The sequence below is a fragment of the Prunus mume genome, linkage group LG4 (genome assembly GCF_029339155.1).
Source record: "Prunus mume cultivar Tortuosa linkage group LG4, ASM2933915v1, whole genome shotgun sequence".
NCBI lineage: Eukaryota > Viridiplantae > Streptophyta > Magnoliopsida > Rosales > Rosaceae > Prunus > Prunus mume.
Window position 1 is genome coordinate 4,846,966 of NC_142701.1, and position 72,089 is coordinate 4,919,054.

At 40.7% G+C, this 72,089-nt stretch overlaps 3 protein-coding genes and 1 non-coding gene across 6 annotated transcripts; 1 reads left to right on the forward strand and 3 right to left on the reverse strand.

Moving 5' to 3' along the window:
• Nucleotides 1-25,000: 25,000 nt before the first annotated feature.
• Nucleotides 25,001-27,436, reverse strand: LOC103328495 (zinc finger protein MAGPIE-like). Its single transcript, XM_008230892.2, has 3 exons — nt 27,130-27,436; nt 26,634-27,030; nt 25,001-26,318 (listed from the first exon to the last, which is right to left on the reverse strand). The coding sequence occupies exons 1-3, from the start codon at nt 27,254-27,256 to the stop codon at nt 25,442-25,444; spliced, it is 1,401 nt and encodes a 466-aa protein (XP_008229114.2). The 5' UTR covers nt 27,257-27,436; the 3' UTR covers nt 25,001-25,441.
• A 10,433-nt stretch (nt 27,437-37,869) lies between these two features.
• LOC103328494 (prohibitin-1, mitochondrial) lies at nt 37,870-43,537 on the reverse strand. 3 transcript variants are annotated; one of them, XM_008230889.3, is made up of 6 exons: nt 43,396-43,537; nt 42,070-42,257; nt 41,105-41,221; nt 39,947-40,117; nt 39,466-39,678; nt 37,870-38,235 (listed from the first exon to the last, which is right to left on the reverse strand). In XM_008230889.3, exons 2-6 carry the CDS (start codon nt 42,244-42,246, stop codon nt 38,041-38,043), a joined length of 873 nt encoding a protein of 290 aa, XP_008229111.1. In that variant the 5' UTR covers nt 42,247-42,257; nt 43,396-43,537; the 3' UTR covers nt 37,870-38,040. The 3 variants fall into 3 exon arrangements, with proteins under 3 accessions (XP_008229111.1, XP_088906181.1, XP_008229112.1); XM_089050055.1 differs by lacking the exon at nt 43,396-43,537 and adding an exon at nt 43,032-43,367; XM_008230890.3 differs by lacking the exon at nt 43,396-43,537 and adding an exon at nt 42,958-43,367.
• A 6,644-nt stretch (nt 43,538-50,181) lies between these two features.
• Nucleotides 50,182-50,721, reverse strand: LOC148917718 (uncharacterized). Its single transcript, XM_089050389.1, has one exon. It carries the CDS (start codon nt 50,719-50,721, stop codon nt 50,182-50,184), a length of 540 nt encoding a protein of 179 aa, XP_088906515.1.
• A 20,592-nt stretch (nt 50,722-71,313) lies between these two features.
• On the forward strand, nt 71,314-71,420 carry LOC148917719 (small nucleolar RNA R71). The gene has a single exon (XR_016126502.1). It is a non-coding gene; the product is annotated as a small nucleolar RNA R71 (small nucleolar RNA).
• Nucleotides 71,421-72,089: the final 669 nt, after the last annotated feature.

Sequence of the window (72,089 nt, forward strand, 5' to 3'; positions counted from 1 at the left end):
ACAGAAGTTACCTTAGGAGCAGGGACAGCAACAGAGTGTTCTGCCTCCACTTCAGGCTCTGGAACATTAGCAAAATGTTCTGCCTCCACATCATCAAATAGAGCCAGTTCTAAACTAGTGGGTTCTATCCTTTGAGCTTCTTGTTGTTGCTTGGCTAGTGCAATGTTCTCTACTATTATTTCAGTAGGAATCTCCTCCTATAGATAGACAGAAGTCAAGATTAGAAGAAAAACATATACAAAATGGATCATGTTAAGGAATTAAAGACAGGATCTTACCTCTTCTTCGACTTCTTTGTCTTTTTTCTTGTCCCAAAATGGTTGTAAGAGTTGTTGCAGTGTTCTTCAGAATCACATATCTCCAAAGATGTTTCACTTCCTAAGTCTTTTGACCTAGTAGGAGGAGGGACTTTCTAACAGAAATTGGTGTAGACAAGGGTTAGAATAGGTGAACTAAGTAACAAAAACTGAAGTCCTATCAAAGTTTACTCGAGGTTTCAGATCGGGATAACACTGTCTCCGAATAAGCAGCTTCTTCTTTATTCCTTATAGCGTAGGAGTTGCCTCAACACTGGGGCCGTCTACTGTAGTTTCATACTGATCTTCTTCGCCTAAAAGGCACCCAAATCTCCAAAGAAGATGACTGTAAGTGACTATGCGAAGAAGGAAGAGTTAGAAGGCAATCTAGTAGGAGAAAGGCAGAAGGACATAATTCAGAAACTTACCAATCACTTCTTCACCCTAAACAACTTGTCCCCAAGATTCTTTGTCATAGAGTAATCTGATACAGACAGAACAAATTGTTAACGCATCATTGCATGGACAAAATAAGATAAACGAACACAGAATAAAAGAAAAAGAGGCAATTGAGAATCTACCTTCAATCACTTGTGCATTGATGTCCTTGATCATCTCATTCATGAATTTTTGGCTTCTCGCCTGGTAGACAAACCAAGAGTCCCAACCATCAAAGAGAACCTTGTGGCAGTAACTTGAAGCAGGATTAGCAAACCCGCCTTCCACCAAGCATCAAACTCGCACTACGTGAATTGGGCTCCCAAGATGGATAGAGAGCATCCACATTATTGTTAATCTTGTTCACCGAGCACTGTAGTCCTTGTGCACTTCTGTGTCATCCGAATCTCTCTAAGTGGCCCAACAGCTTTATATGACTTGAGCAGAATGAGTCGAGGGCAAACTGTCGGCCCGCACAGGTTAGGACGATACACTCTCGCACCTGCCGATAGCGGCAGGCTTTCCACCTCAAAAGGGTAGGTCTCGGTAGTACACACTCAGAACTTCTTCAATTCACCCCGCTTTATTCTTCCTCGCTCCTTCTCAAATAGCTCAGATCTAGGCCGAACTAAGGATAGGTCCTTTTGAGCACCACCGCCATTGAGCAAATGCATCTCTTGGTGCAAAGGTTCAAGAACATCAAATATTCTTCAATCCATCCCTTGGGCATTTCTACCGATATTAAAGGAAGCTAGAACTTGATCTTCGTGCAAAACAACGCCCAAAACCTTAGTTCGGGAAGTACACTTGCAAGATGACCGATATCTAGAATGCATGAGCGTATAAGTTAGTGGATTCTCCAAGGTAGCAGATGCGGTACTTGTACAAGGAGTGTGAACTATAGACCAAGGCCCACATCCGTATGATTGTGTAGAACTTCTACCAGATATCTATAGTCGAGCGCAGCGCTAAGGAACGGTTCGAAAATGAATCTCAACCAAGATGAAGAAAAAGCATGTGTTGTTGATCTATATCCTTCTCCTCGTGCACTTTAGATAATTGGAGAAGGAGCAGTTATGGTTGATTATGGCAGGAGAGATGGTGAATGGCTTGGCTAATTTTTCTTCGTTTTTCCCCCTGTGGTAATCACCAACCGTGACCACAAGCCTTCCATGAGGTCTGAACCCAAAGATCTAAGCCATGCCTCAAAGTGTTGGAGTCAGGGACCACAGGGAAGTCAAACGTAAGGTTGGCAAAATTCCGAAACAAGAGCAGAGCTGAAGAATCTCATCCTAATGGACCACTGGATGTATGATTGCATCATGGATTCCAAATTCTCTTCAAGTGAGCTCATATCTGGAAGAATGCTTGTCGATCCAATCGCCCACTTCACCGTTGTTCTCACTACCAGAGGACAGGAGCGACTCAAATTTACTAACCTGTGTGAGAAGCCAAGGCGTAAGAGCTGAAAAGCATAGAGGAGCTTCAGATCACCTTTGAGAAGTTTTTTAGAACATGGCCAAACCAATAAGGACCTGTAATGAGTGTTCTCAAAGATAGAGAACGCCATCCGATTCTTCTCGGTAAAAGGGTGGATTTGGCAAATCAATCAAGCAAAGTCGATCGATGATAAGAGTCTCAAATTACATCTTTTTAATATTATTTTGGAGACTTTATGATATAATTTTGGCTTAATAAATATGATTTCACTTGTTGTTACATTTTATTCTCACCAACTGGATTTATGAATTTTCTATATTAATTTAGTGAACTTATTAGGTGAATTTATCTTCTGTAGGAAGTTAGAAAGCCAAAAGATGAAGACATACATTTGTCCAAGTTCTAGCTAGGTGTGAAGAGAATTACTGGCAGATTTTATTGAAGAATTTATTGTGGGATTATTGTGATTATAAAGAGAAGTAAAGAGGGAGAAGAGAAGACAAAACCGTTGAAGCTAAAGAGCCTATTTCATGTCATTCATAGCTATTTAACGCCCACTTCACCTTTATTTCTTTTCCACTAACTCTCCACCATCAACAAATGTTTAATCCAATTAATCCCTCACTTAAACCCTTCATTACCCACCACGAATGTATTAACTTCCCACTCACCTCATTGACTACTATAAATCACCCATCAACTTATTTGGCAAGGGCACCACTACGACAGATTTCTTTATCCATTTAATTTATGTTTTCGTTTGTAATGAGTTATTTAGAACTCTAGCTAAGGCTACGAGGAATGTTCTTTGAGTAAGTTTGTGAATTGTTCTTTAATCAATATCAGTATGAATTGCTAAATTCTTTTATTTTTGGTTGTTCAATATTTTCATATCCTTTTATTTTGATTGATGTTAAGTGCTATTATCTTTCATGAGTTCAATTATATTTTCTTATTATTAAAACTGACTTGGCATGCTTTTAAATTAAAAGTAGATATTAAGCAATTCCATTTTCTGAACAATCATTAATAAAAGATTACATTGAAAAATTAAATTGGTTTTAATTTCTTTATCTTCGGTTAAAGTTTCTCAATGATGATTTTAATCGAGTTATAATTTGGGTTAAAGAGCATGAAATATATTTTGTTTAAAGAATTGAACCTTGATGCCTTAGCATTTTCATTATTGATATTTCATTTTTAAACTCAATTTCCACAACAATCAAATCAAATTACTTTTCCATTTTGCTTGTCACTTTTATTGTGGTACGTTTAATTATTTCTTTGTGTATAGATATTTGCCTACCTGCTCCTTGAGGATACGATACTTGGACTTCCAAGATTATTACTACATGTGACTACTTGCAAGAGATTGTGAAGAAGAAGAACCCTCGACACGAGTGTTTGGAGAAGACATTTTTGAATTCAAACAAACAGGGAAGGATTGAAGAAACGAGCCAAAGAATAGAGGGATCTTTAACTGGGAATAAAAGATGAAAGCAAAATTAGGTTGCAAGTGAACAGTGATGGAGGTTAGAAATTTTATAAACTAAAGGAAGAAGATCATGGGGAGAGTGGAACAAGTTTTAATCAGAATAAATTAGCCGTTAGAAATTGACCACTTACCACGAAGTTTAGTTGGATAGGCAAACCTGGTCTGGTTGCAATGGAAGGAAATGGCCGCATCATTTAATGGCCAATCATCAAGTGCAGAAGCGTTTCAAAAGCGATTTAGACACTGGGGGCATTGTTTGGGCCTAAATTCTGTGAGGCCAACCTATTTATACACCACAAACTTGAGCACGGCTTGAGCTTGATGTTTAAAAGAAGTTGAAGAGCAGCCCAAAATAGAGAAAGCCCAGAATAATTTCTCAAAATTCTGCGAGCCCAGCTCAGAATTTGTCAAGACCATGATAATTTTTGAAGAAAATGAAAGCAGCCCAAACAACATTAGAGGCCCATGTCTTTTGCAAAAGTGGCAGAGGTTTAAAAACACAAAAATAATAAGCAAATAAACCAATAAAATTGCCAATTAAATGGTAATTCAACACCAAGCAGGTCGAAAACCTCTAAGAAATTGGATTAAGCTCAGCTTCTGAAGAATTCTTGCCACTTGATCTCAAAAGCAAGTAAGCAGATCTTTTATTACTAAACAAATGTTTTCCCAGAAGAGCCCCACGTGACTAGCTGACTTTGAAAAGTCAAAAATTTCAACTATCACAGAGGAGTTGATAGGGAGTTAATGAATGCAGGTCTTACAGGAGGACTTCTCCAATCTTTGCAGCCAGAGGAAGAAGATCAAAATCCTTTTTTATACATAGAAAAGCTCTATGCCAAAGAAGGTTACCTTTTCAAGAGATAAGCATGCTACGTTCTCAAGAGATAAGTAGGGAGCAAGGGAGTTGTACAAGAGGAAAAGCAAACTGACCATCACATCAGATTGTGTCTTTCCTTCTTCACAGGAACAAGCAGAGAGCAAAAGGAGTTGATTTTATTTTTTGGGAAAAGCTAGGAAAAGACCACCATGGGGAACTGACTGTTGATGGTTCTTCTCTGCCAGAATAGATAACTTCCCCTTTTTGTGGCATTTAAAAAGAAAGATCTTTTGAAAATATTTGCCGCCCATTATTCAAAGATTAAAAACCCCACTCCAACATTTCCTATAAAATAAGAGAGAGGGTGAACAGATAAAGGACAACCAAAAAATTAATCAAGACAAAAACTTCCAAAGTCACAATTGACAAACTCAAAAAGATCCATTGATCTCAAAAGCCTTCAAACACTTAAGCAACCAAAGCTCGTTGAGCCACAAGAAACAAGTTAGCTAGAACGCAAATCTCTGCTCTAGATTCCATTCAGAGGAAAGCGATTTCTGACGAGATTTCTCCAATTACAAATTTGGTTCAGCACAAAGCCAAGTCAAGCAGAGTTAGGGTTTTTCACAAATATGAAAACCTCCACAAATTTACAAAAAGCCTTGGTCCAAGCAGAACAAGCACCATAGCACACTCGGCTTAGTGATCATCAATCCAACCACTTTTGCCCTCTCGGTGAAGAGGCCTCAATTACCGCCCTTTAAGCCTTCCATGGCTCGAAATAAATTAAAGCTCTGCCAAACTCAAATGTTGGTATCGATTTCCAACTGAAACTCATCAGTTGAAGGTGTTGACGATCCAATCAGCCAGACACATCCAATCCCGGTTACGAGGCGGTTATCCGGGTAGAGTCCAACATTACTGTTGTCTTGTTTTGAGTCCAACATTCCATTTTGGAGTCCTGTAATAGGCAGTTTTGCCTAGAATAATTTACTTTCTTTTCATTTACTCTGGCCAAAACTACCAATTTTATACTGTGAAAAATTGTGAAGTCCTCTCAAGTCTAGAGCAAGAAAAGAACTTACTTGGGAGATATTCTTCACCCAAATTCACAATTGCTTTTTAAAAGTCAGTAACTTGGCAGAGCGCAAGTTATCTATTTTTTAGAGGTCTACTAGGGTTTTGAACTACTAGCAGTGGCACGCTCATGCACAAAAGAAAGTTGACTTGTTGACCACTAATGGTTGTCAAGCCAATGGGGAACTTTACCCTACCATCACAGGATTAAAATCAAAACGGGTGAACAATTGTCACAAAAATATCTTAGGAAGGTGATAACTTCAAGAACCTAAGGGACCATTTGGGATAAAAGTAAAACCAAAACAAACAGAAAAATAAGCAAAAGAAAAACAAAACTCACTTCGCTTGGTTTTTTTAGTGTAGGAAGTTGAGAAGCACCTCTTTCTTCCGTTCCGCTCTCATTCCAGCTTCAAGGATGTAGAAGAAGGCTTCAAGGCGTGAAGCACTACTCGTTGTCCCAAGAAATGCAAGCTCTTACACATGCCACCTAATCATTGTCTTTTCTGTTTGGTGACCCAAAAAGTGAAAAAGTGAAGGAAATCTCGAGAAAATTAAATTTTAATTCTTTTGATGTTTTGCATTATATAAATCGGGTTTGTGCTCAAATTCTTTTGGGGTTTGAAACTTCTAGCTACTTGAAACTAAAATACTCTCACGGCAACATATTTTATTGTAAATACAATTCCTTTTCTTTAAAGCTATTTGAACCAGGGCCAAGCACTCCCAAGCCACTCCAAGAAAGGGGAAGGGAGTCCCACATTGACAAAACATAAGAAAAGGGGAATTCCCCTCACTTATAAAAGGAGACCTTTCTCCTTTAAGAAAGGGACTGGCTTCTGGGGCTCCACATGGCTCACTAGGCCCTCACAGGTTGACTCATGAGCCCATTTCCTAGCCCTTCGATCCTTGGCCTTCAGCCTTCAATTTGGGTCTAAACCTTGTACTATGTAAACAAATATTATTATAATGAGAACATCCTTCTCCATGGACGTCGCACATCATTCAGGTGAACCACGTATATTTGTCTTCTGCATGCATGTCTATTTGCTTACCAAATGCTCTCACATATAGAAGGTCCTCAACTTCATTATCCAACACATCACACCTCTTGTCTAAGCTTAGGCCCACTACTGGTCATCTAGTTTTGAGCATAAATAGTCTGGCACCATCTGTGGGAATCCACCAAAAAGGTAATGTCCTTCTCCTTCTTCGGTGCCTTCGGCAGTCCTACAACAAGTGCCCTCGATGCCCTTACAATCAGTGCCCCTCGGCACCTCCTACAATCAACATTCGATACCCATATAGGCATCCAGCACTGGGATCCGCAATGACATGAAGAACATATGCATTTCAAGCCAAGCTGTCATACGACACCTAGATAAAAGCAACCATTAAATGGCAATCCTAAACTATCGTACGACACTCCAAGAATTGCCCAGCTACTGGAATCAAAGCTTGCAAAAGAAAAAGTCAAATCCCATGCCGAACGGCGTCTCTTAATGAGTGCAATATTCCTCATCCCGTGTGGATACCTACGACACCTAACCTCTCTGACAAGCGTCATGCCTTCGGCACCCCGTCACCATTCAATGTGAGTGTTGCCTTCGGCACCCCAAATTTCTGACGCACATGATGCCTATGGCACCCCATTATCATTTGGCGAAAGTGATGCCTTCAGCACCCAGTCATCATTTGGCGAAAGCGATGCTAGTGTTGCCTTCGGCACCTTGTCACCCTTCTATGCGAGTTGTACCTTCGGCACCTCGTCATCATTTAACGTGCAAAGCCTTCGACACCCTGTCATTATTTGGCACTCTAAAGATTGTGTGAGTACGCATAGTTTAATCATTATGACTTTTTAATTGCTATGACAGCTCCCATCAGCACCTAGGGCAGCTCCCAACACCAAATGATAACACTTTCGTCAACTCCCAAGGCACCCACCGAACAACACCATGCCTATCGGATGGCACCTCATTGAGACACCTCCATTACGGCACCTTGTGGATTACACATGCCCCATGTCTCACCGAACAGCACCTTGTGGACATCTCCAACTCGCTTCAATGCCGTTGTTGAGCGAAATCCCCTGGGCAACACCTTTCTAAAGCAGTTCATGCGCCTGCTGAATGGTTTCAAACAATGCTTACGGCACCTACCAATGAACAGCACCTCTTGGGCAATACCTCTCACCCACAGCACCCCTCAATTTCTGAACAACACCTATGTCAAATATCACCTACATCACTTGCGGCAGCAATGCCTAAGCACCTAAAGCAGTGTACGCTTTAGATGTCACCATGCAAGCTGCTATTCAGCGCTCTATCCGCTCGTACCCTTACCTTTGACGATCCGCACATATAGCAAACTGGCTCAACAACTTAGTACCGATGCTACATACAAGAAAAAGTGAAGAAAAGCTGAAGTGTTGCTCTACTCGTGCATTGAAGACTACAAGTCCCCAATCAAGAAGTAACTCTTTAATCGGGAACTAGAGGGACTCTTGTTTGTACCATACCTGGCCAAGCACTTCCAAGCCACTCCAAGCAAGGGGAAGGGAGTTCCACATCGACAAAACACAAGAAAAAAGGACTCCCCCTCACTTATAAAAGGATACCTCTCTCATTCAAGAAAGGGACTGGCTTCTGGGGCTCCACATAACTCACTGAGCCCATTTGCTGGCCTTTGGATCATTGGCCTTCACCCTTCACCCTTCGGCATTCTTCCTCTTCTCTTTGAGTTTAACCCCTGGTACAATGTACACACATTATTATAATGAGAACATCCTTCTCCGTGGACGTAGCCCATAATGAGAACATCCTGTTTACCAAATGTTCTCACATACCGAAGGTCCTCACCTTCATCATCCAACACATCATACCTCATGTCTAAGCTTGGGCCAACTGCTGGTCATCTAGGTTTGAGCACGAACAAAAGCAAACTTTGAAATCTTTCGTTAGACAATTTTCTTCCACACTAAAAATTTATTTATTTTCTCATTTTTTTCTTTACTTCATTTAATTTTCTTTGACAACCAAATGTAACTAAAGTTTCTTGGCACCAAACCATAGTTGAAATAATCCCTTTTGTGGTTCCTTGTTTTCTCAGGTCAAATTTAGAAGAGGAGGACATTACTTGAAGAAGGCTTCAGTCTGCTTGTTGAGAAGTAATGGTTTCAGAGATATGATATGTTCTTGAGGGGATCAAAATGGATGAATAGGGATGGTACTTGTTTGTGCAAATAATCTCACGGGAAAATATTCGCTTCTAGATCCTTCAACCTTCGATCTTCCTTCTCTCTCTTCCTCGATTCCTGTAAAATAGATTGGAGTAAATAGACCACACCCGGGGGGTGTTGGCCAAAGGCCCTCCGATGCCTAAGTTAGTTCGAGTGTTTGTAGAAAAACAATACCTAAGCAAAGGGTACGGAGTAGTGTTTATGTAGGGTGTGAACCGGGCGGTCGGAGCCGTATGTGGTGGCCAGAGCCGTGTGGAGAAAATATGGAGAGTGGAGAGGGAGAAAGAGTTTCGGGTATTTTTCTCTGGTATAAGGAGTAGGTTTAGATGTACCTTGAATGATGAATAAAGTCATCTGTTTATAGGAGCCTCGGGGCTAGGGTTTCGTAGAGAATATGCTGAGTTTATTCTCTACCCAAATTCGTAGGGATTGAGTCGGACTGAGATAATATCTGATTTAATGATATTATCTCTTTTTATGGAGATAATATCTGAATTAAATGATATTATCTCTTTTTATGAAGATAATATCTGAGATAATGACATTATCTTCTCTTTATTAGGATAATATCTTAATTAATGATATTAGATAATGACATTATCTTCTCTTTATTAGGATAATATCTTAATTAATGATATTATCTTATTAAATAAAGATAATATCATTTAATTAAGATATTTATCTCAATTAATTAATTGGCCAGATAAACTGGTTCAATTAATTAATTAAAAGAGATAATCTTCTTTTCCACGTGGCGTGCTTTGTGATTGAGAAGAAAATATCTGCTCCCACAAATGCCCCCGCCTGCGTGACACTGTGTGGCATGTAGGAGATGAAATTATTTTTCCGCCTCCAACCGAGTCCGGCTTTCCGTGAGTTGGACTCCTTTTGCAGATCGGATTCTCAATTGGTGTAGGCTTCGACTGTTGTTGGAGTTGGATTCCCAGTAGGAAAGAGCTTGAGATTCCTTCTGACCCGGGTTGTCCAACTTGTATAAATACAGGCTTCTTCACTCTTTTTACATCGCAAACTTAACTTCTCTACTTTCTAGCTTGAGAAAGATCTTGGAGAATTTTGCACTACTTGTCAAAGAGAGGAGTTGCCGTGCATCCCAAAGTAAGTCGAGTCCGCTGCGACGATCAGGAGGAAGTTGGTGGACTGCCCCCTGCTAAGGATGTCGATAGATGGAAGCAGGATGGTCCGAGCCTTGATGATTTGCCTGCTGGACATGAGGAGTGTTTTGCTAAACTCCCCTAAAAGAGGAAGGCTGATGTCAGTCTTCGAGAGCTCAAGCCTGATGAGTTTGGAGATCGTGATATGCTCCGTAAAGTAGTCCGTGCGCGATCTAGCTCACTTGTTGAGAGGCAAAGAGATGCGGATGCTCCTTTTCGAAATTTCAGTCGTTTGTACCAGTCGAAGATTGGAAGTCGATCTGGGCAGTCTGCTCATCCATCCAACCATCATGTTTCAATTGTTGAGTCACGAGTAGTCAAGCATGGAGTGGATTCATCGTCGCCAATTCCTTTGGAAGTGAGGTTGACAGAGGCTAAAAAGCAAGAGAGTCATTTGCCTGGGCGAAGGGCTCTTCTGCAACGTCAATAGCTGATCCCAAGGTGGACAAGTCCACCCTTGCAAAGGATGCAGGCGTGTTTGATCTGCTCAAGACGAACTTTCTATCAAGTCCATCCACTTGTGCTGAGCTGGTTCATCAAATCCGTCAGGCTGGCGATCTTGGTACTTTCCCTAAGTCTTTCCTTGGAAAAACAAAAGGAAGCAACATTTCTTCTCCTTCAAAAAGGAGGTGGGGGCAGACGTGGAGGATCGAGTGTGGAGCTGCGAGAGTGTGGTGATCGAGACAAGTGGCTGGCAGATCGTGATCTCCTGGCGCCCTCTGAGTAGATGAAGACTTCTTTATCTCTTTTTAGCTTTTGTAGTCTGCTTTCTCATTTAGAGTAATTGGTCTTGCCTGACCGTCTTCTTTTTGTTGAACTTTGGCCGGTTGGTCACTTTACTAAGGAAATTTCAGTTATTTTTTCAACTTCAATATGCATAGTGTCTTGTGAACTGCTTGAGTGTTTCTGGGTTGAGGCATGTTTTGCCTACGTCCGGAGACGTGTCGATAAGGGTGGCCCGTTTGGCCTATGTCCGGAGACGTGTCGATGAGAGTGACCCGTTTGGCCTACGTCCAGAGACGTGTCGATGATAGTGGCCCGTTTGGCCTACGTTTGGAGACGTGTCGATGAAAGTGACCCGTTTGGCCTACGTTTGAAGATGTGTCAATGTGTGTGACCAGTTTGGTCTACGTCCGGAGACATGTCGATGATAGTGGCCCTTTTGGCATAAGTCCGAAAACGTGTCGATTGCTTTTGTGAATACTTCATTGGAAAGAAAAGCTTGAACTTGTATTAATGTCTGTGTGACTACATTGCCTTATTGAACAAAAAAGATGAGTGCATGAGTAACATCAAAAGTAACTTGTCTTCAATGAAGGTGAGGAAGGCTTGGTCGCCTGCTTAGAGCCGAGCTGATAGGTGAAGAGCTTCATGGATAGTACCCTTGGAGGTGATAGGTATTTCATTGTCTTAGAACTTCCTTCTATTGAAAGATGATGAAAGGTTCGTCTTCCACAACTTGGTAGCTAGTGACGGCTTAGGAGATGGATGTCGCCTGCTTGATCTTTCTCTTTTGCCCCCTGGTGGTCAGTCTGGGCTTTTGGAGTCAGCTAGGATCGTGTTGATCCATATGACCTTTTCGTGGAGGTTCATCGCAGCTGCCACAATCCTTGATTTGGTCGGATACCCTCCTTGCGATGAATTTCGTGCAATGGCCGCCTCTAACTAGATCTTCAAGGTGCCTTTTCCAGCGGCAATGCTTGTGTAATGACCATGCCCTTCATGGAATGTGCGATCTACTGTATCCTTCTTGGTTGGGTTTCCCTTTAAAGGCGATGGTTTCTTCAACCAAGGCATGTCTTTTACTTGGGCCGGATCGTATCGGGATAGTGAACTTGGTGTAGCTCTCCGAAGCACCTTCTTGAGGCCGTGATCGCGCTTGCCGTTCTCTTGGCTTGCTCGCCCGCTACTTGATCACCTTCTTCGTGGCGATCCGGTCGTCCTCCCATAATGCATAGCGCTCTGCTATAGCGAAGACTTCTACCAGTGTTTGGCGAGGATAGATGGTCACCGCAACACTCACATTTAGTTGGCAACCCCCTCTTGAAGGCAGAGAACACAATTTGGTCATCACATCCTACAATGTTTGCCCTCTCCGCCTTGAACCCCTTGATGTAGTCTCGCAGGGATTCATTGGACTTCTTGTGCAGGTTGAACAGATGGTCAGGATTCTTCTTGATTGACCGATAAGAAGTGTATTCTTTAGTGAAGACATAAGCAAGCTCCTTGAAGCCGCTAATCAACCCGGATGGCAGGGTGTGGAACCAGATCCTGGCTGCTCCTTGCAAAGTGATCGCAAACACCTTGCACATTAGCGCGTCTTCGGCTTTGTAGAGGATCATAAGGCTCTTAAAATGCTTCAGATGGCTTTCGGGATCGGAATCGCCTTTGAAGCATGTAAAAGAGGGCGTTGAGAATTGTTTCGGGGGAGCAGCCTGCTCAATTTCGACGGTGAAAGGTGATGAGTTTGCTCGGTCTACCTCAACACGTAGTGCATCTTCGAAATTTCCACCAATCTTTAAGTCTCGAAGTCGGTTATTCACAAGCTTCTCAATGTCTTCCGCACACATGGCTAGTCGGTCACGTTGATGACCTTTACGATTTGGGTGAGACTGAGTAACTTCCTTGTTGGTTTGCAAGGGTTGATCTTCTCGGCTGCGCTGCCTAGGCGGCGTGTTGGTGAACCGTGCTTGCGAGGAATTTTCTGTAACTTGGCGATGAGAATTGGTTCTTCTAGAGCGGTCAGTGGAGTGCCTTTCTTCACGGTCTTCATTGTGCGGGTTACCAAGTTGACCTCCTTGGGGGCCTAGCCTCGTGAATATTTCTCTGCGAAGCGGGTAGCGGAGCACCTCTTCATGATCCTAATTGCGGCGATTGTCAGTTTGACCTCCCGAACATAGCCTTTCATGAACATTTCTGCGGCCAGCGAGCGCAAACGCGTCAAGTCGTGGTGAGCCTTTCTCGACGTTGCTTTGTGTGGCTTGCGGATGCTTGTGACATGACGGCAAGTCGATCACGTTGTTGTCCCTCTCCTTGTCTACCCATTCCTGCTCGACCTGCTTGGTACCCATCGAGCTGCCGATAGGTGCGTTCATCCATCATTCTCTCTTCGCCCGGTTGTCCAAGGTCAAGGTTTTGAACCAAGTTTATTTGGTGGAGGAGCTGCCTCATCAGATTGGTTTGGTCGTCCATCCTCTGAGCTAGCTGGTCAACTCTCATATTAAGATCTGCTTGACTTCGTGGATCGGGAGGAGAGAAGTGTGTGGAGCCCAATTGCACATGGGCTAGGGTGTCATTGGATGTGTATGGAGGAGCATGCATCGAGTGTGCAAGCAATGGAGGGAATGCTTGAAGTTGCTCCAAGACCAGGCCTCAGTCAGTGGTGGTAACGAGCCCACCTTGTTGGGAGGTTCCACCATGCTCGGTGGCGGTGCCACGGAGGTTGCTAGATCCGACTGCGGGTCTGGTAGGTGGCACGGTGGTGAGAGGTGGTGGTGCCACCATGTCGATCGCGGGATCGTGGGTGGAGTGGCTTTGGGTCGTCGCGGATTTAGCCATCACGGCGGTTTTGCTCCTCGTGCGCTTGCTTCCAACCATGGTTGTTTGGAAGGCTTCAGTGGATTGGACAATAGGAGGAACGAATTCCTTGAGCACGCATTGAGTATAACTCGTGCTCTCAATGAAAGCACCAAATGTTTGTGCAAATAATCTCACGGGAGAATATTCGCTTCTAGATCCTTCAACCTTCGATCTTCCTTCTCTCTCTTCCTCGATTCCTGTAAAAAGATTGAGTAAATAGACCACACCCGGGGGGTGTTGGCCAAAGGCCCTCCGATGCCTAAGTTAGTTCGAGTGTTTGTAGAAAAACAATACCTAAGCAAAGGGTACGGAGTAGTGTTTATGTAGGGTGTGAACCGGGCGGTCGGAGCGTGTGTGGTGGCGGAGCCGTGTGGAGAAAATATGGAGAGTGAAGAGGGAGAAAGAGTTTCGGGTATTTTTCTCGGGTATAAGGAGTAGGTTTAGATGTACCTTGAATGATGAATGAAGTCATCTATTTATAGGAGCCTCGGGGCTAGGGTTTCGTAGAGAATATGCTGAGCTTATTCTCTACCCAAATTCGTAGGGATTGAGTCGGACTGAGATAATATCTGATTTAATGATATTATCTCTTTTTATGGAGATAATATCTGAATTAAATGATATTATCTCTTTTTATGAAGATAATATCTGAGATAATCACATTATCTTCTCTTTATTAGGATAATATCTTAATTAATGATATTATCTTATTAAATAAAGATAATATCATTTAATTAAGATATTTATCTCAATTAATTAATTGGCCAGATAAACTGGTTCAATTAATTAATTAAAAGAGATAATCTTCTTTTCCACTTGGCGTGCTGTGATTGGAGACGAAAATATCTGCTCCCACAGTACTCACCTAAAGAGATTACAATCATACATGCCAAGAGGTGTGAAAATGCAACCATCATTGATTGTTTTGCCTGTGTTGGCGGCAATGCCATTCAGTTTGCTTCAATATAAGCTCCCAAAGTTTGGTTGTTGATTTTGATGCAATAACTTTGTGTTTTCTTCATATATTGTTATTCCAATTATGAGTGTTTTGGATGTTTACTGCCAAAGTCCCAAAACTTTCTTCTGAAAAGCTCTGGTTGCTGATCCATGCAAACTATTAGTTACATGGAAACCAATTTTTAAAAGCTCTTAGCTTTATGGCTTGGTTTGGAGATTCAAGGGATATATGTGTTAGTATATCTTCTACCTAGTTGCACCTCTAGTTGAATGAAATCTAATAAAATAGGCATTTAAGCTACGAGCCATTTGATGTTTGGCATCTTATATGGACACCTGAAACTGAGAGAGAATTGTACTGCTAGAATAGTTAAATAATAGCAAACTGCTAGAATAGTTAAATAGTAGCAAATGCTATATATGGTTATATTGAAAAATACAATAGGGTACTGGAATAGCAAAGGTAACAATGGGGGACCTAATGTCCTAATTCTTATAATATTGTAGGTTATTTGCATCATTTTATAGGCAATTTTTATAATTGAGGGTTTAGGGTTCAGGTTTATAATTAAAAATTTTATAATTCAGTTTACAGACAGTCTCTAGTTTTGAGTCTTGAACTCTCTTGGTGGACTTTGATGGTCACGAGGAGGTGGACCTCTGGTATATCCAGGGCCATTTTTATGCATGTTGATGTTGGAGAAGCTTTTGAATTCTCATTCTGCAAGTGATTAGTGGTACGAGCTTAATAAATTTTATTTTTAGTCTCTTAGGTGTTTATCATGTTGTTGCTATTGAATTTGATCCCCTTAAAGTTGATGTGGCTATTAACAATGCCAAAATATATGGAGTGGAAGATTACATTGATTTCATTGTTGGAGACTTTTTTCCAACTTGCACCATCATTGAAGGTACTGCTTTCCTATCTGTACTAATATTGAAAACCTTTCAGATAGTTCTTCATTTGGGAATGTGTTTCCCTATTTTCGAATTGAAGGAGTTTTTGGTCCTTGTTTAATTGAGCACAGGGTGTGCCACCACCAAGCCACGAATTTGGCTTGAATGGAATGTGAGTGGATGATGTGTCCGAGATTTAACTTTAATCAAACGATTGTTCAGCCGAGCAAGGAACTTCCTGACTGCCTAGGTTCTTTCACTACCTCGGAGTCAAGACTTTATATGAGCAACCAAGTGATGCGGAGTGGGTGGAGATGAGGATTGAAGGTGAAACATGATGAAACGAAGAACAAGAGCATAAAGTAAAGATGCTTGAATTTAAATATAATTGAAATATAAGTGCATAAAATAAATAATTTAAAGACGAGTGCATAATTTAAAGTACGTAAAATAAAGAATGTAAACACGAGTGCATATTGTAAATTGCATAAATTAAATAATTAAAATGCGAGTGCGCAAAGTAAACTAGATTACGAAGAACATTAAAGAAAACATGAATTGAAGTTACTGTAATTAAAATAGAATTGAAAAACAAGAACAAAAATGTAAACGCATAATTGAAATGTACGGAAACTAGAGCGGAAAAAATAAGAACTAGGCTATGGCTGCATTATGCTACTCCTAGGATAGAAATTTAAGAGAATGTAAAATGACAAGTTGTGTATGTGTTGTGTCGGGGGCCTCTTTTCTCTTTAAAAAGCTTGGTATTTATTGAGGCTTCAGTGTGTCTCAATTTGGTCAATCATCAATTGACCTTCAAATCAGTCATAATTGCTCAAAAATGTCTTTAACCCCTTGTCTCATGCATGTGATTTAATGGGAATAATAATATTTGATTTGATTTTCCTTCCATCTTGAGCTCTCCCACAATAACTTCAATTGACCATCAAGTTGGCAAAATTCATTCTATATTTGAATTGTAACATATGAGAAAAATCCTCCTACAGATTCTCTGTCTCCTTTTTTAGAAATGGCCATCGACAAATGCTACATGCTCCAACTTGGCAAGATTGATTTTCAACTACTTACATAATTGTAGTGATTTCTCAACTATTCTATTGCAGGTAACGCGGCCAAAAAGATTAGTTCCGCTTCTACAGCATTACCAAAGAAAAGACTACTCATCAAGAGAAACCATTCAACCATGACTGATAATGTCCCCACTTCTCTTAGAGCATTTTATTCTCAAGCTTCGTAATTATTTTGATTATTTGGCTTTAAATCAGGGGGTTCATCTAGTCATGATTAGGCCATTGCTTCGGCCAAGTCTAAAGTAGTCTCAAGGCCTAAATCTCGTCATTCATAGTATGTCCTTGTCGCTTCTCCCCTAATTTCTTTTCTTTGGCTATGCAATAACATCATAATTTTACTTGAATTGTAGCTAGCCAAAAAGCTAGCATGGCGTACGATTCAAGCAACAATGAAGATGATGATGAAATAGTAAACGATTTATGGCTCAAGAAAATTCCAATGAAACAGCCCAAGAGAGATCTCGTTAATAACACTGTCATGGCCGAGATTAATGAGGCCGTTCTTGTGGCCTTAGCTAATGATGATCAAGGTAAACGTATCTCCCCTTTCAATGTAGTCGAATCACTTAAGGATATAACGCAGATAGACATTTTCTTAGTTAAACTTCCTTCCTTATCCGTTATGGATGCTCCCCTTCATTTTTTCGTAGGAACTTATCGTTGGGATTTCAAAAACTATGGCCTCATCGAAGATTCCGGTCGAATTTGAATTTGCTCCACCTATTCAAAACACGGCCACACTTGCAATACAAGAAATGAGCATTTTGCAACCTAAAAAGGAACTTGTTCAAAAACTTTTATTAAGTGAATGCTAGACTGCCACCATGTTTCTCACATTGTGCACTTTTGCCACGAATCACTCCACTCCGAGGCTATATTGGAGTCACTCCAAGGCATGAGAGATTACTTAGCTGCAACAAAGGTTGCCACCACTTCTTCATACAATTCCTCCTTAAATATTGCTGCCAAAGCCACCATCCAAACCATCCTTGACAAAGACTATGCCAATTTTGCTGATGAAGCTCAACATTCTCTTCTCTGCTCAACCTTGGCATTCAAAGTCTCTACTCGTCCTCTTCATCAACAAGTGTGAGGTTTTCATAAGGTGAATTGGTAGGAGTATTGAATGCCAAGGACGATTCATCCACATCCTTTTCCTTAATATATTGTTAGCCAACCTCGTTTTCCTCCACATGGGTAAGTAGAATGAGTGGTCGTATTGTAGCCATTTGATGGTTTTCTAGTTGTGGCTAAGAGTTTGCTCTTCAATCGCAAGTCGCAATGCGATTTCACATAAACATGGATCAAAAGTTTGTTAGAAGCGTAAAACCCATCCACGATCTCTGTAAATACATCTTTCATTTTAGATGATTCCTTTATCAAACTTTGATGTTCTTCGTCCATGCGGTCAACATATGGGCTCTCATCTATGTCAATATTATTTTTGTCACTATAGCCACTAATATGAATCCATAACTAGGATGATCATAAATATTGGCTAAATTATTTTGGACATATAAGTAAGTGTATTGCCCTTCAACCAGTTGACGATTCTGGAAATTATAATCATGTTGTTCATTCGAACCACTTTGATACATCATACTCTATTGGCCACTGAATTAGCTACTAGAGCCATATTGATATGTAAAATTATATTGGCAATTTTGGTTGTGATTACCATATTGGCCGTTGGATTAGATACTCGAGCCATAAGAATAATAGGTCCCATCAGGCATGCCAACACAGCCCCTCAAGTTTGTGCATAGATACCAGTAATGACCAACTTGTCAAATGAGTCTTCAAATTGGAGCTTTGGCACGACATGGGTCAACATATCTACAAGCTGCTCTGAAGTAGGCACAAAGGTTATAGAAATTAACTTATGCTCAAGCTTATCCTTAATGAAATGACGATCAACTTCTACATGCTTAGTTTGATCATGTTGCACCAGATTGTTAGCAATTTCAAGTGCAAATTAACTATCACAGTGGAGCTTTGTAGTAGCATCCGGTCTAATCACCTCAACCACAGTATTTCACAAACCCCTTGGCCAATCCCTCAGGTACTCAGACTCTGCAGAGGAACGAGATACAACATTTTGCTTCTTGTTATGCCACGTAACTAGGTTACCACCAACAAAGGTCAAGTAACTAGATGTAGAACGTCTATCTGTAATATTGCTTGCATAATTTGCATTAGTGTAACGTTCTAGATCCAAGTGGCCATTTTTCTTAAATAATAAACCTCTCCCAGGAGCAGACTTCAAGTAACTTAGAATACGCATCATAGTAGCCATATGATCATTATCAGGTAAAAGCATAAATTGGCTAGCAACGCTTACTGCATTGGCAATATCAAGCCGTGTCAGTGATGAAAAAATCAATCTCCCAAACAACCTTTGGTATCTTTCTTTGTTAGTTGCGACCTAGTTGTTATGTTAACTCGCAATTGTACGGGCCAATTAGTAGGATAGCAAGACAAGTACGAGGTCATACCCACGAGGACTGAGAAGTTAAACTTAATTATGTACTTAGATTACCGAATTAAAGAAAGTAGGAAGTTAAGTCTAAAACATAATTTAAAGTGAGAGTAATTGTGATTGTCAAAACAAATGAAGCAAAATGAAATTGCAAACAAAAGCAAAGTAAGAAAATGCAACAAAGGGTGGTTTTGAAGGTTGAAAAATAGATTTTGGAGACTAGGGCATTCGATTCACCATAACAATTCAATTCTAGGTTATAAGGATTCAAGTGACAAGTCTAATTCATATTCAAAGATTGATTCTAACTAAAGTATGATTAAGCCATGGTGTCTGGTCCTAAACTTGTATTCCTAATTCCCTAATTAGATCTTTGTTGTCGAACCTAAATTAAGCATTAGAAATCTATTAAGCATTGAAGAATGTTTTAAACAACCACGCGTGTATCTAATTCCTGTTCTAGAATGTCCATACATACTCTTCCTATTCATAGTTCAATTGAAATTAAAGCATATGGTGTCTACTCTTAATTCCAACCAAAATACACAAATCTGAATGGTAGCTAGGCATTCCGATTAGCATATAAGCAAGTAGGCACAATGAATAAGAACATGAATCATGAATCAAACTTGAAACTTGAAATTTATAAACCCAAAAAATTCATGTTAGGTTACATTGAAGCCCTAGTTATGGATTTAGCCACTCATAATAGGAAGGAAACTTAAACAAAAATGAGAAAATATAATGAATGCAATAAGAGCAGAAAAACCATTTTCTGAAGTTCTTGTGGTGTCCAGTGCTTCTCCAAGAGCTTCCCCACGTCTAGAAGGATGTATAAAGGTTAAGAAGGTGAAGGTTAAGGAGATGATTTGGGATGAGTTTGATTGAGTGGTGATGGTTGAGAAAGAGGAAATTCGTATGGAAATGGAAGAGAGGCTTGCTGGGATAGTTTTGGTGATTTGGGGCTGTTTAGAGCTTTGGGTTGATTGCTGGAGTGTTTGGGGTTATGAGAGTGTTTGAGGGTGATTTCTGAATGTGTTTGGGGAATGATGGGAGTGTGGAAGATGGAGTGAAGGATGGAGTGGTTTGTGGGAGTGTGAATCCCAGGATGTGGCTTCTGAATGTGTTTGGGGAATGATGGGAGTGTGGATAATGGAGTGAAGGATGGATGAATTGTGCGAGTGTGAATCCAACAATGTGGATCTTCCTTTGGTGTGGGATGGATGTGGTATTTATAGGGAGAATGAAAGGAGAATTTTGAATTGATTTAGGCCTTCACTAACAACACTCACTTCACCAACCTCACCTAACACACCAATGCAATAAAATTCTGAATTGATTTGGCTGTTGCACTTCACAAACAAATCCCACCAGAAACCATAGCTCATCATGAGCAAGCAACAATCAGCTCATCTTTAGGTCAACATGACTAGCAAATTTGTGGGCTCACGAATTGGGCTTCCCTTAAGCAACTAATGACTTTGAGCTATCCATCTTGAAGCTCAGAATGTCATCTTTCCAACCACATGTTATTTGGGATAATCCAAGGTCGGATGAAGATGTTAAGGCTGAAGCGAATTGCTAACTTAGTCTACAAGTTTTTGCACCATTTTGCATCTTTTCCTATCCAAAGCCACTATTGTTACCTAAAGCTCAAATCACTAAATGATAAACACAAAGAGATTAAAAGCTGTTTGCCCGTTTTTGGTTTACTCCTATGATGGAAGGGCAAAGTTCCCCACTGCCTTGAGAACCATAGACTGGTCAACAAGTCAGCTTTCTTTGGTGTGTGCCTTGCTAGTAATAAAATTCTAGCAGACTTAGTTTGGAATGGATAACTTGCGCCCCAAGTTACTGATTTCTGCAAACAAACGATTGTGAATTTGGGTGAGGAATATCTCCCAAGTAAGTTCTTTTCTTGCCTCAGACTGGTGAGGACTTTAACAATTTATCTCAGTATAAAGAGGTTGTTCGCGAATGGTTGATGGAATTTAAATTGTTTTTAGCGAACGCCTTTTACAAAACTATAACAATAAATACTCATGCTAGAGAGATGAAGATACAGTTGGAACTCCATTTCTCGAGATGGAAGGTTCATTCGCGGACTGGAAATGCCCGGCTGGACTAGAGATGCCTAAGGGCGGATCGAGACGCTTGGGCCGGATGGACCGTTGACAACCTTGACTGCCAGTTTCAACTATAAATCGATACAAAGGTTGATTGCAGAGCTTCAATGTACCTTAAGCTTTGTGAAGCTTCGAGTAAGCGTAATCTGCGGTTTCTCGTCTGCCGCACGCGGGCGAAGTGATTTTTGACGACATCAGTGCGCTAGAGATTGCACTGTGAATTTTGTTGAGGTTTTCCATATTTGGAGAGAACTCAAGCTCTACCTATCTTGGTTTTTGCTGAACCAAATTTGTAACGAGAGAAATCTCGTTTTGAATGACTTATTTCTTAAGTCTGAGCTTTGGGAATTCTGATCTGAAGCTGGTTTTACTTGAAATTCAAGTGGGCTTGTTGGTTATTTTTGTTGTTGTGTTTGTGTTTTGATTTTTTGTTGTTTTTGTTTCTCCCTTACCCTGTTCACTCCTTCTTGTATTTATAGTAAACTGTTTCTTCTCTGGAGTAGGGTGATTGTGTTTATTTATTGGGCGGCAAAGATATTTCTTTTTTTAATGGAAGGAAAGAAAATAGGATTTCTTCAGTTTTGGCAGATAGGCTCTCAAATAGGCAATCACTTCCCTGATTTTCTTGAAAAGGAACCTAATCTCTTTCCCAATTTCAACTGCCCCTTGTGATATTTTACCCGTGATGGTGGGTTTGCTCCTTTTCTCGACAGCTCCTGCTTTCGCTTATCCCTCTCGAGATTGTAACTTGCTTATCTCCTTGGGAGAATTACCTTCTCTGAAAAGACAGAAGAAAAATCTCTGAATATATATATATATGTATGTAAGAGGGATTTGATCTTCAGTTTTTTCAGAATCAACTTGATGTCATGAACCCTTCAATCACTTCTTCTATGACAGTCGCCATTGCTGACTTTTCTTTATCCCAGAGATGTCACGTGGGATTGTTCCTATTTCTGGGCTCCCTCTTCCTATTATTTTGGGCCTGTGAGGCCCTAGATTAGCCTTGTTTGCTCTGATGAGCCTTGGGCTGGTCTCTTCTGGTTTTTTGGGCTTCCATCTTTTAGGCTGGGTGTGTCAATTTTTGGCCCAAACAAAAGCACAAGCTTAAAACTCAAAAAAAATAAAATCATAAGCTAGAAGGGTACAAAATGATATACAATTATGAACTGATCACTAATCCACATAAATCCTAAGTTTATGATTCCCAACAATAGGTGTATCAACTGGTTTACTTGTTTAGATCAAGTGACTTCCAGTCCTACAAAAATTTCAGACTACCCAAATCTTTCATCTCAAATTCAAACGCTAAACGCTTCTGTAGTTCCTCGATTTCTACAGTATCATTACCAGTCATAATCATCAACATAAATAATCAACAAAGTCACCTTACCAGCCCTATGTTTAATGAACAGAGTATGATCAGTATTGGCTTATTGGTAACCAAACTTCTTCATAGTTGCAGTAAATCCACCAAACCATGCCCAAGGAGACTACTTTAACCCATACATTGCCTTTTTAAGATGTATACATTCCCCATGTCACCAGTAACCTTGGTTGAAGACTCATGTACACTTCTTCTTCTAGTTCACCATGTGAGAATGCAATTTTTACATCAAATTGTCTCAAGGTCTAATCCTAGTTTACTGGTAAGGACAACAAAACTCTAACAATATTCATCTTAGCCACAAGTGCAAAAGTATCATGATAATGAACTCCATACATATGAGTGAACCATTTAGCTACTAATCTTGCTTTGTACTTCTCCACAATACCATCTGCATTATATTTAACTGTAAACACCCATCTACATCCTAACGCTTCGTTATCAACAATGTCTCGTGTATTATTTTTCTACAGTGCCTCCTCAACACGGGTTGAAATTATAATACCATCCATTCTATTCTTTACACACAGGAGATAACATGTGATCATACATAGAATGGGCAATAACATATCATTCTTTGTCTTCTACTTACTAACGATCAAGTGGAACCTCACTTTTCCGTCTAGGCAGTAGAATATAAGAATTATCAGTAGTATCAATAAAAGAACTTATCTCAGGAATATCCATGGGAGCTCAATTAGGTACTATTTGAGAAGCAACAGGAGCAATCGGTTCAATGAGAGCAGCTACATCAGTTAAAACAACAGGTTCTACTAGTGTAGCAGGTTTAGCTGGTGTAGCAGGTTCGGGCGATTCTCCCCCTTGTATCAAACCATCCAATACCACTCCCCCTTGTAAATCTAGTCAGACATGTCCTTCACTACTAGTCTCCTTATGAATGACATGCTCAAGTGTATCAACGAAGAACATCTCATCCTCAATGAAGGTAACATCCATAGAAACATATAGACATCGGGTAGCAGGATGATAGCATCTGTAGCATTTCTGGGGAGGAGAGAAACCTAGAAAAACACAACGGAGGGCACAAGGGTCTAGCATACTCCTCTGATTCAGATGGAGATGAACATAGATGTCACATCCCGGGATCGGCTCCGCCGTAGCACGATATTGTCCTCTTTGGGCCCTCCTCTCTGCCCTCACGATTTTGTTTTTGGGAGCTCACGAGCAACTTCCCAGTAGGTCCCTCATCCTAGAATTGCTCTAGCCTCAACTCGCTTAATTTCGGAGTTCCTTTGACTCCGAAGCCAGTAAGCTCCCAAAAGGCCTCGTGCTAGATGGAGGCGGGCATGTACATATAAGGCACATCACCCCCTCTCTGTTGGTCGATGTGGGATGTTACAATAGACAACACAACCAAACACCTTTGGAGACAAAGTTAGCATAGAAGAGACAGAGACATGATGGGTCATCATCTACATATGAGCTCAAAAAACTAGAACTCGTGAAGGTAGACGATTTAAGAGATAGACTGCAAAGATAACAATATCTATCCAAAATAGCTTTGGAATTGAGGCATCAAGCAACAGAGCACGAGCAGTGCAAGTATCTACCCATTTTTACTTTCAGCGACCCCATTCTGTTGTGGTGTTTGAGGGAAAGTAGTCTCATGGAGGACATCTTTAGTGTGAAAAAACAAGGATAACCCCGAATTAACAAATTCTCCACCATTATCAGATTGAAAAACTTTGATATGGAGCATAAATTGAGTCTAAATCATCTGATAGAAAAGCTGAAAGATATCAACCACATCACTTTTATTTTTCATCCCATATAACCACATCATATGAGTGCAATCATCCATAAATAACACAAACCAGCAAACTCCCCAAGCAATAGAAATAAGGGAACATCCCAAAAATCAGAATGAACTAAATCAAATGGCATAAGGAGTTTATTACAACTCAAATGGTAGGGTACCCAATGACTCTTAGCTAAAATACAAGTCTAACATTAGAAAACAGACTGTTGACACCACTAAATAATGCAAGAAACAAATGTCGTAAATATCCCCAGGAGGCATGACCAAATAGGCGATGAACATGATTTCAATTCTATAAACAAGTTTGAATGGATTTTCAGTTTCTACAAGCGTGATGATTTCGGTTTCTCTATGTTGTGTGAATTATGATATTTTGTTTCTTTGAGTAGCTAACTTGGAAACATGTATTGGAATTCAATTGTTGTAGAACATAGGTCAATTTTCATATTGACCGTGTTCTTGTTTGCAACAAATAATTGGGTAAAGAACTAATTATGAGAAATCGATTCTTGAATTCCTAAAACAAATGCCATGTTTTTGGGTTTTTGTGACAGTCATATTCTCTTTGCTCTTGATGAATTCTTGATTGTTAATTTGATTAAATACCATATTGGATTTCAATTAAGAATACAAGTATTGATGTAAATGTCATACACTTTACATACACTTAGAGAGAATCATACAACTCGAGTCAAATGCCATGATCTTGTTGTGAGTGTCGTCATCATTTGCTTGCTGGCAATTGATTATCCATTTTTGTATGAATTGATTGATTGTTTGGAGGTGGATAGTGAGTCCTAGCAATTGTTCTTGATAGATTTAAAACCGATTCTTCTCAAAGTCTAATTTAAATTTCCTTTTCTTTTCTTTTCTTTTCCTTGCTTTATTTGATTTACAAAATCAAATCAAAACACCCTTGGTGTGGAGTGTGTGTGGAAGTCCTTGTGGCTTCAACTTTCTTTGTTTTCGTGTTTGTTTTAGTTTTCGTTGTGTGACATTGGTAAACATCTCTTTAGATTACAATCTATGTGGGAACGACCCTTCCTTTCTTACATCTCTCTCTCTCAAGTAGTACTTCATCTCATTTCTCTTTATTACAATATTAGCTCTACTTAAACATTTTCTTGTCCATACAGTTTGATGAGAAAAAACAGACAAAAAATTCATCAAGTCCAATACCCGTTTATTGATGGTGATGATGAGTGGCAAATGGCGTGCACACCAACACCAAGGAAATCCCTAGTTTGACCACCTCCTCCTCCTGCAGCAATAGTTTCTTGTTGATGATGATGATCATTAGTAGTAGTAGTAGTAGCCGCACTACAATTCTGTATGCTGCGGCGCTTGGCATGATGATCATGACCATGATCATCCGGACTAGTAACTCCGTAGAGCCCACAAACTTTGCTGATATTATTCATCCCAAAACTCCCCATCAATGGCGCCTCACTCGAAGTTGTTGACCCAATTTGTGCTGCTTTCTGCAGCAAAGCCGTGGCTGACATTTTACTGCTGTACAAGGAAGGAACATCACTTATTATATTATTGCTAATTAAAGCAAGCGATGAACTAGAACAACTACTACTAGTAGTGCTAGTACAAGTAATGCTTTCTTGATGATGAGGAGCATTGCTGTTTGAGATTGAATAAGGTGATGGTGATGAAATCAGCTGCTTATTTCCAACAACCCAATTATTTATCTGATCATAATCCGACGGTGGAGGACAATGACGATGATGATCATGATTCTTATTATTATTGTAATTGTTATTGCCGCCCATCATCCATATAGACAGCCCGCGGGATGCCTCATCATCAATGTTGTTAGGGGTTGAGATCATTGGCTTGAAAATGGAAGAAAAATATTGCTGTGCCGTGATGTTATTATTCGGCCCTGCTACTGCTCCGATTGAGTATCCCATGTACTGATAATTGATATTGCCACCCATCGGAATGTTGTTCATATTGGATGCTGCGTTTACTCTAGCTGTTTCTTCAGCCAACGCATCGCAGAAGGCCCGGTGAGTGATGAAGCTATCACGTCTGCATTGTCAACCACAAAATTATATATTACACAAAACTGAACCCACATCAACTAAATTGGAAAATAGAAACTAGTTATTAGAGGCTCTTAAAAACACGGAAAAGAGCACTTCACAAAATGTAAATAAATAAATAAAAATTGACCATTCATTGAAAATGCATTTGAGTTAATTTTGTAAAAACAAATAATGATAAAAAAAAATTGTATATATATATATAACAACACATATATTAACGCATATATAATTGAAACCAATATCTATAAAATTAAAATTAATCTAGGCAATGAATGAATTAAAATAGGAGCGTATATACCGCGAAAATAGAGTCCCACAGTCACATTTGTACTCCCGAGTGCCGCAGGTCTTTGAGTGAGCCTTCCAGTCTGACTGCACGGCATATCGCTTGGAGCACTTGTCACACTTCCACTTCTTCTCCCCATGTTTCCGGCAGAAGTGTTTCTTGATGCCCGTCAGATCTCCGAGAGCCCGGGACGGGTGGTGGTGGACGCAACTCTTTTCAGGGCACACATACACGCGCTTCCTTGGTTCTTTGTTTGTTCTCTGCTTCAGCTTCCATGGAAGGTTGTGGCCGCGACGATGGAGCTGCAGGTTTTGATCTCTTTGGAAGCCCTTGCCACATATTTCGCACAAGAATCTGTTGGTGGCCATCAGAGTCTTTGGAGACAAGGCTATTACTTCAGCTTCAGGATCTGTACATCCGTATGTATATAAGCATATGTATGTACATATACATGGAAAAAACGGAAAATAATTAAAAATGAATTGACTAGGAAATGAAAGAAGCTTGCCTGGGTTTCCTGGGAGGTTTCTCTTCTTTTTCGCAGGAGGAGGAGGAGGAGGAGGGCTAATGGATCCAGCAGCTGGGTCTTGAACAAACCCATTCATTGGTGGAATTGATTCTTCATTTAAAGCCATGTTTCAAACATTCAAGGCTTTCTCTTCTCAGTTTTGACTCAATCTATAAGAGACCTTGACAAGAAAAAGACAAGCTCTCACCAAGAATAGCATTAGTTAGAGACTTGTGATTTGGAAGAAAACCCAAGAGTAATGGTGTTATTATATGCGGTTTCAACCCTAACAACAAAAGCTATAATATATACAAGATATGATCTCTCTCTCTCTCTCTCTCTCTCTCTCTCTTAAGTTGCAGTCATTTTAATTATCTACTTTTTAGGAGGAATGGAATAATATATATTTTGAGAGGCGGTAAAAAGTTAAAGTTGGGAGGAGGGGCAGGAAGGCAGGAGAGAGAAAGTTGAAGAGCAAAGGTGCATGATGACACATATGATGAGGCCGGGAAAAAGCTTAGTCTACATTCCCTCTCCCATTTCGAATGATTATCCCATAATTTGTTTGCCTTTAGTTTTTTTTTTTTTGGTGAAACCTTTAGTTTTTCAATATTTATAATCCACTGTCTTTATTTATTATTTTATTTTATTTATGTATGTGACACTAATTTCTTTAATTTAATATTTCTTTAAGAGAGCTCCACTCAAATATTTGAAGGAAACCTAGCTAGCTAGCTGACATATATATTATCTATATATACATATGTGTTCAAAAGCAATTGTATATTATGGTAGATTGTAATATTTCTTTGGTTTTACGTCTACCACCATGGTAGGATACTTACCGTTGAACTGATGAGAGTGAATTTGGGCGGCAGCACCAAGATAATGTTATAAACTACACAACTCCTATTAGTTACTTTGCTCATTTGCTAGTTATTCTTTTCATTTTTCTTTTATTTTCTAGCTAGAGATGTCCTTCCATCCAGAGGCACCTTCTTTAATATTTATTTTTCACAACAGTAAACTCGTTTTCAGTTTGCTACCTCCTTAGTCAAAGACTTCCCTAATATAATTCTTTGCCTTAATCAAATTAATTAAGGGCTACTCTCTATATATATAAGATTACATATGATTTACATGGAAATCTTACAAATCTGTCATGCACGTGCCAACTGTCAAATGAAGATGAATCCGGAGGAAACGGCCAAGTTTAACAAGTAATTTAAGGGAATAATCGTCCCAATGACAGTACGACCAGGGCATCGATCGCCTCCTCAAATCTTCATCATCGTGTACATCGATCATGAGATTTTCATATGAACAAAAGTTGGAAAGTTTGGTTATTGGTCATAGTTTTTGAATGGTAAATAGAACTTTTAAGCTTTATCTTTATAGATTTCACGAACGGGGTGTCATGGAGTTTTATTTGTGAGGTTTTCAACTGCTGAGAACATAAGTTTCATGGAGTTTTATTTTGTAATCTTCTTTTTTCGATGTTAGTGGATCACCATTATGACCCGTAACATCACATAGTCCAATTTGGGGATTTGAAGATTCATACAAATAAGCTTAATTGCATAAAATTATATAACATCTTGTGCATATTCGCTAATCTCTAATTAATTCGAGATGCATACTCAAACTGTTGATGTCCAAAATCAAATTCAACTTAAATGGATGAAGCGTGGAGTCTTCAGCAGATGAATGGAAGGATTCAATCTCCACTAAGTGAACCTTCGGAGGGGAGGAGACCAGCGGAGATGGGACATAAGAAACGATCGTCAAGCTTCGGACGCGGGTGTGGTACAAGTCAAAGGCTCTCTGATGCTTAAGTCAACAAGAGTGTGATAAGTGGTAATTTTGGTAGAGTAACAGTAAATGTGAAAAGTGGTTACCTTTTTATTTGGGCATTATTCCTCTTTTATAGATAAATGAAAGTGGAAGTTTGCACAAAGTTTCGATGTGGGACTTTGTGCAAACCATTGTGGTGGCGACGTGTGTCCAAGGCTTAGGTTCTGTAGTTTGAAAGCTTCGGCCATCTCCTTGGGCAGGCAATTGCCATATCGGAGGAAAGTGTCTCTTCGGCGGGCGAGGATCATGATGATGTCATCAGTGTTTGGAGATTGGCCTAGAAGTGTTTTACCTTCGGCAAGCTATGGGTTTGTCTTCCAGCCAGTCACCTAGTGCTGAATGTGATAAGTTTATTATAGGTACAAACAGTAGTCCCCCAAAATACCGATCAAGAAGTGGCTTCTAGGTAGGGAACTTGTAAATCGTTGAATAATCAAACCGAGTGATTCTACGAGACGGCCGTCATAGGCAGTCCCCTAGTCCCCCAAGTTTTCAAGCTTGGAATCACTGCGATGATGAGGTAACTGGGCATAGTCTGGACTGTGGGCCTTCGGCATGGAGGCCTTGAATGTTACACATCGGGCTTCAGCCCTGGGCCTTCCCTAAGTACAATGCTACCATGTTGCATGAGAGTCTCCTGCTCATTCTGAGCAAAGCTTGCCTAGTGGTGGGTGTGATGTCCTAAACGGGTCGTGAAAGAGTCCCCTGCACGTTTGGCATGGAGCTTACCAAACGGCACGCGTGACGCCATGCAAAGGCCGTGCATGTGTCATTCTACACATTGGACATGGAGCTTGCCGAACGACAGGTGTGATGTCACGCAAAGGTCGTGCATAAGTCCTCCTGAGCGTTCAGTACGAATCTTGCCAAACGGCAGGTATGACCTCATGCACAGGTCTTGTGTAAGTCATCCTACACGTTTGGCATGGAGGTTACCAAACGGCAGGTGTGACATCATGCAAAGGTCATGCCTAAGTCCTCTTGCAAGTTTAGCACGGAGCTTGTTGAACGGCAGGTGTGATGTCATGCACAGGTCATGCACAGGTCATGCATGAGTCCTCCCAAACAGTAGGTGCGACGTCATACACATGTCGTGCCAAAGTCCTCTTTGGTGAAATGTACGTGACCTTGGCTAGGATGGATAAAGAGATGGTGCGAGCTAAGAAGTTGGAGGAGAATGTGACGGGCAAGATGGCTGAAGTGCAGAAGGCCATCTGAGAGAAGAACGTCATGATGCTGTAGAAGGTGGTGTTGGCGAAAGAGGTGGAAGAACTGGAGGAGAGGGTTGCAGCATCATAACAAGCTCGGGCCGAAGAGGAGCAAAAGAAGGCTGAATAGATTGCCGCGGCAAGTGCCGAAGAGGTCAAGGCATACCGATTGTCAGATGAGCTGAAGAGTGACATCCTGGATAGGTTGGTGTCTAAGTAGGTCATTTGGAAGGATATTGTGGTGAAGTTTAACCCCACGCTCGATATTAACTTCGGCATCATTAGCATGCCCCCTTCGTAGCCGATTCCCATTGCCAATCTTGTCGATGAGGTTGAGGCTAAAGCCGAAATAGGGGGAATGATCCGGTTGTGGATGCACAAGAGACTACCGGAGCAAACCAGAATAAGTCTACCGAAGCCTGAGGGCTTATAGCTTAGATCTATTTTATAGTAACATATTTAGTTTATCCAAACAGTTTAGAGTGCCGATGGTACTCATTTTAGTAACATATTCGAATCGGCCTTCAGACCTTTGGCCATTTAGCCTTCGGCCATCGGCCTTCGACAATTCAACCTTCGCCTTTAACCTTCGGCCATCACCTTGGCCATCAACCTTCGCCATCGGTACCTTCCATCATTGGCGTGTGCGATGTCTTCACATCCCCAATGATTGATTGGCCATCACCTTCGGCCATTGGTACCTTCCATCATTGGCGCGTGCGATGTCTTCACATCCCCAATGATTGAATCGGCCTTCACCATCGATACCTTCCATCATTGGCGCATGCGATGTCTTCACATCCCCAATGATTCGAATTGGCCTTCACCTTCGCCAACAGCCATCGGCCTTGGCCATTGGTACCTTCCATTATTCGACGCGTGCGATATCTTCACATCTCCACAATGATTGAGATCGGCCTTGGCCTTCGGCTATCGATTCGGTCATCGGTACCATCCATCATTCGCGCGTCGATGTCCTCACATCCCCAATGATTTGGAATCGGCCTTGACCTTGGCCTTGACGCCATCGACCTTCGCCATCGGTACCTTCCATCATTCGCGCATGCGATGTCTTCACATCCCCAAATGATTTGGAATCGGCCTTCACCTCGGTCATCACCTTGGCCATCGGTACCTTCCATCATTCGGCGTGCGATGTCTTCACATCCCCCAATGATTGAAATCGGCCTTGACCTTGACCTTCCGCCTTGACCATCGCCATCAGTACCTTCCATCATTTGGCGCGTCGATGTCTTTACATCCCCTAATGATTTGAATTGGCCTTGACCTTCGCCATCGGTACCTTCCATCATTCGGCGTGTGCAATGTCTTTACATCCCCAATGATTCGAATCGGCCTTGACCTTGGCTATCCGCTGCCATCACCTTGGCCATTGGTACCTTCCATCATTCGCGTGTGCGATGTCTTCACATCCCCAATGATTGAAATCGGCCTTGACCTTGACCTTCCGCCTTGACCATCGGCCATCGTACCTTCCATCATTTGCGCGTCGATGTCTTTACATCCCTAATGATTTGGAATTGCCTTGGCCATCGGTACCTTCCATCATTCGGCGTGTGCAATGTCTTTACATCCCAAATGATTGAATCGGCCTTCACCTTCGGCTATCGCTCGGCCATCACCTTGGCCATTGGTACCTTCCATCATTGGCGCGTGCTATGTTTTCACATCCCCTAATAATTGAATCGGCCTTCAACCTTGGCAATTTAGACTTGACCTTGACCTTGGCCATCGCACCCTTCCATCATTCGCGTGCGATGTCTTCACATCCCTAATGATTCGGAATCACCCGCCATCGGTACCTTCCATCATTGGCGCGCGATGTCTTCACATCCCCAATGATTCAAAATCAACCTTTCGCCTTGGCCTTGACCTTGACCATCGGCCATTGATACTTTCCATCATTCGCGTGCGATGTCTTCACATCCCCAAATGATTGAATCGGCCTTGACCTCGGCCATCGCCTTGCCATCGGTACCTTCCATCTTTCGGAGCGTGCGATGTTTTCACATCCCCCAATGATTGAGTGGCCTTGACCTTCGGTCATAAGCCTTGACATTCACCTTGGCCTCCGACCTTCGGCACCTTTCCATCATTCGGGCGTGCAATGTCTTCACATCCCCCAATGATTGAGAATCGGCCTTGGCCATCGGTACCTTCCATCATTGGCGTGTGCGATGTCTTCACATCCCTCAAATGATTTGGAATTGGCCTTGACCGGCATTTAGCCTTCGCCATCGGCACCCTTCCATCATTCGGCGCGTGCGATGTCTTCACATCCCCAATGATTTGGAATCGGCCTTTAACCCGGTCATCGGCCGCATCGGTACCTTCCATCATTCGGCGGTGCGATGTCTTCACATCCCCAATAATTCGAATCAGCCTTTAGCCTTGGCGATCACCTTCGCCATCAACCGTCGGCCGGCCTTCGCCATCACCCGGTCATCAGCCTTCGCCATCGGTACCTTCCATCATTTGGCGCGTGCGATGTTTTCACATCTTCCCAATGATTCGAATCGGCCTTGACCTTTGGTCATAGGCCTTGGCCATCAACCTTAGGCACCTTTCCATCATTAGCGCGTGCGATGTCTTCACATCCCCTAATGATTGGAATCGGCCTTGACCGCCATCTGTACCTTCCATCATTCGGCGCGTCGATGTTTTCACATCCCCAATGATTCGAATCGGCTTTCAGCCTTGGTCATAAGCCTTCGGCCATTCAACCTTGACCTTCAACCTTGGCCATTCGACCTTGGCACCTTTCCATCATTCGGCGCGTGCGATGTCTTCATATCCCCTAATGATTCGAATTAGCCTTCACCTTCGGCCATCAACCTTCGGCCATTCACCCTTCGCCATTCACCCTTCCATCATTTGGTGTGCGATGTCTTCACATCCCCCCAATTATTCGGAATCGGCCTTTAGCCTTCGGCTGTTGGTACGTTCCATCATTCGGCACGTGCGATGCCTTCACATCTCCCCAATGATTCGAATCGACCTTCCGCCTTCGGCCATCAGTCATCGCCTTCGGCACTTCGTCATTATACTACTTGTAAGAAGACTAAGGTGTTGCTCGGTCAATGCATTGAAAATTGCAAGTCCTCAACCAAGGAGTACCTCCTTGCTTGAGAGCTTGGGGGACTTCTGTTTATACCATATTTGACCAAGCAACTAGAAGCAACTCTAGGCAAAGCAAAGAATCCCACATTGGAATATTACAAGAAGTGAAGGCTCCCCCTCACCTATAAAAGAAGACCACTCTCCCCTTAGAAAAGGATCCTTGGGCCGGGCTTGATCTTTAGTCATGACCTTCCCCTTTCTTACATTTAAATTTGGGTCCAACCCCATGTACAAATGTAAATACACAATATTACAATAATGAGAATATACTTTTCCGTGGACGTAGCCCATTCATTAAGAGTGAACCACGTATATCTTGTCTTGTGTATGTTTATCGCTTGCTCAAATCCTCACACACTTAGTGAAGGTCCTCACCTTCACCCATCATCCATCACACCTCATCACTAAGTTGGCCTCAAAAGTGCCGAACCATTTTTGAGCGTCAACACCAATAATTCCACCTCTAACTATTACAAATTAATTCCAATAATTTCACCTCTAACTATGACAACAAACTAGAATAAATATGGGAGTTTCACTAAAATACCCAAAATGGAGGTTGAAATTATAAAAAAACCCAACACCCAAAACACTTTATAAACACACCCAAAACCCATCATTACACACACTCAAAACCCATTTATAAACACACCCAAAAAGTTGACTTTGGGGTTGATTTTGGGTGTGTTTCTATATTTAAATAGTGCTTGAGTTTTTTTATAAATACATGTCTAGGATTGGGTTTATTTATAAATTTGTAAATAAATATTTGCAACATGCTATACTGTAGGAGAACCAAAAGAACACAAGAACTTCTAATTCATGACTCAGGATTCGGTCATTAACTGCCTAGTGAGCGAAAAGATCATATATGCTTGACTTGATTCCGGTTTTTCATTTGGACACGAAATTTGAGCTCCCACAATTTCCATTATATTTTGTAAGGGGCGAGCTAGGGCTAGGCTTTAAAGGTTAATGTTAAACGAGGGTTTTCTTGGCAATGCAACAGAGTATTTTAGGAGTGAATTACTGGGATTAATTAAGCATGAAAGCGATGAGAAGACAGCCAGCTGACAAAGGCAGTGAATTTTTGGAAGTGTGAGCAGTCGTCTCCTTGTGGGCTGACTTTTCCTGCTCACCCATAATCATAATCTAATCATGTTTTTGCTTTCCAAGTTTGTTTAGTATTTGATTTTTGGAGTTTTCTTGTTGAACTTTGGTGTCCTCAGAATATTCTCTCCTCCTCCAACACTCCCCCCAAAGGCTTCAACTTTCAAGGCCCGCCATCCTTAGCTATAAGATTCCTATATAATTATTAATATATGCAATATGCAATATAATTATTAATATGCTCTCTCTCTCTCTCTCTCTCCCTGCATTAGTTATTACTTAATTAAGTTTAATTTTAATCAATTTGTAGTCTTAGGGACGAAACAAATAGATCAGACAAATATAATTCTCTCTTATACGAGTTAGGAACCATGCATATAGATATTTGAATAGTAGGGTTTGGGTAAAAGCAAAATGTTGTCAACACGGGCATGTTTGTTTCCTGGCTTGTCTTATAACCTTGAAAATGAACAAGACTGCATTATTATTATTGTTGTAAACCTTGTTTGATCAATTCAATTCAATTCAAACCAGCTTTTGAAAGTATTCTCTGATTTCAAGGCATGGACATGTTCCCAACTTTGAACCAAACATCCAACGAAACCTTACTCATGTGAGATTACAGTAAACCTAATTAATTAATTCTATATATGATGCAACGGAATGCTTTATATACATACAAAATAAAAATAAATAGGATGAAATTTATGTTATCTATGTGCCATGTATAATTGCAAATTGCACTCTTCGAACCCCTAGGGTGCAAGAAGAAAAAGAAGACCCTAAGGTCTGTTTTTGTAGTAAGAATTCGTAGAGAAGCAGGTAAATATTAATAATTAGTAATATTGTTGTAGGTTTAAGTAATTGCAAGTCCAGGAATTAACTTCAATGAACAAATTATCAAATTAGGTTTGGAAACGGTGCAGAGAGAGAATGCTTTTCACATTTGAACGAAATTCCAAAAAAAAGGAGACCAGATTTGGATCTAAGGAATCCATATTGCAGAGACTCACATGCTTTTCGCTTATAAAAAGTTGGAGAATATAAACTTTTTGCAAACCCACCTATTTCATTTTTATTTTTCTCCTTTTTTTTCTTTAATTTATTATAATATGTATCACCCAAACTTATTACACCATTTTTGGAGACACCACAAACCCATGTGGCATTGTCTCGTTTATTCTACATTTGCACTCAATCTCAACCTTATATATGCACGTCAAATAAAATACTAACACAACCTTATATATGCACATCAAATAAAATACTGACACATCAATTGGTAATCAAAAATCGGCAACTTTCTTCGGTCTAGAATTATTTCATGGTACCAAGGAATTTTTATAGTTTGTCGTATGATTATGTAATGAGATTTCATGCCGACTTCTGGCCCTTAATTAATTAAGCACAAGAAGTGATAATATTACTTCCACAAATAGCATATAAGGAAATCGTTATAAAAATCTTTTTTCTTGAAAAATCGTAGCTAAACCAGACCATTAATCAAAGAGGCTAATTAATCAGAAGCAAGTATATATCTTATCATATGCATTTCAATTTGGGAGTCCCACACCAATGGTAAAATCTAGCATTTATTTTTCACATCTTCATTTGGAGATCATCCTTAAAAAAAATCATGCAAATTGAAAATTATTAAGGCATCTAATTGAGACCAACAAAATCAATTAACACGGTGCTTCAAGAAAGTACTTAAATTTCAATAATTTAATTGAGTGGTCAAATGATATCGAATTCAAGTGATTTTTTATAGAGATGATCTTTGAATGAATATCTACAAAATAAATGATTGGATTAGTAAAATAAAATGCAAAGCAAGCCCTACAAGAATGCCCCTCAAATAAACGAATGATCCTCAATGGAATATATATGTGTGAAACTAAGTCAAGAATTTCAAATTTTTAACTAAATTATAAAAATAAATATGTTCACTAATTGAGAAGAGTCAAATTGTTGTATTGTGGTATAGTGGAGTATGGACATGCTGTAAGCTAGCTGCTACCAACAAAATGATCATGTAATAATGCAATGACATAAAAGATCGAAGATTCTCTTTTTGCCTTAGAAAGCAAAACCTAAAAGCGCACTCATTCTCTTTCTTTCTTATAAAGGTTAATTAGCTAGCTACTATCTTTTCTTAGGAAGGGAAATGGGACCATCTGTTCCATGAGAGAGAGAGAGAGAGAGAGAATGCCCAACACAAAGATTCGAGAATGAAAATCCATGGAAACAAACTGCATTTAGGGGGAAATTGAAGGAAAAAAAAAATTAAAGCATCAAATTAATTATGAGGACAAAAGTTTTCCACAAAGGAGATAAAATTAATACATATAATCCAGTTGATGATTCTTGTCCACTGTTAGGTCACTGAATTATTGGGAGATTGGATATCGATTAGACAACTTCAAGACAAAGACTTGTTTGAAAACTTCTTAATTAAAGGCGTTCAAACATTCAATGCAGGCACTAATTGATATAGACTGGCCAAAAGGCTTGCGATGATGAGAGGGGTAAAGGTAGATAAACAAAAGTGATATTTGTTATGTGCCTTAATTGTGGTTCCGAAATTGATGGTAACGTTTATTAAAGTCTCGTTTGATAAATATTTTTTTTATTTTTTTTTATTTTTTTGTGTTAAAATATAAAGGAAAAAGAGGGAGAATGGAAGTGAATATGATAGTGGAGATGAAATTGAGAGAAACAATGAGAGAGGAGGATGGGAATGAGTAACAAAAGTGAAAACAAAAACTAAAAACTGAAATCTATTTGAAATTGTTTTCATTTTTGTTACCTCCGCCTCCCATCCATCCTCCCCACTCATCCTCTCTTCAATCTCATCCTCACTCTCATTCTCACTCTTATTCTCCTATATACTCTAGCACAAAAACTGAAAATTAAACACTAAAAATAAAATGGTTAACAGATGAGCCTTAAGCTTTTTTTTGGGGGGGAGGGGGGGGGTGTCAGTTAACCTTTATTCTTGAGTAAAATCAACAATGTTTGGAGATAAAGAGTGATAGACTGAACTGGACTGTCTTGAGTGAAAGATTGAACTGGACTATTTCAATTAAAACGAACAAAAGTCCTACCCGTTGTTTGGTGTGTTGAAACTCAAGTTGTTAAATTGGACAACCATAAGTTATTGTCTTACAAGTGCCACCTTGAATGGTTAGACTCATTGGTATAAACTTTGACTCAACTCCAATCCAATACAAGTTGAGTCACCCAACGATGTCAAAGCCCGACAAGGGCATGTCTAGCAGTGAAACGTAATCGCAAACAGTAGCATCAACGTGAGAAACGCAACAACTAGAGAACAGACGAACACGAGCATCATACATCAACATGAGAAACGCAACAATTAAGGAACAGACGAATACGAGCATCACATGTCAACATGTGAAACACCTAACAGTAACTGCACCCTCAAAAGTTCCATTAAATTTTTAGAATTTATGTCCACAGCGAGCCACCTGCCATGCCAACTGGTGGTGCGTCAAAAGACTGAACTTTTAAAGGAAATATTTCCCCAATTTTACAATCCGAAAATTGAAAAGATTACAGGTACAACCTGCGGAGCCTATTTCTTCCGGTTGAAGTCCAAATTCATCTCCTGAAGGTTCAACAACAGATCATCTGAGTTCAAGTAAACTTTGTTCGATGAATTTGAGATCGTATGCGCAATCTCTCTTGCAGCTTCAATTTTCCTCAGTGTAATAAATGCCGGATTGTTCGCAATAGCTTCACCAATCAGCTTGGCACTTGTGGCCTCACCCTGATCAACAGGGTCAAATGATTTTAAGTAAAATGTGTTTAAAAGTGAGTTTAAAAGTGATGTCCATGTTCATACATACAATAACCGTGCAACATTGCTAATTTATGTTCATCACATGGAACGAACAGAGATATAATGTAAAGATAGTAATAGGACATATTTCGCCAAAAAGACTTAAAAAAATTTATTATATAAACAGAGCTTTATGATTTATTTCTAAAGAACACCCATGGAGGACTATGCTATAAAAAATCACTGATGTTGATACAAGGACAACCATTATATTGTGATTTGGAACTCGCAAATAAATCCAAGGCAATTCTTAATAGGGAAGCATTTTGAATTTGTAGCTATAGGGTTACATGCACACGGCTTCTCCATGACTTCACTCAGGATATATCCATAAGAACTAACACTTTCAGGTTAATGGCTCGTAACCTTGCAATTAATACAAGATCAGTATATAATAACGGGTACGGGTTGACACGGCATGACCCATTAAGTTAACGGGTGACAAATACTAGACCCAAACACCACCCATTACAATTCACGAATATCCAACACGGCCAGTTAAGAATAAACCAGAAAAAAATAAAATAAAAACCTATCACCGAGCCCAGCCAGCAACCCCTTATCTCTGTCCTTTCTCCCCCAATTTCCATCTCATAAACACCATAACAACCACTCAAAAGCCCAACCCACATGGACGGGCAGTGAAGAAGTCCTCTTCATTGGTTCTCAACTTTCACATCTAAAGAAAAGAAATTTGGATTCTAAAAAGAGGGAGAAGGAAATATACTTATGAGAAGGAAACATAGAGAGAAAAGAGAAGGAAATAAAAAAATAATAAAGAAGAAAACTAGGGAAACAGCAAGAAGAAGAAAAATGTGCCAGGGAAAGAAGAAGAAAAAAAGAAGAGGAAAGAGAGAGAGAGAGAGAAGAATAAAAAATAAAGTGAAGACAGAGAGAATTCGGTGGGAGAGGAGTAAAAAACAAAGTGAAGTTGGGTGGGTGTTTTTGTTTTTTTAATATGAATTGTGATACAAAATTACAAAACTACCCACCTTAACGGGTGGATAGCGAATATTTGCGAATGGACCCGACACGACCCGTTAAGCTCAACCCAAATACTGATAATTTCGTGCGAGTTTATGCCGTGTTAACAGGTCGTGTGCAACATTGCCAGGTCTAGTATATATTATCTATTTTGAGAATTGTGTTATAACTGACCTCTGCTCTGATGATAGCACTTTTCTTGTCTTGTTCAGCCTTGTCCACAACAAATTTAGCTCTCTCAGCTTCTTGTGCAGCCACTTGTTTGGCCTCAATTGCAGCAGTGAACTCCTTCCCAAAAGTGAGGGTGGTGATTGACACATCATCCAGCGCAATGTTGAAATTGGCTGCCCTTTCAGTCAAAATCTTTCGTATTTCCCTACTAACAGTCTAAACATAAAATGGACAATCAACACTAACACAACACTTAATCCAGAAACCATATGAGAGTAGATGCACTACGGAAAAAGGGGAATAAAATTCCAAGTGACCAGATAGGAAAATGAAGAGCATATGCATAAATAGAAAGCAAGGACCAAGAACATGAACAATTTGCATCTTAAACCTACATCATTAGAAATTTCAATAGTGTTTAACTAATATACAATAAACTAAACTCATTGAGCGTGAACTGTCAAACACGGGCTATGCTCCCTACCTCTCTCTGAGTAATGAGTTGGCTGGCATTATACTGTGCAACAACAGCTTTCAAAGTTTCATGAACAATAGAAGGAAGGACTCTCTCATTATAATTCTCACCAAGAGTACGATAAACTGTAGGAAGCTGGTCTGGTACAGGACGAGTAAGAACTCGAAGCCCAATTTTCACCTGCACAGCACAATGAGAAAACAAAAGATAACATTCAGGATCGCAACTACGGACAATATAAGCTGAAACCACTGAATTACCTCTAAAATTAAACCTAGTTGCTAAACTTTTTTTCTGATGATTGCACATTTGGAACATAGGATGCAAGTTTAAATGTAAAAGATGAATACTGGAAAATTGAAATTTGGGTTTCCCCATAAAATGAGGAGAAACATACTAAAGTACTTCGTTTGAAGCAACGAGAAAAGTTAGCACTACACATCACACATATAAAAGGGGGTGGAGATTTGGTTTAGAGGAAAGGAAGTGCAAAATGACTGAACAGAAAAGTAAACAACTAGATGCCAGCATACACCTAAATAAATCTCAAAAGTTTGCTTTCAACTCACGATTTTAATCCATAACTATATGCGACATTTAATTTAAGGTTAGAAATTTGAACTGACATCGAAAACCAACAATGAAAATATATGAATTAAACAGAATACTGATTGTCCTCTAAAATTTGATTGTCCAACTGACTGTCCTCTAAAATTTGAACTTGCATTGAATCTTCTGAATTCTGATGGGAATGAACAAATTTAACATATTCCACTTTTGAAAAGCAAGAGTAGAAGAATAAACAATTCATCGGCAAAATTTTGTGCTCCCCAAATCCCAAACGTGATAAACCTGCAAATTTGCATAGCTAAATGAAATATAACTACAAATGAGTTGTAAGTTACCGTAAGACAGGAGAAACAATCAAAACATGATAAGTACAGTGACAATGTATAATATACTTTTCTATTACACAACAGTTATTGTGGCAGTTGCTTGAGATCACCTGTCACTGAAACTGAGATGCAATGAGTAACATGCGTTCCCAATATTCCATCACATTAAACATGCGCAACCAAAGAATTAAAAGAATTATTTAAGCATATATTACAAACCATGACGTTGTCATTATTTCATGTAACAGTAAGAAAAAGAAAATGTATCAACCATTTGGAGATCGCGGCTGCCAGAAGTACTCTCCACCAGATGAGGTCGTGCACGGACATCATAAATGACTGGCCTCTCAAACCAGGGAATGATAAGATGTGTCCCCTCTGGGTAAACCTGCACATGCAACATTAGTGTACAATATTATATAACAGACCATAAAACAGAGGGCAAAAGCAAACAGATTTTGCAACAGATTGATAATGAAGTACAGATTTAATTTGAGATCTAAAATATGTTTGACATGTACACAGTAAGTGCACAAGCTGTTAGATTCATCTTTCACTTGGAAAAATTAAGCACATGACTTGGTAGACACCCCTTTAACATTACAAATTGCGTGGCAAACTCCATTCATTGAAAAACTCTCTTAATAAAGGATACCACCATCCTAGAATGTTTCTCATATCTGTTAAATGATTTTTACATGAGATGTCTCTGAAATATGTGCCATCATCACTGGTGGATCTGTTCTGTTATTATCGATAGGATTGCTACTCATGTTGGATCCACCTCAATAGATAGACAACATAAAACCACATATAAATAGAGTTACTAAAGGGATATTATGGAGATTTAAAACAGACATCTTTAAAACGAATAAACCCACAAAATAACTGCATTTAAATATTGAAAATATGCTCCTAAAATCAACAAAAGTATGGACTAAACTAGCAGTCAATCATGGAATATTTTGAATTGATATAATTAACACGATCATAAATTTGTGTCTAAATGTATAAAGTGTGATATTGGCCGTAAGTTTCAAATCCACAGTTTGAATGCAAATGCACCATCAGTGTATATATTTCTGTATATATTATGGTTAGGAAGAAAGAATCACAAGAGGATAACGGGAGTTTTGAAAAATTAATAATAAAAAAATTACATGATGGATCATGAAACAAGAAATGCAGATAAGAAAGTTTCATTCTATATAATTAATAATTGTTTAGAACTATAACCTTGTCTTTGACACCAATTATACGGTTGAACACAATGGCTCTATGCCCTCCCTCGACATTGTATATACTGTTGGCAACTCCATACAAGCCAAGCCCGCCAATTAGTCCCACCTTAAGCAAAGCAGAAACTGCACCACCGCCTGGCACTTTGGGAACCTTAACGTTGTTGAAATTCATATTCCTCCTTGCTGAGAACATATAAAGAAACAATGTGGTAAATGCAAATGTACCACGAACCAAGAAAATTAAACAAAATATTTAGTCATGAGCGCCACATTCTAAGCCTAAAGTGCAGCTGCAAACTAGACAGAGCAATGTGAATCTGGAAAGAACTGCAAATAAGGGAGCAAGTGCTTATTAGGCAACTAATGAATTGCTAGAGGTTTGCTAAATGAACAAAGAAGAGAATCTGAAAACTTACTACCTCCTCTCACTAGAAAGCAGTTCCAATTAGGGCTGTGTTTCGGCCAGAACGGATCAGAAACAAGTGTTCTGAATTCCGTTCCAAAAAATTTCGGAATTGATTTTCAGTCCCGATTCCGATTTCCAAAATTTTGGAATATAATAAATCCATTCTGATGCAGAATTTTCGGAAGTAAATTATTTTCAGAATTTTTGGATATAATTTCGGAATATCATATTCTCTTAGCAAAACACAAAATTCAATCTTTTTCAGAAAATCAAAACAACCAAGAAACTGAAATTCAATGTCTCAGCCATAAGAAACAGCAAAAATATAAAACAAGGGCTCAAAATATAAACAAGAAATCGTCCAAAAATAACCAAACACAACCAGAATTACAATTTTTGTTTAAAAAACCCTATTGTCAGCAACCAGGCAGAAAATGTATACCAAATAATATAAAAACATAAAATTTGTTCCCATACCCTTTTCTCAGCTACCAAACAGAACGTTAGACAAAAATATATAATGAAAGGAGAGATGTGGTGGTGTTGGGTACCAGTGGAGGTGATAGATCTTTGGGGCAGAGGAGAAAGAAATAGAGAAGATTTCTAGGTCTGAATGCTGGGGTTTAAATGGAGGTTTTGGATGGCAGCGGCGCCGAACAGAGAGAAAGAGATAGCAGGAGAAAGAGTTTAGAGGCTCAGAGCTCAGAGCAAAAGAAACAGGCAGAGAAAGATGTTGTTGGTAGATGAAGGCAGTGAAGGCGGCGCGACGCCAATAAGGAATTTTCCATGAAAAGCTCAACAAAACAACCGGCAAACACCAAAACCCAAGAACTGGTTTTGTAGAATCGCAGGAATGACAGCAAACCAACCAAAAAGCAAAACAAAGAATCGGAGATCGCAGAACCGCAGCGGTACCTTAGCAATAGGTCTGCCGACGATGAACGAAGGACGCAGTGAGCAGAGCGAAACCGGAGATTTAGCAGACCCAATTTGCAGGCCCCAGCCGTACAAGGGTTTAGGGTTTACACGTTGCGAGCGAAAACGCGAAATGTTTCGGCCTTTGGGACATATAAAGGACCAAGAGTATGGGCCAAGTTCTACCATCGTTTAGAGTGGCTTATTAACGGACCAAGTTCCACCATTATTAACGGACCCAATTTTTCAGGCCTCTAATCATTTTCATTTTTTTGGTCTGAACCTCTTGTCATTTTCTTGAATTGCTTTTTTTCTTACTGTCACTTTTAAAAAAAGTTGATTCTGCTTTACTTTAAAAATAATTAGCTATAAAGTAAAGTAACTCCAGGATTGGTAAATAATATTTTAAAGTGCTGTTAATACAAAAAGTAGTATCAAAATAATTTGGTAAATTTTAATATAAAACTGTTGTAATTGTGAATAATTACTAAAATAGACATGATGTTGAAAGTGTTATGCGTTAATCATGTAGTGGTAGTGGTAGTGGTAGTGGTAGTGGTGGAGGAGGTAGTGGTGAAGGAGGGCATATGGAAGTCCAATGGCCACATGACCAAATACCAATACTTATGGAACTTGAACATAGATGCCAAGACCAACTTACAAGGGCACGATGCATAACTCAAAAGTTCCTTGACTAACGTCCAGTTATTTCTATGACAAGCCTTTAATTTTATCTGAGTGCTCAAACAAGGAGATTATAATTGTTGGTTCAGCAAGATAACAATACAACTATGATAGTGATATCTTGTTTTGGACTAGAAGTTTGTTTGAGAAAACCATAAAATAAAAAATAAAAATACTTAAGTGCTGCTTATGTTGGGGTCTGTTTGGTTTGGTAACCGAATCGACTCTCAAAACCGATGACTGACCTACATTTGTTGACATGGGGTATTTCGGAACTACAACTGAAATTGGATGTTTTCAGTTTACAGATGGATAATTATGCATTATACCCATTGGATATTGGATCTTCCAAAACAATTCATGCTCCTGCTACCAAATCAGTTTTAGATCCATCAAAATATAATTTCCATGGAGATAGATGGATAGAATAGATTGGATTCTTGAAACAGATATGAGATCTATTCAATAAGTCCACATTGTCAATCTCTAAAGTATCTAGACCCTTAATTTCCTCTCCTTTTGAAGTACAAAATGGAAAGCAAACTCTGACAGAGCTAAAGTCCATTTGCTAATTCTACCTCTCAACATTGGTCTGGTCAATAAATATTTGATCAAATCTGTCTTCACAATTATATGGATGGTGAAAGGTAGCATATAATGTCTAAGCTTGACAGTAGCAAAAAAAAAAGGCCAAACATAACCTATCAATTGTTGAATATCTTCTCTCCACTTCTATCAGAGTTCTACTCATATAATAATAGCCTACTCCTTCTCTTCTTTGTTGTCTTGTCCTAGAAGACTTCCAATGGATACCTTAGAAGCATAAATGTATAATTTGAGTGGCTTGCCTCTCTTTGGTGGGGTTAGAACTGGTGGATTGACCAAGTACTGCTTGATCTTTTCAAAAGGCTTTTTGATGATTGTCCTGTTTTGAAAAAATAATAGTTTTCCTCTATCCGTAAAGCCAAATACAAAACATTTATATTATATATAACATATAAACAAATTGGAAAGCTTTGAAGGTATAATGAAATTGAAGAAAACAAAATAGTAGATAAGTAAAAGGAAAATAAATAGAAAGCAAGAAAGTGAGTTTGGTATGGTGAAGCACTAGAGGGAATGATTTTCCCCACGAGAATATTCGTCAAAGATTCCTTCGTCTTCTCCGCTTCTCTTTCTCCCTGCAAAACAGATCGGAGTAAAAGGACCACACAGGGGTGTTGGCCAAAGGCCCTCCGATGCCTAAGTTAGGTAAGGTATTTCAAGGAAAACCGGGTGGCCGGAGCCGTGTGTGGTGGCCGGAGCCTTGTGTAAGGGAGAGAAAGAAAGTGGTGGCTAGGGTTTGTGAGAAATGATTTCTGCAGAGTTTTAGTAGGAATTTAGACGTACCTCAACCCTTGTGTGTGGCTATACTTTTATAATGGTCTTGGAGGCTAGGGTTTCAGAGGAATAATTTCGTAGATGGAAGGGAATTATTCCTCCCCTTTTTGGAATTGATTTGATTAATTAGGGATTTGATTTATTAGGGTAAATCAAATCCCTAATTGTGGTAGGTATCAAATCAAATCCTAATTCAATTGGGTAACTCCTCATTTAATTGGGAATCGTGGTAACTAACCAAATCAATTATTAACCCAATTAGGCAACGTTCAATTTAATTGGGTAATCCCCAATTAAATTGAGTAACTCCCAATCAGGTTAATTAATTCCCAATTAGGTCAGATAATCCCCAAATGTAATGAATTATTTGACCTAGGGTTTTGATTTAATTTAGTTACCACAAATGCCCCCCAGCTTCTGCATGGTGCGTGGTGGCATGTAGGAGATGTAAATTATCTGTTGGGTTGTCCAGCTGCAACTGGGCCTCCTTTGTGGACCTGGGCTCCTGAGTAGAGGAGGTGTTTAACTTGCCAATTTCATGAACTTCCAAATTGGAAAGAGTTTGCGATTCCTTGTAGGTCAAGGAATTTTAATCCTTATAAATGTAGGGCTCCTCCAATTTATTCTTCACATCAAAAGTCTATTCCACCGATTCCGTAAGTGAGAGAGAGAGAAAACTTTGGAGGGCTTTCCCAGTGTGCTTGAAACTTCATCTTTGCTGTCCATCCAAGGTAATTAGCCTGGAAGAATTTTTGTGTCTCTGACTTTTGGCAGCTTGGTCAGTGTCTTCTAGTTGGTCATTGGAGCTGTGAGACATGAGGCATGGTTGGTGAGGTGTGCCCACGGGTTGGAGCATGGCGGGCTTGAAGTCGCACGCTTTGGGCTCAAGCATGGAGGTCTGAGGCGCTAAGCCCGCATGCGAGGTGGGCTCGAGCTGTGGTGGTTGGCGCTGAGCTGGGCCTTCTCATGGAATGCGGCCAGTCGGAGTTGTCTTGCGCGAGGTGTGGGCGCGCTGGAGTTGGGCCTTGCGCGAGACTTGCGCGCTGCTGCTTGGGCGAAGCGGGCAGTGCTAAGGCGGGCCTCCGTGGCCGGACTTAGTGTGGGTGTGTGCTTTGAGAAGTGGCGATTGGGCTGCCCCATTCTATTGAGCTTGGACTAGTTCGAGCTACTCTAGGATTTTTTTATTGCTGCCATCTTTTTTCTTCTTCGACTTGTGAATTTTTCCGGTATTCTAACTTGTAGAATTCTTTCTTTTTTTTTGCAGCTACTGCGTTGACCAACCACGTCTTCCGAGGATGGTAGCAAGGCTCAAGCTCGGCACCTTTATACTTGTGGGAGGCTCCCTAGTGCCTAGCAAGAAATTTGTAATAACGCGTGACGACGACGGCCTCGGTTAGTGGCGGGCTGCCTTCACGTCGCCATTCCGGATGCGTGCGGGTCAAGCTCAAGTCTTGGGTGACAACAAGCCTTTGGTAGATGCGAATGATCCGCGCTAGGGTCATTACCTTCCGTCCTTTTACTTTTCCTTGGGCTTCAAGTTCCACAAAGCTCTTCAAGGAGGTGTTCTACGCCATGGAGTGTGCTCCGAGCTAGTGTACTCCCAATGTTTACGGGCAATCATGTGCTTCGAGAATGAGCCGTTTCTTCGCGTTGGGTGAAGGCGTGAGTTCTTTTATTTTTTGAGGTGAGGCACTTTGAGCAGTATGCCCAAGTTCGCACCTACAAGACCAAGCTGTTCGACGGTCTTAGTCAGGGAGATCACGCTTGGCATGACGACGTGTTGGAAATTAGCGGACGGTGGGAGGCGACGTTGATGACGGCCTACTTGTTCCCATCACCTATTGCCATGGTATGTCTTTTGCGACTTTTGATATGTTCCTTTTTATCTGAATTTCTTAAAGTGTGGTTGACTAACTTCGCCTTCGCTTATAGTGAATGACATTAGCAAGCAATTGGAGCTTGGACCGACATGGCTAAGGTCCGTCGTGCTTTGAACATCCCTCAAAGTTTCGCGAGTGGTGCTGGTTGTTGAGCGAGTACCGAGAGGTAGATGGTGGTCGCCGAGGATGTCGAAAGGTGGAAGCGAATGGTCGACCGACGATCCGCCTGAAGAGTGTTCTGAATCTCCACCAAAGAGAAAGGCTGCTACCAAATCTTCCAGAGGTGAAGCTACTTCTTCACACGCCAAGAATGGGTCTCCATCGAGGAAGAAGTCAAGGCTCCTTCTGTGAGAAGACTCAAGTGGGTCTGCTCCGTCATCATCTACGGTCAAGCATCTCGTGGGTGGAGATAGCACGAAGGTTGGTGGTATGCGCGGTGCTCGGGATGTTCGCCGAGCCTCCTGACAAGCTTGAAAAACATGATACTGCCAGTGAGACAGCTCGTGCCCGGCCTAGTTCTGCTGAGTGTAAAGAGGTGTAGACATTGCACCTCGAAGTTCGAGTCGTCAGACGGTCGAAAGATGGAGATCGAAGTGGGAGGTTCGCTTATGATCCATTTGTTGAACAAGCGTGGAGTTGATTCAGTATCATTGACTCCTTTGGAGATGAAGTTGGCGGAGGCTAAGAAGATGAGAGAGTCATCTGCTCGGGCTAAGGGTTCTTCTTCAACGACGGCGGTTGGTCCCAAGGTGGACAAGTCTAGCCTGCAGGGATGCGCGTGTCTAATCTGCCAAGATGAACTTCCTATCAAACCCGTCCTCATGTGCCGAGCCTTTGGTGATTGATCACATCCGCCAGCCGGCGACCTTGGCACTTTCTCGAGCCTTTCCTTGGAAAAACAAAGGAAGCGTCATTCCATCGATCGAAAAGGATTGGTATTTGCTGCAGAGACCATTCGAACTCATCTGCTGCCCCCTCTTCTCGACTTAGCTAATCGAGAAGAAGAATCAATTGGCACCATCTTGCCACCGAGCAGGCCCGTTATGAGAAGAAGACGCATGATTTGAGGACAATGATATCCGAGCTGAAAAGCTCCCTTATCGAAAAGGATTTGAGCTCAACTCTCTTGCCACTGATTTGGTTAGCTGCAAAGATGCCTTCTTTAGTCTTGAGCATAAGAATGCTGACATCTCCCTTAGCTATGACAAGCTCCTGGCTAGATTTCATGCATACCACAAGTCCAAAAAATCCAAGTCTGAAGCCATCATAGATGCGTACAAGTTGGGCTACACCTGCATGGATGAGATTACTCCCTTGTATGCGATTGACGATGTAGACATCGAGACACTCTGCCTGATTCACCCGTGCGGAAGGAGGCGAAGAGCGGTTGGAGAGGATGGAGGGAGGAGGACACGATGGATGAGATGATGGTAGATGCTACGGAGCAGGCGGATGAGTCTGTGAAGGCATAGTGATCAGTGGGCGTCGAAGAGTGTCAGAACTCATAGGTCTCATGCTGGCGCCTCGGAGTAGATGAAGACTTCTTTGTTTCTTTTCAGCTTTTGTAGTTTGCTTTCTTGTTTAGAATAATTAATCTTTTTTTACCATATTCTTTTTGTTAAACTTGGCCGGTTGGTCATCTTGTTATGGAAATTTCAGTTGTTACTCTCAACTTTCGATTTGCATATCGACTTGTGAACTATTAAGTAATCAGCTTCTATCTTGATTGCACTTCTTCTTTGGAGATTTATGAGTGATAGGATTTCCTTTGGGGGATTTCGAGCGTATTCTGCACATCTCGTATGATGTTTTTCTCTTAGGAAGTTGGCGAGTGCCAGGGTCCCCTTGAGGGACTCCGGGCGTGTCTGCATATCCCTTAGGATGATTTCCTTTAGAAAGTTGGCGAGTACCGGGGCCCCCTTAAGAGGCTTGGGTGTGTCCTGCACATCCCTTAGGATGGTTTCCCTTACGAAGTTGGCGGCGTCTGGGCCTCCCTTAAGAGGCTTCGGCGTGTCCTGCACATCCTTTAGGATGGTTTCCCTTAGGAAGTTGGCGGCGCAGGGCCTCCCTTAAGAGGCTCGGTGTCTGCACATCCCTTAGGATGGTTTCCCTTAGGAAGTTGGCGGCGCTAGGGCCCCCTTAAGAGGCTCGGCGTGTGTGCACATCCCTTAGGATGCCTTGGTCATCGCCTGCGTCTCCGAAGGACGCCGATTATGGGCAGCTGTGTGTCTATCATGCCTCCCTTAGGAAAGCGGGTAGGAACTGGATATTCCCCTTGAAGGCATGGAGACCTCCTTTTAAGAAATTCTGGCGCACCTGCGTCTCCCTTAGGCGCTTTTTACGGGCTGCGTCTCCGAAGGCGCTTTGGTCGTCACCTGCGTCTCCCTTAGGACGCATTGTTTATGGGCAGCTGCGTGTCTATCCTGCCTCCCTTAGGAAAGCGGATAGGAACACGGATACTTCCCAGAAGGCATGGAGACCTCCTTTTAAGAAATTCTGGCGCACTGCATCTCCCTTAGGGCGCTTTTTACGGGCTGCGTCTCGAAGGACGCTTTGGTCGTCGCCTGCGTCTCCCTTAGGAGCTGCTTATGGGCAACTGTTTGTGTTTTGTAGGCAGATAAGACATTTTGGAATGAGAAATTGAACTTATATTGATATTCATAAGATTACTGTCCTTTATTCGAAAATGAAAATAACTGAGTACAAAACTTGAAACTTCTAGTAGTCATGAGGAAGCATTATGGATAATACTTTCGGAGATGGTGAACATTCCATTGTCATGGTATTTGCTTCCCATCCATGGTGTCCAATGTGTAGCTTCCTCTGCCCCTTGGACGGCTGATCACATAAGGGCCTTCCAGTTGGGATTCATCTTTTTGACCCTTGTCTTGGTGCGGTGATGAAAGTCTTTCTTAGCACGAGTCGCTGGTTGAAACTGTTTGACCTGAGCTCTTTTGTCGTAGTAAGACTTCAACGCTGCTGGTAGGAGGCGACTTCGGATAATGGTCTTCTCACGTTTGCCCTCAAATAGGTCAAGGTTGAGCCTCATTTGCTTGGAGTTCTGGTCAACACTGCCCACCTCGAGGTTTATAGAGGGGACTGTGATGTGAGGAGGGATGATTGCTTCCGTCCCATAGGCGAGGGAGAATGGGGTTTCACCAGTTGACCTTCGCTTGGTGGTGCGATAAGCCCATAGTACTGGGAGTTCATCCACCCATTTTCCTTCGGCGCCTTCTAGCCTCTTCTTCAAGCAGTCCAATATGACTTTGTTGGATGCCTCGGCCTGCCCATTTCCTTGTGGATACCTCGGAGTTAGAGGTGTTGTTTGATCTTGTATTTCGCAAAAAGGCGGTGATATGCTTGCCAATGGACTGTGAGCCATTGTCGTGACCAGCGATTGTGGGTAGCCAAATCGGCGATGATGTTTCTCCGGATGAATCGCTCCACATCGGCTTCTTTAGTAGAGGATAGAGCTTCGGCCTCGATCCATTTAGTGAAGTAGTCGGTGGCGACGATCATCATTTCTTTCTTGGCGGGCGCCGGTGGCAAGGGACCCACTAAGTCGATGGCCCATTGCATGAATGGCCATAGACTGTTTTGCGAATGGTAAACTTCGGCAGCAAATTAGGGATCGGCTTGTATCGGGCAGCGATCACACTTTTGACATATTGGTAGTCGTGGCGCATGGTAGGCGAGTAGCCTATGTTTAGAGCCTTTTGGGCAGTGACCTGCCCAGTGGTTGCCACACTCGCCGTCGTGAATTTTGAGAGGACCTCAAGTGTTTGAGGGTATTTTATGCAGGTAAGGTGAGGGCCGGAGTATGATCTGCGGATGAGCTTGTTGTCGTGCATGTAGTATCTCGCGGCCTTCGTTGGACCTTCCTAGCCTCGGACTTGTCCGCGGGTAGGTTTCCATTCGTTAAGTAGTCAATGATGGGGTCTTGCCAGCTGGGGTCATCGTCAATTTGCATGGTGTCGATTGGCTCTACTTCTTCAATGCTTGGCCGGTCAAGGTGTTCAACCGGGATGAAACATCTGAACTGGGTATCCAGCGACCCTAGGCAGCTAGTGCATGCATGTCGTTCTCTGCCGGGGTACTGTTGGATGGTGAAGGTAGGAAATGCCTTCAACAGTCCTGGACTTTGTCAAGGTACAAGATCATCCTTGGGTGCTTCGCCATGTATTCACCTGAGGCTTGATTCGCGATCAGCTGGGAATCTGAGTAAATGGCTAGCTTCTTAATTAAGAGTTCCTTCACCAAGCATAGGCGGCGGCGGTGCCTCGTATTACGCCTCGTTGTTCGAGGCCGGGAAGCCAAGCGTGATAGCTTGCTCCAACAAGGTTCCATCCGGGGTGATGATGACGACACTCGCTCCAGCTCCTTTTTGGTTTGACGCTCCGTCTACCCAAGCGCCACGTGTCCCGAGGACAATACGAGCGGCCCGCGTGTTCGTCGGGAATTCTCCGGAGACACAGTTATCCTTCAACAATCTTATGCCCGCCCTTATGACTACTCCCAATGTCATAAGGATGCTCGCTTAGTGCCATAAGGGTGTAAGCACCAGGGGTGGTGGAGAGCATGACACCATGTCACCCCCTATATAGCATTTTATGCATTTAGCCTTACGCTAGGAGGGAACATCACCTATGCACGAGGAGTCATAATTGGGCATAACTCCCTCATACTGAACTCCAAATGGCGAACCGTCGATTGCGTTTCTGTGTCACAACATTACAAGCGTCCGGTATTCTTAGCTTCTTGAGGTCCTCCGTAACCTTCAGAAATACCCAAAATACCCTTCACAAGTGCAACCCGGCCAACACCAACCATTCTAGCTCTTAAGCTCTAGCCCTTTCCACACTTAGACTACCTCTTAAGCGCATAGATGTCCCAACGGAGTCATGGTAGCACTTGTCTATGTGCGACCGTGACATTCTCCCCTCGATAGTGTCGGCGTCCTCGTCGCGTGCTTCTTGCACTTGTCGACTTGAGAATCACGATAGCACTCACTTATGTGCGATCCGTGACATTCTCCCCCACTGATAATGGAGACGTCCTCGTCGACATGCCCACTGCATTGTTGCATAACAACACCATATAGGAATATTCTCTTCTCTTCGCTCCAAGGACCACAAAACACCACTGCCTTAACCCTTCTTAACTTATCTTTCAAAGTTGTATTCCTTTCCCTCTTCTTGGGCCGAGACCTCTGTCTCTTGTCGCACTCAACCATTGAACAACCACTTCGCTCGTTGGTCAAGCACTTCCACATTTTCCACATTAAAGAGATGCACCCCCGTGACTTGAAAGCCAACCGTGTGTCCTCCACGGCACCTCCATTTGTTTGTGCTCCTGCACCGCCATACTTCCAACGCATTCGAGGTTCTCCCCTGCCTATCTCGTTGGCACACCTTCACCTCAAGGTGCCTCCACAGCAAAGTTCCACCACACTTAGGCCATCACAATTCACCAAGGTTAGACATCATCCCTACTACGAGTAGAACTACCTGACTACCAATGCCCAAACTCGGACTCGGCAGAACCACTTCTATAGCATCCCCACGAGAACAAGTAAGCTGTCAACACCCAAGTTACTCCAACATTGTCTGCCATTGAGTGCGGACAGACTCCATGCCCTCGAAACCATGCTCACAAGTGAGACTCCGGGATCTACCTCTTTGGAACACTCCCTCGTTCCGAAAATCAGTTAGCAACCTCGTGTCAACCATTGTGCCTCACCCACCCGTTCTCAACAATTGTAAGAGCAACCACTTAAGCGACTCCTTCATTAAAGCCTAGCCCGTCGGCGACTTACCACCTCAATGGAGCCTAGCCCGTCAGCGATTTACTCCCTTCAAAGACTGCACCATTTCGGTCTTGAGCTCCCACAACCTTTCCCCGAACAAAGGTCTTGCACCCTCCGTTCAACACTCATCGCAACCGACTTCAACACAACCGCTTATGGCATGCGATGGTTTGAGTATTGCCAATCTTCGGCACTCTCACCAAGTTTCGCTGCCATTGTCTCCAATGAACTTCGTGGGTCTCCCCCACTTATCTCGTCGACGCACCCTCACGTCAACGTACCTCCGAAACAAAGCTCCACAACACTTTAGGCCTTTGCAACTCCCCAAGGTTCAATGTCATCCCTACTACGAGTAGAACCACCTAACCGACGCTCGAACTTGAACTTGGTAGAACATACTTCCGTAGCCTCCCCAAGGGAACAAGTAAGACATCCTCCCTCAAGTTACTCCATCTTCGGCCTCCCACAAAGTGTGGACGTACTATGTCCTTAGCCACCATCCTCACAAGAAAGACTCTGGGTGCGTCGACGAGATAAGTGGGGGAGACCCACAAAGTTCATTGGAGACAATGGCAGCGGAGCTTGGTGAGAGTGCCGAAGATTGGCAATACTCAAACCATCGCATGCCATAAGCGATTGTGTTGAAGTCGATTGGTGATGAGTGTTGAAGCGGATGGTGCAAGACCGTTGTTCAGGGAAAGGTTGTGGGAGCTCAAGACCGAAATGGTGCAGTCTTTGAAGGAGTAAGTGACGGCTAGCTCTATTGAGGGGTAAGTCATTTGACGCTAGGCTTTAATGAAGGAGTCACTTAAGTGGTTGCTCTTACAATTGTTGAGAACGGGTGGGTGAGGCACAATGGTTGACACGAGGTTGCTAACTGATTTTCGGAAGCGAGGAGAGTTCAAAGAGGTAGATCCGAGTCTCACTTGTGAGCATGGTTTCTAAGGACATGGAGTCTGTCGCACTCGATGGCGACAATGTTGGAGTAACTTGGGTGTTGACACTTGTTCTGTGGGGATGCTATAGAAGTGGTTCTCTGAGTCGAGTTTGGGCGTTGGTAGTTAGGTAGTTCTACTCGTTGTAGGGATGATGTCTAACCTTGGTGAATTGTGATGGCCTAAGTGTGGTGGAACTTTGCTGTGGAGCACCTTAAGGTGAAGGTGTGCCAACGAGATAGGTAGAGAACCTCGAATGCCTTGAAGTATGGCGTGCAGGAGCACAAACAAATAAAGGTGCCGTGGAGGACACACGGTTGGCTTTCGAGTCACGTCTGGGCGGGGTGCATCTCTTTAACGTGGAAAATGTGGAAGTGCTTGACCAACGGCGAGGTGGTTGTTCAATGGTTGAGTGTCTCGCCCAAGAAGAGAAAGGAATACAACCGAAGATAAGTTAAGAAGGGTTAAGCAGTGGTGCTTTGTGGTCCTTGGAAGCGAAGAGAGAGAATATTCCTATATGGTGTTGTTATGCAACAATGGGCATGTCAACGAGGCGTCGCCATTATCGGTGGGGAGAATGTCACGGATCGCATAAGTGAGTGCTATCGTGATTCAAGTTGGGCACGTCGACAAGGCGTCGACACTATCGGGGATAATGTCACGGTCGCATAGACAAGTGCTACCGTGACTCGTTGGGACACCTATGCGCTTAAGAGGTAGTCTAAGTGTGGAAAAGGCTAGAGCTTAAGAGCTAGAATGGTTGGTGTTGGCGGGTTGCAGTTGTGAAGGGTATTTTGGGTATTTCTGAAGGTTACAGGAGGACCTGAAGAAGCTAAGAATACCGGGACGTTAAATAATGTTGAGGCAGAAAGCATGACGGTTCGCCATTCGGAGTTCGTATGAGGGAGTTATGCCCAATTATGACTCCTCGTGCATAGGTGATGTTCCCTCCTAGCAGAAGGCTAAATGCATAAAATGCTATATAGGGGGTGACATGGTGTCATGCTCTCCACCACCCCTGGTGCTTACACCCTTGTGGCACTAAGCGAGCATCCTTATGACATTGGAGATAGTCATAAGGGCGGGCATAAGATTGTTGAAGGATAATCTGTGTCTCGAGGGAAAGGAATTCACGAGGCGAACACACGGGGCCGTTCGTATTGCGCATCGTGGCAAAGAGTGAGGTCAACGTATGGCATTCGCTATGCCATTGGCTAGCGAGACATTTGACAATACTCGATGGACTTGGCTTGGGTTCGGCTTTGTCCAAGATGGAAGGAAGATATTCGGATGCCGGTACGCATGGGTTGCGACCCCATGTAATGCATAGAGGGTTATGTGGGACATTCGGAATACATATGTCGCCAAGGCTTGGGCGACATGCAAGTATGACAGCTTGCGTGTATAGCTTGAGGATGTGGGCTATCGTGGGCGCTAAAGGAATGACCGAAGCGAAGTGTGGGTAAGCCCGATGGTGTGTTGGATCGCTATGTCTTGACTTGGACATGGCGAGCCATGAGTTAAGCATGCGGCGTGGTCGATCAGTTGGCGTGTCTTATGCAGCGCTTGATGTATGGGCGTCGAGGGTTCGTTGCGGATCGGAGTGATTGTATTGTCACATGGTAGTATGACTCGTTGTCTAGGGGAAGACGACACTTGAAGGGGAACCTCTCGCGGAGTTGTGAGAGTCATGAATATCATGAAGTGGGAGAAGGTGGTGGGATCGATGGGATCCTAGGCGCGCACGGGTGTGCTTTGAGTGGCGAAATTTGTGTTTCGCTTCGCGCCGCGCCGCTCGCTCATCCCGTGACAAGTGGTATCAACTGCAATTAGGGATTTGATTTACCCTAATAAATCAAATCCCTAATTAATCAAATCAAATCCTAATTCAATTGGGTAACTCCTCATTTAATTGGGAATCGTGGTAATTAACCAAATCAATTATTAACCCAATTAGGCAACATTCAATTTAATTGGGTAATCCCCAATTAAATTGAGTAACTCCCAATCAGGTTAATTAATTCCCAATTAGGTCAGATAATCCCCAAATGGAATGAATTATTTGACCTAGGGTTTTGATTTAATTTGGTTACCACAAGCACGTCAAAGACGTTGTCCTAAAGCCTTTGTAGCCTCCCTACGTGCAGGTACTGACAGTCTACAAGACTCCAAGATATGATCCCTTGTACACAAACTCAAGATCCACTATGAGCACATTCATAGAAGGATATAGGTATCCAAGTCACATAACCATTGCCCAAAACAATAATATAAAGTAGATAATATATATAAAAGTAGAAAAGGAGAGAATTAGTTTGTGGTGGTGATTGTGGTATGTGATATTCTAATGGTGTATTGCGTGTGTATCAAATGTGAAGGAGGAGTGGCCTTTTATAGGCATTCAAAAACATGTAATCTTCACCAAACAAAAAATTAAGGCATTCACCAACCAGAAATAAAACCTGAATATTAAATATTTATAACCCCACAATAAATAAAATAAAATAACTAAAATAATTAATTAAATAAAACGATTAAATTTTTAAAACCTTTTAAAATTCCAACATGTCCTCCCATCTGAAATCCTGCTTTTACTTTAATTTCAACAACGAAGAAAAAAGGTGAATTTTTCCAGCTGAATTGGAGATAAATCATTACGAAAATTGATCTTTCCTAAGTGACTTCGTAGCTCTTTGTTTCAAGGAGGTGAAGCTTCTATGATGGATTTTGCTTTGTTTTCATCCACTTCAATACCTCTTTGATGAATCAAGAAACCTAAAAAATTCCCTGCTCTAACCCCAAATGCACATTTCTTGGGATTCATCTTCAATTGGTGTTGTCTCATTCTTAGAAAAACCTCTCTCAATTCAGCCACATGATCTGGCTTTTCTTGAGACTTAATGACCACATCATCGATATATACTTCCAAGAAATGACCTATCATATCATTGAATATAGAGTTCATGGCTCTTTGATGGGTAGCAGATGCATTTTTTAAACCAAATAGCAACACAATATATTCAAAAGCGCCTACAAGTCCTGGACATATAAAAGCTTTGTTGTGAATCTCCTGTTCAGCCACATTATACCCTACACTCCCATCCGTGAATGACAAGATCTGATTCTAGGTAGCTCCATCCACTAGCATATTTGTCATTGGCATGGGTTATTGATCTTTTAGAGTTGCCTCATTCAGATTTCTATAGTCTACACAAATTTGGATTGCTTCTGTTTTGATTTTAACAATTGGGATAATATTAGCCAACCAATCTATGTATATGGCTGGTCTAATGAAACTTGCTTTAAGCAATCTCTCAATCTCTTCTTTTACCTTCAATTCTGTCTCAATAGACATTCTCCTTCTGCCCTGCTTGACTGGAAAATATCCCAAACCTGTGTTCCACCAAAGCTCTGTCTAATCCTGGCATTTCAGAATAATGTCATGCAAAGCGATCTTTAAACTCAAGCAGTCACAATGGTGGTTTAAGATTAGACTGGATTAGGTCTCTTTTGGCTGGACTGGATGTTTTTGCATTGGAACTGCATGTCAGCACCTTCAACTAATAAAGATTAGCTGGAAATCGATACCAATTTGAGATTGGCAGAGCTATAACAAGTTGAGCCATATAGAGGCTGGCAAGATGAGCAGAACTACATGCTGGTTCCTGTTCTTGCTAATTTTAGATGATCTAGTAGCCTCTAGATAATTTTAAGACATCAAGTTGTCTTTGTAAATTTTGTTCAAGTTCTTATATGAAGAAATACCTGACTTCTACATGTTTTATCTAATTTGCTGAATTAAATTTGTAAGAGAAATTAATCTCCTTTGAATTCTGTTAGATTTACCTTATTTGGATTGCAGGGAAATCTTGTTTTCTTCTTGGTTTTCTAAACTTCTTCTTAATCTGGATTGCTTCTGAAAGAAGATTGCTTGCTTGCTTTTGGTAGTTTTAAGATCGTGTGCTCTTTGATTTCTTTTGATCAAGCTGGATTGATTGTTTGGTTTTTGCTTGATTGGGTGGTTGGCTGGGTGTCTCTTCTCTAGTCCAAGTACTCTTGTATTTATAGGAGAAAATGTGATGATGGATAATGCTGAATATTTTTGATTTTGGAGTAATCCCTCTTGAATGCACATGTGGCAAAAGTTTTGTCAGATAACCTACTCATCAATGTTCCTGAATGCCTCCTTTTATTTTGCAACAACCAGACTAAAGTGAGCAATAATGACTAGATTCTTCGAATGTTGGTACCATAAATACTTTCATGGTCATCAATTTTATTTGTACTCTTGTATTTCAGATATTCTTTTTTTATCCTCTTTGCTTTGTTTCGTTCCTTTACATGATTATACCTATCAAAATAGAAACAATAATCTCCAACTAGTATAGTGAGTTCTATGTTATCCTTTGTATAAATTGTGGAAGCATATATTTCGGTCAATTAGTTTCCTAATTAAATCCTATTTAATTAAAGAAATTATAATTGATTTAAAATGAGAATATCTCCCTAAATCAAGGATGATATTTCCACCGAATCTCCTTGATTAATTCCAATTTCTTTTGTTTTTGGTAAGAATAATCCTAATTAAATTGTTTGGGCCAAAAAAGAGGTCCACGCGCCAGCCCACTTCTCACAAAGGCCCACAAAAGCAGAAAAGATGGAAGATTGGGCTTCGATTCAAAAAATAGAGAAAGCCCAAAACCAAATTGGAAGGCCCATGTCTTTTACAAAAATGGCAGAGTTGTAAAAATGTCAAGATTAAATGGCAATCAACCACTGAAGCAGATCAATAAAAAAATGAAAGAAAAATTGGATTAGACCCGACACGGCTCTGCGATCTTTAAACCCAGTGCAAGGTCAGCAGATCTTTTCGAAAAGCCTATTCTCAGAACCCAAGTGACTACCTGACTTAGAAAAGTCAATAATTTCAACTATCACAAGAGAGTTGATTGAGAATTAAATGAAAGCAGGTCATTAGCAGAAAGACTTCTCTGAAACTCTGGGGCTAAAAGATCATAATCCTTTTGTATACAATTCTGCATCAGAGCAGGTGCTCTTTCCAAGAGATAAGCAAACTACAATCTCAAAAAGATAAGTGGGAAGTAGGGAGTTGTTCAAATAGACAATCAAAACTAACCATCACAGTTCTAAACTCTTACAAGGAACTGTTAAATTGGAAGAAAGGTTAGGTTTTCCTTCAAGAAAACAGGGAAGTGATTGCCTTAAGAACTGACTATTGAGGCCGTATCTGCTAGAATTGATAGAACCCCTTTTCCTTTGCATTTAAAAATGAGAAATCTTTTGAGAGTTTTTGCCGCCCATTATTAAAAGAATTAGAAACCTTATGCCAAAACATTTCTTATAAATATAAGAGAGGGTGAATAGGACACAGGACAATTAAAAAAAAAACCAAAAATCAGTCAAAAGACAAAAACTCAAAATGATCACTTGATCTCAAGGAACCTTCAAACAAATTGAAGCAACCAAAAGCTCATTGAGCCACAAGAAAGAAGCCAGCTACAAATCAGTTTCAGACTTAGAGAAAAGTCATTTAAAACGAGATTTCTCTCGTTGCAAATTTGTTTCAGCAAAAGCCAAAATAAGCGAGCACAGGTTTTACAAATATGAAAACCTCAACAAATTTATGGAGCCACGATCAAGCGAGCAGGTATCATAGTGCGATTCGGCTTAGTAATCCTTGAGTCCGACCACTTACGCCCCCTTGGTGAAGAGGCCACCTCTGCCAAACTCGAACATTAGCATCGATTTGGTGAAACTCAGCGATTGAAATTCTTGCGATCCGATCCGGCCGCGAGCATACCCAATCTGGCGGGTCGAAGCTTTTATCTAGGCGAAATGGAAGTCCGACATTCTTTTGCATTTCTAGAGTTGGTTTCCCCTCTTGAGTTTTGTAAAAGGCCCTTACGCCTAAAACATTTACTATCTTATTGTTTATTTTGGCGAATTGCCGTTTTGTACTATGAAAAATTATGAAGTCCTCACGATCTGAGGCAAGAAAAGAACTTACTTGGGAGATATTCCTCACCCAAATTCACAATCGCTTGTTTAGAAATCAGTAACTTGGGGCGCAAGTTTTCTATTTTTGAAGTCTACTAGGATTTTTCATTACTAGCAGTGACACGTTCGCACACTAAAGAAAGTTGACTTGTTGACCAGTCAATGGTTTTCAAGTCAATGGGGAACTTTACCCTTCCATCACAGGAGCAAACACAGAATGGGTGAACAATTTGGCATGCTCAGTGGGACTTCTCAGTATACATACTCCTAAAGAAATTTTCTAAAGTATATGAATATTGGAAGGACTAGAGTCAGAAGAAAGTGATGCGGACAATCAGCCCATGGCGATGCCGGGCGAAGTTCTAGGGTGGCTCCGGGAGGTTCATCAGATCTGAGCCGTGTTCCAACGGAGGCCCTTTGCACAAAGCCAGGATACTCGAACAACATGGCAGACCATGATGCAATGACAAGTCAGCAGGCGGTTCGGGAAGGACCAAGAGGCTGCTATGGCGGGATTCCAAAACTAGATGTTGTAGTCCAACAACTAGACCTCCCTTACGATCCTCCACTAGGATTGGCATGGCCATATCAGGAGAACCCTCTCATTGCACAGATAGCTGGAATACCGAGGCATGGAGAGATCCAAGCTCGGCGAGAAGGATAAGCCCCTCCCATCCAGAGCATGAGGTTCCGGTCGGCAGAAGGCCTGCACGGTTTAGGTTCCCGAAATCAGCGAACCTCCATCTATTCCACAACCTGTGGCCCCTCGTGATCAACCCTTGGTACTTTTCCAAGCACTAGTTGTGTTGCCCTACAGACCCAGAAGGATGGATCCTAATCCATTCCCTCTACCCAAGAAGGCGGATGGGAATCAACCCTTTGCCAACAATAGCGAGAATAAGCTGGGGGCAAATTGGAGAAATCATCCGGATCTTGAAAAAAGGAAGAACACAAGGAGAAGTTGCCGGGCCATACTGAGAATGGAGCAGGATTGACCACGTCCGGCCCGAGCGAGGATGAAATCGCATCTGTCGAGAATGACATAGGGGCACTCTGAGAGAATGATCGGGGAAATGATGGAGCCTAAAGCGAGAAGAGGAAAGGCCCACCTACTGAAAGCCATATTCGCTTACATTGATCGAGATACCTCTATCCCAGGTTTCAAGGTGCCACACTTCACCTTGTTCAACGGAGAAGATCCCCATGCTTCATCAGTTGAGCATATAGACAGATTCTCTGTCCAATGTATAGCCATAGAAAATAACCCTCTGTTAAAGCTAAGGCTTTTTAGGAATTCTCTCTCTGGACAAGCCTTCACCTAGAACATCAGTCTACCAACTAATTCTGTTCAAACCTGGGAATAAATGGAAAATGTTTTCCATGACTACTATTTTCGGATCCAGCTAGAAGTTACCATCAGTAATGTTGCTGTCCTCAAATAGAATGAAGATGAGCCTGCTCAGAACTTCATAACCAAATTAGAAAACTCAAGATGAAGTGTCAGATCCCTATGGAAGAAACGCACTTCATCCAAATGGCTCAAACCGCCCTTAAAATCTCTATGAGAAAAAGATTTGACAGGATGCTATTTGGAGATCTGGCAAAACTGGCAAACAAGGCATCTAAATATGAGGAGCTGCTCAGGGGAGAACAACATAAGAGGAACAATTCCAAAGGCACATACTTCAAATCCCCTTCTTCTTTAGTCCATCTAGTTGAGGTGGAATTAGAAGAAGACATGGAAGGCTCGAAGGAAAGAGAAATTGTAGTGGCAGAAATGGCAAAATTGAAATATCTCATCAGCTGCAAGGCTCTTACAAAGCCACAAAAGGACCAGAAGCCGCCACCATTCACAGGAAGGTTTGTTCCAAACAAACCAACCCAGAACAAGGTCTATTCCTTCGATCTAACCAAGGTTGATGCTTTGTTTGATAAGATGCTGCTACAAAAGGCAATAGAGACACCCCACAGGTTACCCAAGCCAGAAGAACTCAAGGGTAGACAGTATTGTAGGTGGCACAACTCTTGGAACCATTCCACCAACAGCTGTGTTGTCTTGAGGATGTCATACAAGAAGGAATAACAGCGGAAGGCTAAAGCTGGCAGAGAAACCTCCAGCGATTACAGCAGATCCCTTTCCCGACCTCAAGTCAACATGGTCAGCAGATTGGCGAGAACAGAAGAGGCAAACTAACATGAAGCTAGCTCCAACAAAGCGGAAGAGTCACAAGATAAGCTAATGAAGGCCAAAGGCAACCATCTCGGTGGGGTATTTTGTGCAGCAAGTTCAAGTGTGAAAGTGGTGGAAGTAACTCTAAGCAGTAGTGTACGCCTAGCTTTTTGTGAGTTGGAACATCATACCATGAGCCCAGATTCGGCCCCATTTAAGGAGAGTCAGACAGAAGGACTATCTATGGCCTACTCAGCGCAGCAGAAGGATGACAAAGCAGCCAAAGAAAGAAATACCAATTAAGATGCGAAAATGACAAGCCTTTGGCAGCTATCATAGAAGGCGGATGTATTTGGTCGGAAAAAGCAACATACCAACTCAGAATTGACGGAACTCGAAGAGGAGGATTCAAGCGCAATCGCACCTTCCTCAAGAACATGGATGATGCACTAGTACTTCCGAGGACCGATTACGCCAAAGAGGAAAAGTGCATAAAAACTCCTCAGGCGGAACAAACAACCTATCGACCACAAGAGGCGATGAAGAGAATCTCCATACGGACCTCCGTCAATCTGCCTCATCCTCGGTCAATCAGCAGAACCTTCACAAATACAAGGTGAATCTGAACCTATTCCAGCAGAAGGACAAGAAGAGTGGGTGAAGAGTATGAAGAAGAGCGGTTAGACTATAAACCTCTGCAGATGACGGTGCACTCCTCAAAGGAGAATAAGAGGACTGGACAGAAGAGTATGGGGAAGAATAGATGGAGTATGATGGAGCACTAGATGAAGAAATCTAGGCTTTCCAGATGTTTAGTCTCAATCAACAAGAAAAGGATGGAGCTGCAACAATCTGATCCATTACAAAAAGATTGTTGATATATTGGGAAGAAAGGAAGCTCTTTATGCAGAATCCAGCCATTAATATGGCAGAGTTCACTCATGAGAGCACTGAAAAACATGAAGAGAGTTTACAAGAGGAAATACTAGATTTTGCACCAGTAGCACTAGATGACTCTTTGTCAGAAGTGGAAGATCCATTATAGGAGATAAACTTAGGGACAGAAGAGGATCCAAGACCAACTTTCATTAGTGCACGATTGAAGGAACCACTCAAGAGTGAAATCATTGCACTTTAAAATGATTTTAGAGACTGCTTTGCTTGGCATTATCATGAGATGCCTGAATTAGACAGAAAGTTGGTAGAACACAAGCTGCCAATCAAAGAAGGCTACCTTCCAGTCAAATAAGACAGAAGAAGAATGTCTATGGAAACAGAACTGAAAGTCAAGGAAGAAATAGAAAGATTGCTCAAGGGAGGATTCATCAGACCAACCATTAATGCTGATTGGCTCTCCCCGTGAGAGAAACACTAGTACAAAAAGTGAAAAAGACGACCAGAAAAAGACGACGGTAGAAGAAAAAACCGTCGTTGTATTTAAAAAGACGACGGTAACAAAAAACCGTCGTGGATAAGTGACTTAAACAACTAAAAACCGGAGGTACTGTTGAATATTTTTTTATAACGATGCACACAAATAAAAAAGCGTCGTCTTATTAAAAAGGTTTTCTTCAGAGTTAAAATCTGACCAAAAAACAACGACGGCAGGTATGACAAGCGTCGTCTTTTAAAAATCAAGTGTCATTTTTTTGGTAAAGACGTGGTTGTTTTGATAAAAACCGTCGTCTATTATATGTAAAGATGATGATTTTTATACAAACCGTCGTCCATTATATGTAAAGATGACGCTTTTTATAAAACCCATCGTCTATAGTATGTAAAGATGACGCTTTTTATAAAAATCGTCGTCTATTGTATGTAAAGTCGTCTATTGTATGTAAAAATGACTCTTTTTATAAGTCGTTATCTATTGTATGTAAAAATAACGCTTTTTATAAAAACCGTCGCCTATTGTATGTAAAGATGACTCTTTTTATAAATCGTCGTCTATTGTATGTAAAGATGATGCTTTTTACAAAAACCGTCGTCTATTGTATGTAAAGATGACGCTTTTTATAGAACCATCGTCTATTGTATGTAAAGATGACGCTTTTTATAAAAAACCGTCGTCTATTGTCTATAAAGATGATGCTTTTTATAAAAACCGTCGTCTATTGTATGTAAAGATGACGCTTTTTATAAAAAAAACCATCGTCTATTGTATGTAAAGATGACACTTTTTATAAAAAACCGTCGTCTATTGTAGGCAAAGATGACGCTTTTTATAAAAAAAACCGTCGTCTATTATATGTAAAGATGACGTTTTTTATAGAAAAACCGTTGTCTAACAATTAAGAGTTTATCTATACTTTCGTTAAATATAACATAAGATTTTGTGGTATCCACTAGTGTAAATATTTTAAATTGAAGAAAAAATTCAGTCATTGTATTCATATAGGGTCAATGAGTGTAGCTGTAAAAAATCATCAAAATCAAAGTTAAAATAACCTTTAATTCATGAATTTTCATTTATAACCATTGAAATTTTTTGTCTCGTTACTTGATCTCTAAATGTTTATTTTTTCCGATTTTTGGCGTATATGACCTCGAAGTATAAACAAACAAGTTTGATGGTTGGATCGTTGAAACTAGTTTCTTAGAATGCGTATGTCATCAAAACAATATATTCATTAACAATTAAGAGTTTATTTATACTTTTGTTAAATATAACATATGATTTTGTGGTATCCACTAGTGTAAATATTTTAAATTGAAGATCAAATTCAGTCATTGTATTCATATAGGGTCAAGGAGTGTAGCGGTAAAAAATCATCAAAATCGGAGTTAAAATAACCGTTAAGGGCTCGTTTGGTACGTCGGACAGTACTGACTAATTTCCGTCGGATAATATTAATCATTCGAGAGTCTGACTATTTATCCATAATATTATAAGGCGTTTGGTCTTTATTAGGATAAATAGTCCGACTAAGATTATCTTGTGTTTGGTGATGTTCCGGATAACATCAGATCCGACTATTTTTAAAATAAAAAAAAATTCTTTGATAATTTTAATGGAAATTGAGATTCAAATGACACAAATTTTTTTTGGTAAGTGATAGGATTTTTAGTACCTGCGCAAACAGGGTTAAAATCATTGAAAATACTTGCAAGAATACAAGGTAATTGTAGTATAAATGCTCATGCAAGGTCGTTGTCCCCAAAGATTGTTTGACTAATCTGTAATTAAACTAACTCTTAATTAATAACTAAAATAGATTTTATCAAAGATTTGAAGTTCATGAATTTGAAAAGATTAACTAACAGTAAAAGAAATCTGAAAGTTGGGAAATAATAATAGCAAAGAAGAAAAACGATTTCTTTTTAAAGACTAAGAATTTAGAGAAAACTAGGGTTTAGCCAACACCATCGCAATCCTATGCAATTCTATCAATTACTTATGAATTTCCACATATATGCTTTGAAGGTTAGGTTTTCCTAATGCATATTTTCCTTGTGATGTTCAAGCGAAAACGTATATCTAACATGCAATCCGTCTGTGATGTTCAGATCAAATCTAAACATGCAAGACTCATTAAGTTTTGTGAAAACCCTTTGAAAAACCATGCAACCCTTAAGAGCGTGATGTTCGCCTTAAGTGAACTTACAATTACTAATCACAAGAAGCCCTCCTCAATTTCAGGGTGATGTTCCAACAGAAATTGCATCAAATTACTTGTCTACATATCCTAATGGTGATCAGTCATTAAAATAGATAGATAGTTTTAAACACAGTGATTAATAATTCAAAGCAAACATGCATTCATTCATAAGCAGATTAATAAAACTACATATTCATGCTAGGCTTACGGCCTCGCCCTAGCAAAGGGAATTAGTTACACATAATCATAATTGAAATCCAAGAAAATATCATTCGAATGAGTAAGAATGAAAACACCTGAAAGTAGCGAAAATCCAAAACCCTAGCAATTGCTCCAAAAGCCAAAAAGAAGTTCTAAAAGGAGATTTCTAAATTGCTGTGAAAAGAAGCTTAAATACCTCCTAAAACCTAGCTACCCAATCCCCACAAGGAAACTAAGTTAAAATAAAATAAGACTAGGAAATAAAGTCCAAATTGGATTAGGAGAATCTGCCCAAATCTGTCCAGCCACGTTTTGGTCTCAAATCTCCTCCAAATCTGGCCCAAGATAGCTCGTTTTAAAGATAAAAATATTCCGAACACTTCTCCAGAAGGCCACGAACCCATCCGAGGTCATCTTGGGCTCTAAAATCGCAATAAAAGCCCAAAACGTCACTATTCCAGCATAGCGCACTGCTCCTTTATTTATTCGCCAGGAAATCATCGCTTGGTGGAAAAGTCTGAAATTCTGACACGATCAAGCTAAGTGACTCACGAACGTCCTCCAACTGGAATTACTCCAAAATTCGTCCATTTGATTATGTTTTGCTCCAGAGGAAGTTGGAAGACCTATATTAGAAATATAATTCAAAGTATCAAAATTCTTCCAAAATATTAACCAAAATATACTAAGAATGGGGTTAAATATATAATATAAAATCGACTCATCAAAATACCCCCAAACTTAGCTTTTTGCTTGTCCTCAAGCAAAACAAGACTCAAACAAAAAATAAGAACTTAACAAACTGGACACTTGACCAACACTTAACTAGGACAAAATTTCCACCTTCAAGTTGCAATGCATAGCAAATTTTAAAAACTAGAACATCTTTTCAATAGATCCAAGTAATCCCACCACAGAGTCTAAGCTATTTAGAATCAATTAGAAAAGAATTCACAAACTTCCTTCGGTGTAAAGTGAACCATCATAGTTAAGGAGACTTGACTAAAACCCTTATCTCTCATCCCTTTTATTCATACTTCACATATATTTCTTTTCTTTTTTTTTTTTTTTCTTTTCTTTTTTTTTTTTTTTTTTCAGTAACAGTAGTGGTTGTGCAATGTTGGTTCCCTTAAGCTTTCGATCCAACCCATGTAGCGAGCTTTAGGTCAATGACTCCCAAACCACTAAGGCTTTAAGGCATTAGGTGTAGAACACCCCTAAGGACTTATTAACTCAAGCTGAAAAGGCTACGAAACCAACTAACCACCCTGCCTCATGCCAAAACTCTACCGTTTGACTCAAGAATCACTGCTGATTAGGCAGGACTGGCCCGGTTACTAGCAAAGCTTCAGGTGAGGCAATTATTACTTTATAACACATACTAACTTTATTTGTATAAAGAACAAAAATTAAAACACACTTAGACAAAAGTAAGTATTTCAATCTCACTCCCCAAAACCATGTTGGTGTGATGTGCAAATTTCAAAGTATAATTCATGAATTAGTGTCTAAGCAACAATAAATAGAAAAGACTCTATTGTGGGATTAATCTTTACCATGTCCATTTGCTCCAAAGTTTAAAATAATCTATGGATATTAACTTAAACAGAAAAATTTTAAACAAGACTCAAAAATAAAATAAACTCAAATTTTATTTCCCACCCCCAAACTTAAATCACACATTGTCCTCAAGGTGTGGAAAATAAACAAAGGAAACAACCAAAGAAGTAAATTAGGAGAGAAAGAAAATAATAATAAAATAAAATAAAAGAAAGGAACATAAAACAGAAACAGAGAGTAAAGAAAAGGAAAAGAAATAAAAGAAAACTAACACACCGGGATGATGGCGGGACTGTGGTGATTGAAGTGGACCAGATTCTGCGTGTGGCGTAAAGGCACTGACCAACTTAACCAAGTTCGCGCTTGTGTCAAATACGAGCGACAACTACAATATAACCTGGTCGAGCTGCTGCATCTGTCATTTGAAAGATAATAGATCCCCTTCGTCTCACTCCTCCAACACCACACTTTGGCCATTCCCATCACTGATTGCAAAGCAGAGAAACATATTTTCCTTCTCTCGGTTGAAACCCATCCATCTCCGCCCTCTTCCTTCTTCATCTCTCTCAAGAACTCAAGAGCCTTGTCTCTCTTTGCTTCTGTCACAACCAAAACCAGCAATTCATTCATTTATATATATATATATATATATGTTATATTGGCTTTGAATTGATGCCATCCATTGGATTCCCAACCCAAATTCGAATGATTTGTAGATCTCATAGCAAGGGCTCTCTTGGGTCATCATCGCCTTTTCCACTCTGGTTCACATGCATTCATCAAAAGCCCCAAATTTTCTCATATGGTTGGGTTCCTCGTGCAATGGCTTCAGTAGTTGGGGCAAGAGCAGAGTTTACAACACAATCTGTGTCGACAAAGGAGCCCGTTGGTGCTGTTGATTGGCTTCATGCTAACCTTAAGGAGTCTGATCTGAAGGTGTTGGACGCCTCTTGGTAAATGCACTGTGTCTCAAACCTCTGCCGTCACTAAATTCCTCCTGCATCCATGATGGTCCTCAATCTCGCAGACACGGTGCCTTCCGATATCCATCCGAAGGTAAGAATAATTCGAATTTGTTTTGGGTCCTAATTTGGGGCTGTGGTTGATGTATAGATGCGTGTGTAAAATTTCGACATGTGCACAGTGTAGGAAAGTTGCAGATCCAAGAGGCGGCAGACACACAAGCTCAAAGGACAAAACAGCACAAAGCCACGAGGACCCCAATCCGTGCATCTCATAGGTATAATTTGAATCCCTGCAAATTTGTGTTGTTGGAAATTTGGTAGACTTGCTCTTTGGGTGCGGGATTCCACCTAGGATTTTTCTGCGTTTGATGTGTCTGCTGATTGTTGTGTCGGTCCTGTGTAGACTTTGCGGAGTGCGGGATTCGACCTAGGATTTTTGCTTTTGATGTTTGCTGCGATGGTTGTATCCTGCATTGAATCAATGATGTGTTATGAGTAGAAAGAAAATAAAAACATCTAGTTAAAGAAAACAACAACAAATATTTTTTTAATAATTTTTTTTAAAAAAAATTAAAAGGAGTAAAGAGTATAGAAAAATTGGGTTGCCTCCCAATTAGCGCTTTATTTTAAGTCTGTAGCTAGACTTTGCAGAAGCATGGTGGTCAAATCACTGGTTCCTTTAGAGTCAAAGAGTCGTTTGCAGTGTCAAAGGGTGTCTCCACGTAGGGTTTCAGCCTGTGACCGTTGACCTTGAATGTGTTGCCTTGAGCTTCATTAGTGATTTGAACTGCTCCATGAGGAAAAATTTGAGTCACCAGGTAGGGTCTAGTCCAGCGAGATTTTAATTTCTTTGGAAATAACTTGAGCCTTGAATTGAATGTCAGAACCTTTTGTCCTGGCTGAAATTCCTTCCGTAAAATCTGACTGTCATGAAATGCCTTCGTTCTTTCCTTGTAGATGCGAGAACTATTATAAGCATCTTGACGAATTTCCTCTAGCTTATTGAACTGCAATTTTCGCTTTTTCCCAAGCAAACGGTTTATTAGATTGACTTGTATTTGAATTGGCATAAAAATTGTCTTGAACCATACTGTCTACCACATCAATGCGCATGCATTCTTGCTATTCAGCAGGACGTTTTGCTGCCTCAAACAAATTAAACACCACAGATTGGTCCTGAACCCTTAGAGTCAATGTTCCAGCTTCCACATCGATTAAAGTCCTAGATGTTGCCATAAATGGTCTCCCCAAAATAATAGGTGTTTGAAGGTCTTCGTCCATGTCTAGAACCACAAAATCCGCCGGTAGATAAAGATTATCAACCTTTATAATTAGATCTTCAATAACACCTCTTGGATAAGTAATTGAACGATCAGCTAGTTGAAGTATCATTGATGTAGGCTTTAAATCTCCTTGCCCCAATCGCTGGAAAACAGAAAAAGGCATCAAATTAATACTTGCACCCAAATCAATTAAAGCACTTTTAAAATTAGAATTTCCAATAGTGCAAGAAATATTAAAACTCCCTGGATCTTTTTTCTTAGGTGGCAATTTGTGTAGCAAAAGCTACTGATACATCAAACGACTTTGTCCAAATCTGAAAACTTCTTTTTGCTGCTGCAAACTTCCTTCAAAAATTTGGCATATGATGGAATTTTCTTGATTGCATCCAGTAATGGAATGTTGATTTGAACCTTAGATAATGTCTGCATAAAATCCTTGAGTTGCTGATCTTTTGCTTTTGGCTTCAAACGTTCTGGATATGGAATTGGGGCCTCATAAACACGCTCAGGAACTTGTTTTGGAACAGTTTCTGGATCTGCCCGTTTATGTTTTTCTGCAATTTTGGTAGGTTCAGCTGCTGCAAAATTTTCTATATTATCCTCCACTGCTTGCTGCTCATGTTCAATGCTATTTTCACGATTGTCATAACTTTTTCCACAACGTAGAGTCCGAACAACATTGCAATCTTCACGTCCATTTGGATTAGGAATCGTTTGACTAGGAAATTTGCCTTTGTCTCATGTCAAAATCATGCAGCTAGCTGGCCAAATTGTTGCTCCAAATTTTTAATTGATGCTTCAACATTTTGAAATCTTTGATTGTTACCCTCGATGAATGATTGAGTTGTTGCTGCCAATTTAGCTAGTTGATCATCCAGAGATGGTTTGGAGGGAACAAAAGGTTTTTGGGCATGTTGGAATGGTTTTGCATTATTCTGATTGTCACCCCATTTGAAATTAGGATGATCCTTCCATCCTGGATTGTAATGATTGGCATATGCATCATTCCTAGGCCTTTGATAGCTGTTCATCATATTGACATGTTGTTCAACAAGCTCTGGGTAGGAGTCTCTATGTGGGCAGCCCATTATATCGTGTGTAGCCATGCTGCAGATAGTGCAAACTATTGTTGCAGGTGGCTGCTGTGTAGAACTTGCCATCTGTTGTAGAATAATGTCAAACTTTGCATCAATTTTCTTCTCCATTTGTGCCATTTGTGCAGACATGTTAGGAGATCCTGCTGATAACTCAAAAATTCCCCTTTTCTGTGAATGTTCTGCTGCCCATTGTTGAGATTCTGTAGCCATCATATCAAATAATTCAAATGCTTCTCTTGCAGATTTATTTGACAACGATCCTCCAGCTGATGCATTCACATGACTCTTAGATGTTGGATTAAGCCCATCAAAGAAAATATTCATCTGTGTATCTGAATCAATATTAACATGTGGACACTTTATGTACATCTCTGTATATCTTTCCCATGCTTCATGAAACTCTTCATTAGGCTTCTGTGTAAATGTCAAAATCTCTCTCTTGTAATTCAATGTCTTGGATGCTGGATAATATTTGTTCAGGAATTTTGTGTGTAGCTTCCAAGTAGTAATGCTATTATTGGTAGAGTAAATAACCAAGTTTCTGCCTTGTCTTTCAAAGTGAAAGGAAAAAGACGTAACTTGATAGCTTCAGCAGAAAAACCCCTAATCAAAATATTCTTGCAACCCACAATAAATTTTGCAATATGTATGTTCGCATCTTCATTAGGCAGCCCACGGAATGTTGGTAAAATCTCAAGCATGTGGTGCTTGATCTCGAACGAATCACCCTCTTCTGGGCGGATAGACTATGCAATTAGGAACATCAGTGGCACGGGCTGCCAATGACTCTCTGAGTGGTCTACCTGCTGCAGGTAATTCTAACGCCATGTTACCCTCGTCTACAAACAAATTCTGCAGAAAAGTGTCCTGCGGTGAACGATCCAGACCCAATTAACTTCTCTTGGCATGCATGCGAGTGCGCTCAGTTACGGATCAAAGTATAAGATGTGCAGTTCTGATCAGTACGGACCATGCGAGTTTGCAGAATCAAAGCAAAAGCTGTTGATTTTTTTTTTAAAATATTAATATTTTGACGAAAATTAAAAATATATATATAAATAAATAAATAAAAACAGAAAAAGTGTAAACAAAATCAACTAAGAATATGATAAAAAC

Bases quoted from the DNA above. Each gene is read 5' to 3' on its own strand.
- LOC103328495 (XM_008230892.2), bottom strand. From the start codon at position 27,256: ATGGCTTTAAATGAAGAATCAATTCCACCAATGAATGGGTTTGTTCAA. The intron at 27,031-27,129 runs GCAAGCTTCTTT...ACGGATGTACAG, and splicing joins AAACCTCCCAGGAAACCCAG to ATCCTGAAGCTGAAGTAATA. The intron at 26,319-26,633 runs GTATATACGCTC...TTGACAATGCAG, and splicing joins TGTGGGACTCTATTTTCGCG to ACGTGATAGCTTCATCACTC.
- LOC103328494 (XM_008230889.3), bottom strand. From the start codon at position 42,246: ATGAATTTCAACAACGTTAAGGTTCCCAAAGTGCCAGGCGGTGGTGCA. The intron at 41,222-42,069 runs GTTATAGTTCTA...TTGCATGTGCAG, and splicing joins TAATTGGTGTCAAAGACAAG to GTTTACCCAGAGGGGACACA. The intron at 39,679-39,946 runs GTAGGGAGCATA...TTTTATGTTTAG, and splicing joins AACTCATTACTCAGAGAGAG to ACTGTTAGTAGGGAAATACG.
- LOC148917718 (XM_089050389.1), bottom strand. From the start codon at position 50,721: ATGGCTCACAGTCCATTGGCAAGCATATCACCGCCTTTTTGCGAAATA.